This window comes from Myodes glareolus, chromosome 5 (assembly GCF_982192425.1).
Source record: "Myodes glareolus chromosome 5, mMyoGla1.1, whole genome shotgun sequence".
Lineage (NCBI taxonomy): Eukaryota > Metazoa > Chordata > Mammalia > Rodentia > Cricetidae > Myodes > Myodes glareolus.
The window spans coordinates 73,015,544-73,087,632 of NC_142030.1; the positions used below are offsets into that span (position 1 = coordinate 73,015,544).

Consider the following 72,089-nt stretch of genomic DNA (forward strand, 5'->3'; position numbering starts at 1 on the left):
TAATTAAAGATAAAAGAGAGCATTTAGACCCCACTGCCTCATTCTTGAAAGTGGTAGGATTACAGATGTGCTACCACGTCTGGCTTCAGAAGTATTTTTATCACATTCATTTGTGTGTGTTTATGTGTGTGTGTACATGTATACATGTGTATACCTGTGCACATTGTGTGTGGAGGTTTGAGGGCAACTTGTTGGTTCTTTCCTTACACCACACTCATGCCAGGGACAAAAGTCAGGTCCTCAGGTCGGTGGCAAGCTCCTTCGCTTGCTGGACCATCGCTTTATTCGTCTATAGATCTAGAGACATCTGGTCTACACTACATACCATTCATAGGACAGAGTTTGTGAATGTATAGAATTTAGAAACAGAATTTCTCCCCTGGCTGAAGTTTTTACTTTCCAAGAATTTCATTTTTTATTCTGATTTGTACTTCTTTGCAGACAAAGAGGAGAGAGCACTGAACTAAGACACAGTCCTTTAATCATCCTGTTGTTTTTATGCCCTAGACAAATGTGATCCTGGGCTAACTACAGACTGAAGCCCCAGGAAACTGTGGGCCGAGTACACAAGCCTTTAGCCTACTATATTAATTGGATTAAGATCGAGTGGCTTCTACAATCCCACTATGGGAGTCTTTAGGCAATATTGATGATCCACGATGAGTAATTGTAGCATGTCTTTTCTAGCAAAATATTTGACCACGTGTTTCTGACATGTGCTACCCGCAGCCAGTGCAGTCTGCACCTTGTGTGACCCCAGTCCCGGCTTCTCTTTATGTCACTTCCGTGGTGACTTTCTACACCGCTCACCTTGGGATACTATCTATTCATTGATTTTGATTTGGACATTTGGCCCCTGTTCTGTTGAAAAGTCATGCCGTCTCCCTCAGGATTTCTGGCACATACCTCAAACTCAGGGTGTTGAATATGATGAGTGCCGGTCTCTGTTGCCTCCCATACTCACTTCTCCCATAATTCCCCTGTGTTGAAGCCCAGCTGCTCAGACCTTCACTAGCTCAGATCTGAAACCAGATTGCTAATTCATGCCTTGCTTTCTCTTGCAGTCCTCTCGCCAGCAGATAATTCCTATGCATTGTTCGCTTACAACTTCTTTACCCAAGAGAGGCTCCAGCGGAGTCAGGTACCAGATAAACTATAATCCCAGCACTTGGGAGGTGGAGGCAGGAGGATCAGAAATTCAAGACAAACCTTGGCTAGATACCAAGTTTTTTCTTCTCTTCTCTTCTCTTCTCTTCTCTTCTCTTTTCTTTTCTTTTCTTTTTTTTTTTTTTGAGCCTGTTCTGGAACTAGCTCTTGTAGACCACAAGAGCTATCTTAAGCTTCGAACCACAAGACCCTATCTTGAGAAACAAGCAAACCAAACAGCAACAATAAAAACAACAGTGTCACAAATCACGCCAATGCCTGTTCAAAGTTCACTGACTGTTTCCTACTCACAGAACAACACCAGAGCTGGAATTAACTGGATCCCTGCAAACTTTCCAGTCTGCTCACTCAGCTACCACCCTGTTAGTCTCTTTGCCCTCTCTAACCTTGTGAAAAATGTTCTTAACATCGTTGAGCAGAACTGAGAGAATGAACATATTACACATGAGACTTATTAGATTAGCTTTCTTGGTATGTATTGGGCAGCCCAGCTTGGCCATCTGCACACTGTAGAGGCTGAGGGCAGATGCCCCAGAATCCCAATCTTGTGCTGAAGGCCTGGGGGATTCTTGGAGAGCTACCGTTCTTCAGTAAATATTGCCAGGCCGTGAAGCTGGTTTCTGACGTCAGTGCAGGATAGCAGTGGCAGCAGAAGCCACAGCGCAGCTGCCTCATTAGCAAGCAGTAGACTACCAGGCAAAAAGCAAACCCTTTTCCCCTAACCTCCTTACATATGGGTCAGAGCTGGAAGGTTCCATTCACTCTAGAGGAGGGTCTTTCCCTTCAGGTAACCCTCACTAGAAATAAATCCCCTTACAAATATGCTCACAGGCATGACTCTTAGTTGATTCTAGAGCCCACTGAGTTGATAACCATACGCCTGCCCTGTGGTGTCCTTGCTGTAGATGGCCCCTTATTCCCTTGTCTGCCCTTTTCCAGGTTTTGTTTGAGACAGATCTGTGTAGCTCTGGCTTCACGCCTTAGCTTCTTAAATGTTCAGGTTATAGACCGACCACCACGACCTCAGTACTCTTTATTACCCTCCTTTTTTTTTCTCTTTCTCTCTGATTTTTTTCACCAACGGATACAAGGTTCCTAAATCTGGCACTAGGTATTTGGGGGATAGTTCTGCACAATGTTGGATGTTTAGAGACAAACTTATCTACCTATCAAATACCCACCCTTCTTCAAATTGTGATAGCCAGAAGTATCTCTAGATATTGACAAATGTCTCCTCCCCTTGGTCCTGGTGGAGAATTAGTAGCTAACTCAGCAGGCATTTTATCTGTCTATTTACCTAGCGTTTCCTCTTTCCTCCTCACTGAAGGTGCAAGCTTCACAAGAACAGGAATTTTCACCTTTATTCTCCACTGATCTTGTGCTCGACAATTCTCCAACAAATATCACCAGTGAAAGAGGCAGCCAGCTCTGCCTTCTCTCCTTCCCTGGCTCTTGCTCTGCTGCAGGCCACAGGCCTTTCAGCCTCTCTCCATCTGCAGCTCATTCTGCCCCAGCGGGTCTTTCTTCTTCAGTTCACATTCCTGACCAGCCCTGTTTACTGGTCTCTGTTTCTTTGCTCCTCAGGTCTCTGCTCAAATGTCAGAGTCTTCCCTGCATCCCCTATTCTACATCACCCTCCTGGCCGACAACTAGTGTTTCCTTATCTTACTTTCCGATCTCATTTACCTTTGAAATGATCTCATTTCTTCTTTTAAAAATATTTATTTTTATTATCCTAAATTGTGGTAATTTATTATCTTTAATTAAATATATTGAATTATGTGTGTTTGTCTGTGTGCAGGTATGGACACATGTCTGCGAGGGCCTGCAGAGGACGGAAGAGCTGCATCCTCTGGAGCTGGAGTTACAGGCAGTTGTGAGCTGTCCTTTGTGGGTGCTAGGAACTGAACTCTGCAAGAGTAGGGTTTGCTCTTGACTGCTGAGCCATCTCTCCATCCCCATCGCATTGTTCCTTCTACCTGCATTTTAAATTGAGTCTCTCCTAGTCTAAGACAGTTCCACGTCTGTAGTTTGTGGAATCAATAAACCTCTTTCCTGATTTCAGGGTGGGATAGATTCTTAGTATCTGGGCTCGTGACTGTGAAGGAATTCTAAAAAGAATAGTCGCTCTTAGCTATTCAAGCCCAGACCATGGTCCATAGAATCATGTTGAAGGCTGCAAACTGCCTCATATGGAGTTTTAAGAGCAAGTTTGAAAGTCAACTTTGAAAGCCATCGATAGAGTTGTATTATCTCTCTTTTTACTGACAATATATTGGTGACTGGGACATCAAGGTCTTAGCTATTGACTCTTGGACCAAATTGCTATTGCCAGACCAGAGGACCATTATGAAAAGGTGGCCAGAACGACCAAGAATTACCCCAGCCAGATGGTAGTGACACACGCCTTTAATCCCAGCACTTGGAAGGCAGAGGCAGGAGGATCTCTTGTGAGTTGGAGAGAAGCCTGGTCTACAGAGTGAATTCCAAAACAACCAGGGTGGTTGTTACACAAAGAAACCCTGTCTCAAAACAAAACAACAAAAGTTGCTCCATAGACACCTGACACTGCCACAGTGTATCCTGCAGAAAGAGCAACAACAAGAGAACAGACCCCCTGCTCCTCCTGGCTCTCATACCAATAACACCTGAGCGACAGAACAAACTAACCCCAAAGCCATTGATGTATAGAGTCTGGATAACGTGGATTTAGCTTTCCCGTCTGTGGTGGTTCGAAAGAAAATGGCCACTGTAAGGAGTGGCACTATGTGTGTGACTTTGTTGGAGTAGGTGTGGTCTTGTTTGAGGAAGCGTGTCACAGTGGGAGTGGGCTTCAAGATCTCCTATGCTCAAACTATGCCCAGTGTGGCACACTGACTGCTTCTGCTGCCTTCAGATCAAGATGTAGACCCCTCAGCTCCTTCTCCAGCACCATGTCTGCCTGCGTGCCACCATGTTTCCCACCGTGAGAATAATGGACTGAACCTCCGAAAGTACAAGCCAATTAGATGCTTTCCTTTGTAAGAGTTGCTGTGATCAAGGGTGTCTCTTGACAGTGATAGGAATCCAAAGGCACAATCTCTTCAGCACAGAAAGGACATCTCAAGGAATTGAGAGGGCTGTGGGAGACAGTTCACCATCATCAGGAAGAATGGGGGACAAGGAATTATAGGGAAAAAAAGTAAAGAAATTTTCAAGTTATATCTTCCATAAAACAATGTTATAGTAAAAACAAACCAAATAGTCAAATGTCTCTTCTGTGTGTTCTGATGGATATCTGCTGTCTTACTTTTCTATTGTCATGAAGAGATACCATGACTAGGGCAGCTTACAAGCTTTAAAACTTGCTTGCAGTTTTAGAAGGCTAGTCTACGGCCATCATGTTAGGGAATATGACATGCTTGCTATTTGAGCAGTAGTTAAGAGATTACATGTTGAGACAACAACCATAAGGTGTATGTATACATGACCCGCACTTCCTAATCCTTACAGTTCTACCATCTGGGAACAAAACATTCAAACGTATTAGCCTATGGGAGCCATTCTCATTGAAAACACCACATCAGATATCAACTTATCTCCCCAAATGTAATACCTGGGGCTGGGAATATAGCTCCATGGTAGAACTCATGCCTAGCATGCATGAGGCTTTAGAATTGATCCTCAACACTGAGAACAATTAACAACAACAAAAAAATCCAAAAAAAAGGGAAAGATGCAATAGCTTAGATCTGCGGCCATGAAACGCATCGTCATTTATGTAACATCAGTCTCACGTACACGGAAGCCGATAAATCCCTGAACTGAGCTCCTCCAGAGAGGGTCTGTTCATACTTTGCATCTCCTGGAGGAACGTGGGAAACTGGCCAGCTTGGCGCTGTTTCTACTGTGGCTCATGACATTTATTTCTAAAGTAAGGCAGTGGCAATAAGCTGAGGGAGAATCAAATTACAGGGAATCTCAGAAGAGGAATTTTTGTGTTGGCAAAGAAAGAACTATAGCTGGATACACCGGTGCCTGTCTGTAACCCCAGCACTGTGGGAGGCTGAGCTAGGAGGATTGTGAGTCTGGGCTATCCTAGGCTACAGCGTAAGACTCTGTCTTGAAAGAAAAACAGTGAAAGAAAGATATTCATTACCTGATTTCATTTTTATTATGTGAAATCCATAGACATTTATATAAGCATGTTATTTTATTAAATATATGACTTATATAGTATATATGAATATGCATACACATAATTCATGTACTGGAAGAATAAAATCATAGCTATTTTTCATTCTGAACTTTGTTCCTACATGTTGTCAATAATTAAAAATCTCTGGCTGGTGAGGCGTCTGAGCTGGTAAAATCACGTCTGGTACAAACCTGATAACCTGAGTTAGGGTTCTCAGACCCAGGTAAATTTGATGGGTTGTGCATTTCTGTAATTCCAGCACTCCTACAGTGAGATGGGAGGTGGAGACAGAAGAGCATCTTGGGAGCTCTTGGACCAACCACCCTGGAGTACACAGAACAGCAGCAGAAACCAGAGAGACCCGCTTCAAAACCGAGGTGGAAGGGTGGAACTAATACCTGAAGTTGCTCTCTGACTTCCAAACCCATGCCACGGCCTAGACTTGTCCTCACAGTCAAACATGTACACACACACACACACACACACACACACACACACACTACTGTACATACACACACACGCCGTACACATACACAATACACTCCCCTACCCCCTCACCATACACGGCATGCACATGCATAAATAAATATTAATGAGTTAAAAGCCCATTGAAATTATAAATGCTAATTTTTTTGTTTTACACATTTAAAATCCTATACATGAGATGGCTCAGCAGGCAAAGGCATTTGTTACGAAGCCTGAGTTTGCTCCAGGTCCCACGTGGTGGAGGGAAAGGACCAACTATTGCATTGTCCTCTGCTCTCCTCACCTGTGCCCTGGCTCCCATGATTGCACACACACACACACACACACACACACACACACACACACGCACATATGTACTTACACACGCAGCAATACACTAAGTAAATAAATATAAAGACATTAATATAGTCTATGTGAAATGGTAATTGAGGACCTCTGCTCATCTGAAATATAGATATAGAAAAACCTAAGCTAAGTTTAAAATGTGCTTTCGGAGAACGTGATTTTATCAGATGGAAGAAACTTACAACTTTAAAACTTTTCTATTCTCCCCATTAATGTAAGGATTCCAGGCCGGGCGGTGGTGGCCCATGCCTTTAATCCCAGCACTTGGGAGGCAGAGGCAGGTGGATCTTTGTGAGTTTGAGGCCAGCCTGGTCTACAAGAGCTAGTTCCAGGACAGGCTCCAAAGCTGCAGAGAAACCCCCTTTCACTTTGCAATTCCTATCACAAGGGAACACTTCACAAAACCACTCTTTCTTGAGTACCTACTGTGTGCTGCCTTCTCTCATTCAACCCTCACGGCTTCCCTGTGAGGCACTAGAGTATACAGTGAGGTTCAGAGAAGCGGTTTGTTTGAGAATGCCCGGCAAGGCAAGAGCAGGGCTGGGCCTAGAGAGCAAGGTTTGAATTCTGTCCTTCCCAGCTGCGAAGAATGTGCCTTCAGAGTCATCTGTCACTCACTTAAGCACTTGCTCACTCAGTTACTGTTCTCCAAGTACTCACGTGAGGGCCTGTGTGCTGAGATAAAGACAGTGGGCCAGAACCACTACTCTGTGTCATGTGACATAGTGACTTCAGAATGGAAAAGAAAGGCACTGGGGTCTTTGGTAGTAGTTATTTATTTTATTTTGAGGAGTTGGATATTGATTACAGGGCCTTGTGAGTGTTGCACACACATTCTACCCTGAGACACAGTACCCACCACTGAGACACAGCACCGACCATTGGAAACAGCGCCCACCATGGAGACACAGAGCCCACCGCTGGACACGGCGCCCACCTCTGAGACATGGCGCCCACCACTGAACATAGCACCCACCAATGGACACAGCACCCACCACTGAGACACAGAGCCCACCACTGGACACAGCATCCGCCACTGAGACACAGAGCCCACCACTGGACACAGCATCCGCCACTGAGACACAGAGCCCACCACTGGACACAGCATCCGCTGCTGAGACACAGAGCCCACCAATGGACACAGCATCCGCCGCTGAGACACAGAGCCCACCAATGGACACAGCATCCGCCGCTGAGACACAGAGCCCACCACTGGACACAGCATCTGCCGCTGAGACACAGAGCCCACCAATGGACACAGCACCCACCACTGAGACACAGAGCCCACCAATGGACACAGCGCCCGCCACTGAGACATGGCGTCAGTCCAAAAACTTCAAACAAACACCAACATGGAGAGTGGGGTGGGGAGCACCATTCTTTTCTGCACAGTGCTGAGAGTCACAGTTTCCTCTAGATTAATTGTGTTTTTCAGGGTTTATGGATGAGGATACAAACATTCACTTAAAAAGTTAAGTAAGGTACAAGAATTTTATATCTCCACATGCTGGGAGTGATGGCATGTGCCTTTAATCCTCAGGAGGCAGAGGCAGGCGGATCTCTGTGAGTTCAAGGCCAGCCTGGTCTATGGAGTGAATTCCAGGACAGCCAGAGTTACACAGAGAAACCCAGTCTCAGAAAAAAAAAACCCATTAAAAATAATACTAAAATTGGCGAATAGACATGGGTTCTGTATGTTTGCCTAGAGCCTTAAGGACTTCAAGGTTAATGAAGCTTAGAAATTAATTAGAGAGGCTGGAACTAAAGAATTCCCTGGTGGCCAGGATAAGGATTATCTGATTTTTATCTCAGAAGGGAACAATAGCAATTCAGTTTCTATTAGGGAGAACCAATCTGTAAGGTAGTTTTGCTATTATCTTAATTACTTCTTTTATTTTTGGGATTATTACAGTTAAGTCATTTCTCCCTTCCCTTCCCTCCTTCTAAACCTCTCGTTTACCCCTCCTTGCTTTTTTTCAAATTCCTGTCCCCTTTTTTCATTAATTGTTTTGACAATTACTGTAATGTAATACAGGTGTGTATGTATATGTGTTTATAAATATGTATAAATTCCTAACTACATAAGCCCTTTCTCAGTCTGTATACTGTTTCCAGGGCTGTTTGACACTGGGCAATCAGTTGGTGTGCTCTTGCCTGGGGAAGACATTTTTGTCCTGCTCTCCGCATTCCTTAGTGACCTGTGGTTCTTTGTGTTGGACTGAGGCCTCATGGGTTTTCCCCCGTCTGTGCTAGCATGTCTATTGGTTTTGTGCTTGTTCATCTCATGCTTAGGCAGCCATGATCTTGAGACTTCATGGGTTGTAGCTTCTGACTTTCCTTGGAGACGTAGCCTCACAGCAAACTCCCTGGTCCTCTGTTTCCTACAATCTTTCCATTTACCCTTCTGAAATGATCCCTGAGACTGAGGTATGTGAGTACTGTAGGTGTACCCCCTGGGACTGGTTTCTACAGCTCTGCATTTTGATTGGTTGAGATGTCTGTAATGGCCCCCATCTGTTGCAGAAAGAACTTTCCTTGCTGTGGGAAGGGGAGAAGACTGTACTTATCTCTAGGTATAAGGATGAAAGTTTGAAGCATGGCTAGGGATTGTTCTGCCTTAGAAAACTAGGAACTGTGGGTTCTTCTTCAAGATCCATGGCTTCACTAGCTCTGGGGAGTTGGCTAGGTTTTTGGGATCAGGCAGAGGGAAAATGCGTCTGCTGCCTGAGTTTGGTCCCTGTGACCTGCAAAGTTAGAAGAAAGGAACTATTCCCAAAAGTAGTTCTCTGATCTCCCCAAAGCACCCCATCTATGCACACATACACCAAAACAAACAAACGTAAAAAACACAAGAGACAATGATTGGACTAGTATTTTTATTAGGATGACCCTCCATTCTGGTTTGGGACATAGATCTTTTGGTGTTAATCTAGCAGGAATCTGAGGAAAATGGGTAGCTGAGACTTCCAGAATCTCAGCTGGTTTGGGTGCCACAGAACTGAAATCTCAGCACTTGGGAGGTACAGGCTGACTAACAGGAGGTTTAAGGTCATTCTTGGTTATGTAGCTAAGTGAGTCCAGTCCATATTGCAAGCAACCCTGTCAATAGTGTTGTAGTGACTCTTTCTTCTGGATACGTTGGCATGGTAGCATCAGGTGTCTCCGGGGCAACTTTTGACACTGATATCTCTATTGGCTACATAAAGTCTATAGCACCAAACTAGAACAGAATTCATACAGAGATATTTCCAGAGGCAGTAGATATCTATATATTTATTATTATATGTCTTAGTCAAGGTTCTATTGCTGTGAAGAGACACCATGACCATGAAAACTCTTATAAAGAAAACATTTAATTGGAGCTTGTTTATAGTTTCAGAGATCTAGTCCATTGTCATCATGGCAGGAAGCATGGTGGCACACAGGCAGGCATGTGATGGAGAAGGAGCTGAGAGTTCTACAACTGGATCTGCAGGCAGCAGGAAGAGAGTCATTGAGCCTGGTTTGGGCTTTTGAAACCTCAAAGTGACAAATGTTCTGATTCTTTTACATAGTGCCATCCCCTAATTGTTTAAATATATAAAGCTATGGAGGCCATTCTTATTCAAAGCACTACATTCTATTCCTTAGCCCCCAAAGGCTTGTAGCCGTATCATATTTACAAAATGCATTCAGTCCGACTTCAAAAGTCTCCAGTTGTCTTTAATACTTTCAACACTATTTAAGAGTTCAAAGTTCAGCTTGGTGGTAGTGGTGGCACACTCCTTTAACTCCAGCACTTGGGAGGCAGAGGCAGGCTGATCTCTGAGTTTGAGGCCAGCCTGGTCTACAAAAGACATCCAGGGCTAAACAGAGAAACCCTGATTTGGAAAAAAACCAAAGAAGAAAAGAAAAAGTCCAAAGTTCAAAGTCCCTTCTGAGACTTATGATAATCTCTTAACTGTAATCCCCTGTAAAATCAGAATAAAAAAGTAGATCGCATATTCACGACATAAAATGATACAGAATATACATTACCATTCCAAAAGAAAGGAAAAGGAGCATAATGAGAAAATATTGGGCCCAAACAAGACTGAAGACCAGCTGGAAAACTGCAAACTCGGCACCTCCATGCCTGATGTCAAAGCACTCTTCAGATCGCCAGCGCCTTTCAATTTTGTCAACTCAAGCACACTCCTCTCTCTCTCTCTCTCTCTTTCTCTCTCTCTCTCTCTCTCTCTCTCTCTCTCTCTCTCTCTCTCTCTCTCTCGGGCTGGTTTCACAGCATCAGCAGTTCTCCTTGTCAGGCATCTCATGGCTTTGGTACCTCCAGCCTTGGGGCCTCCGATGAATTCAGCTTCACCTGAAAGACCCCCAGAGCGGGGAGACTCTCACTCAAGTCTCAGGATAGCACGACCCCCCCCCCCCCCCGCCCTGCACCCCGCCAGGAACTCAGGAGAGACAGTCCTTGCTGCAATCACACAAGGTTTATTGACAGGACAGGAACCAGTGCACTGGGTCTGAAACTCATTTCCTATGCAGGGGTAGAGAATTCGACCCCCGAGTAACTGGGAGAGGGGGTATTTAGGGGAAGAAACCATAACCCAATAACCCAAAGGGGGTAGGGAGGGCGTCATTGGAAAATTCCAAAAATACCAGTGATCATTGGAAAACTCCGAAAATACCAGTGATAATCACAAGGGGGTAACTCCCTGTTTCTCAAGATTATAATCTAACTTTATGGTCAGCTAGTTCCTGAAACAGAGTCACTGAACCAGCTAACCTCGATTTTTGGTTCTTCTCTCCCTGCTAGATTTTTTTTTTTTTTTTTGGCTCTACTCTTTCTGCTAGAGGGGTCTGAATTTATTAGGGTCTTTCACACCTTCACACAATGGCCTCTCTGAGCCCCCATGCAGGGACAGCCTTGATGCACACCTGGTCTCAGAGACTTTCTTTAGTTGTGGAGGGAGATTCCAACAACCCATTTTTTGTCCCCTTGATTCTAAAGCCAAAAACCACATGGCTGAAGCTGCCAAGTTCTTCTGCTTGCTGGGGCTGGAACATGGCCCCCTTGTTCAAATACATTTTTAGCAGCTCTATTATTTTGATGGTTTCCTTCACTGCTTAAACATTTCTTTAATTCCTTTTCAGAAGTTGGAAGCTTAGCTGGGTGGGTGGTGTGCAAAGTCCTTCTGTATATGTGTTGCTTTTATTGTTCAATGAATAAAGAATCTGGCTTGGCCTGTGATAGGGCAGAGTAGACCTAGGTGGGGGACAGGGAGCAGGGGACTAAACTGAATGCTGGGAGAAAAAAGGCGGAGTCATGAGATGCCATGTAGCTCTCAGAAGGGAAAGATGTGATCTGTCAGTTGGAACCTTGCTGGTAGGCCAAAGCCTTGTGGTAAAACATAAAATAATAGAAATGGGTTAACCAAAGATAAAAGAACTAGCTAGCAATACACTTAAGTGATTGGCCAAGCAGTGATTGAAATAATATTGTTTCTGTGTGATTATTTTGGGTCAGGGCAGCCGGGAATGAACAAACAGCCTCCTACAGCCCTACAGGGTGGGGTCTTGCGCTGAAGCTACCACTCCTTTTAGTCCATTTAGCATCAGGCTTTTCTTTAAACTTTTAATTTCCGTGAACACTGGACTTAGCTCCATTACACTTACTGATGTTCTTTTTCCTCTTCAAACTGTACATTTTGTATTTTTCCTTGTTCAGTTTGCTCCTTTTCACTAAATGAATCTGCATAAGAGTGGCCACTAATAACGACGTGACATAGTTAATCCGAGGCTGCCTTGAAATCTCTGCCAACCCCCTTAATTAAAAACTCTTCAGTTTAGCCCCAGGCAGATTTTTTTGGACAAAGGAAAAAAGCAGCCACATTCTTTGCCAATATATCATGAGAATGGTCCTTAGGCTACTTACATATTCTCCTGTTTTGAAATTTAAATACACGAATCTATGGGGGCCATTCTTATTCCAACCACCACATTATGCATGCATGCATGCTTTCATTAATTCATCCATTCATTTGAGACAGTATTTCATTATGTAATCACGGATAGCCTGGAACTTACTATATAGTCTAGATTAGCCTGGCACTCATCCAGATTTACCTACTTCTTCCTCCTAAGTGCTAGGACTAAAGGCAGAAGATACTTAAAGACAAAACAATGTTATCCAGATGGGCCAGAGTGATGTGCTCATGTCAGGGTGTTTCTCCATGGTAACAGCAAGCCAAGACACACTGGTTATAGTGTTTAGGGTCAACTGCCTGCACTGACCGTCTTTTAACCAAAGAAGACAATGGGCAGAGAACCCTTTCTCTTTGAGCGGAAGGTATAAAGGAGCCAAGACTAAGGTAGGTGCATTCCCCGAAAGAATGCAAATAAAGATACCTGGAAGGTGATCTGGGATCATCTTTAATCAGGCTATTTTTAATTCGGATGATGTTTCATAGCTATTGCCGTAGAGTTGATTTTCATACGTTTTGCTTAAGGACAGAAGTTTAGAAATATCACAAAGGAGATTCTATGTCTATAGAATATGGTCCCGGATGAGACCTCCACCACCACACAGTCCCAATCTTCACGCAAAAGGTTGAGAAAATTAAAGCCAGTGTTTCACAGCTGGCAAGCGGCTGAATGGCTCAGCCTGGGCATGTTCAGAAGGTAGGGCACCCATCAGGGGATAAAGAAGGTGAAACAGTTCCTTTTAGATGGTTTTCCAGAACCATAAAGAGAGGTTTATGACTCAAAAGACAACAACCATTAAACTCCAAAGTCAACAGTTATTTCATCTTCTGTTTTGGTTATTGCCTTAGTCATTGTTCTATTTCTATGAAGAGACACCATGATCAAGGTAAAACTTCTAAAAGAAAACCTTTAATTGTGGGCTTGCTTAACAGTTTCAGAGGTTAGTCCATTATCATCATGACAGGGAGAATGGTGGCAAGCATGCAGATATGGTACTGGAGAAGTGGATGAGTATTTCACATTCTTGTTCATAGGTGGGGAGAGGGGTGGGGTGAGAGGAGAGACTCTTGACTTGGCATTGGCTTTTGGAACCTCAAACAAATCCCATCCCATTGATACACTTCCTACAAGTCCACACCTCTTAATCCTTCAAATCCTTTCAAATAGTGCCACTTCCTAGTGACTAAAAGTTCAAATATACTAGCCCTTGGGGGAAAGATTTCTTATTCACACCACCATAGTTATAAAATTAAGTGATGATAAATCATTGAATACTGTTATTGCTGAAGCTCAAGGGAAAATGCACACAGTGAAGGGCAGGGAAACTGAAAAAAAAAAAAAACAGAATCCTTTATCAAAAAACTACCAGACGTTGTCTGATCAATATCATATGGATAATGTTTTTAAAAAAAAACCCAGCAGAACAAACACCCAAGCTCCATGACTTGTAAAATATGGGAAAGGAAGTTAATAACCGTCTTTTTTTTTTTTTTTTTTTTGAGACAGAGTTTCTCTTGGAACTCGTTCTGTCTTGGAACTCATTCTGAAGACAAAGTTGGCCTAGAACTCACAGAGAGCTGCCTACCTCTGTCTCCCTGATTGCTGGGATTAAAGGCATACACCACCACCACCCAGCTAATAGCCATCTTTTAAAGAGCCTGTAATTCTAATGTATATTTAACTTTATCCTTTAGTTCAGAAGCTCCATTACTTCACAGCAGAATGAGCTCTCTGGTAAGGATCCCCCTTCAGGCTCATCTGAACAAGTAAAATCAAGGCAGATTCTCATCTTATTCCATTGTATAAAATTTCTAGACAAATAACATACCAGTTGCCTTTGTGATCACAATCGGGTATTATTTTTACGTGTTGGTGTATGTGTGCCACAAGTGTGTGGGTGCTGATAGGGGCTGGAAGAGTGTGTTTGGACCTCTTGGTCCTATGTAGTGAGCTGCTTTGTGCTGCACCTTAAAGATGGCGCTGACCGCTACTCTCAACCCCCCCAACCCCTTCCCCGGTGGAATGTGCTTTCAACTGTAAATAACTCTATACATGGCTAAAACTAAGAATCTGGCTTGTTTCTGTGTACTCGGGCCTATCCGTATTCCCCACGTGGCTTGCTGGAGTTGGCTACACAGGGGCTATTTTAGATGTGGGCTGGCTTTCCCTGGGGTCAGAAGATTATTCAAGGTTTCCTGATTAAACTGCAATTGAGGGGAGTCCGGTGTTGCGTTTTCTTTGCTGGCCAAAGTTATGCGACAGTCCTAGAGTTGCAGGCAGTTGTAAACTAACTGTTCTATGTAAGAGTTGGGGACTGATGTGATGTGCCGTCTTCTGGAAGAGCTGTATGCACTCTTAATTGTTGAGACACCTCTTTAGCACCCAAATGAACAAACATTATTAAGATCCAAACACAAATTCCTTAGTTGAGTAATTAGAATCTGGTTTGATTGATTGCCTTTTGAGGGCCAGGATGAAGGACACGGTCTTTGTGTAAATTCCAAGGAATTTCAGCAGAGCAGAATTAGAGCAATGACCCAGCAACATGCAAGCCATCCTTACAGAGCACAGAAGTCAACCTGCATCCTCTGCAGACTTTAGGCTATGCCTAGATGTTGAGGATTGAGGTTAGTTCTCTTTGCTGAAGAGTTTAGTGTCAGAGTGACCTCATATGAGGTACTAGCACTTAGCGGTGAGTTTATGCTTGGAGTCCAGATCTAAAGTTGCGCTTAACCCTTTCCCTGCTGATTAGACCCAGGAGCTCTGTGGGAAGGGAGGAATGTATTACATCTTAACTACTTTGAGAATTGCTGATCTACAAACAGGATGTCACAGAATACTGTTCTAGGGTTCTGTCTAGTCTTCACATCTCTGAGAGTCGGCTTGGGCTGATTTATCTAAGCAGCACGTCCTCAGAGTACTGTTGTTTATGTATGTATTTTGGCTTAAAACAGATATTTGTTATCTTACAATTTCTTTTTCTCTAAATTTCTGTGTATGGATAATTTGTTTGCATCCATGTCTGTGCACCCCATGTGTGCTTGGTGCCCATGGAAACTAGAAGAGTGTTGTGAGCAAAGATGTGTTACATTTGTTTATGCTTCAGAATATTACTTTAGCAGTGTAAAGGCATTTTGTTTATGGTGCATTTGATTAATTATATAAAGATGTGTTGCATTTGTTTCACCTTACCTGCCAAAGGCACCTGATTGGTCTAATAAAGAGCTGAATGGCCAATAGCTAGGCAGAGAAAGGGTAGATGGGGCTGGCAAGGAGAAAGAATAAAAAGGAGGAGAGATCTAGAAAGAACAAGAGAAGGAGGAGGAGATAGTCAGGGACACATCCTGGGTAAGAAGCCAGGCAGCCACCAGTCAACAGACATAAGAAGCAGTGAAAGTAAGTTGTACCAAAAGGAAGAAAGTAAAAAGCCTTGAGGTGTCTGAGGCCATGAGAGTCACAGCAGATGACAAAGCTCAGATGTCAACCCACCAGAGGAATGACTGTCTGGTGGAGGTTAATCCTGTCCAGACAAGGCCTGTAGGACCATCGACTCTGGAAACTGTTGCTCACATCTGCTAAGGCAGCTTGGTGTCTCCCCAGTACCTGCACTGTAGTGTGTAATCTCATGAGATGTGTATATGTAATTTCTTGATTATATCTCAATTGTATGGGCACATATATCTGTGAATGGTCAGGAAGATGACTTTCCATTCATCTGTATAATTTTGATGTACAGAATACAAGCTAAAACATGCTTCATAACTAGATGTATTTGTCCCGCAAGGACTGTAGACACTTAAAAGCCTGCTTGCTCCTTTTGCTCAGACTAATTGCACCCAATTAGCTCACTTTTACTTCAGAGTAAGTTCAAACTAGACTAAAGGTTTTTTGTAACTAGATCTTAAGTTTAGAACTTTACAGCTACGCCCAAGGTCAGAGTTGCATGTGTCCAACCAAGATTACTACACACAGCACCCTAAGAAAAGCATTCCAATTCTTCTCTTGCCAAGTCTAGCTAATAAAAGACCTATGGACACTGTACTACGGGGCTCTGATAGCAGTCTTACTCCCGTACCCTCGAAACCCTTGTGTTGCTATGGTAAATGGCTTGGCTCCTTATTGCTTATCCTAGGAATGTGATTTTGAGCAATAAGAGGTAACTTGTGTAATTTTTTTTCATTGCTTCAAGCCCCACATGAGAGAGAGAGTTTTTAGGCTAACGAAGAAGTTAGGAGTAATTACAAGTAGGACAGGAGAATTAGAATAGAGGCAGAAGAACAAAGAGACTTGTTTGAAACAGCTCAGAGTGAGAGAGCTCATTTGCCCTCAGATACCCAAAGGAAAACGTTTCCTTTGCTTCCTGTAGCATCCAATCTGAACCCTGAAGAGGATCTTGGCTAGACCCCAAAGTCCTTCAATACAGATGTAAAAGGTAGAACAAGAGAAACAGGTTAATTTAAGTTAAAAGCTCTAACCAGAAATGAACTAAGCTAAGACTGAGCATTCAAAACTAATAAGTCTCCATGTCATGATTTGGGAGTTGTTTGATGGATTAAAATGAAAAGCCTGCTATGTAACAGGGCATCAGATCTCCTGGTACTAGAGTTTTGTAAGTCACTATATAGGTGCTAGATATCAAATCTTGGTCATCTGGAAAAGCATCCAGTACTCTTAATAGCTAAGCCATCCCTCAAGCCTCTTACAGTTTCTGAGGATCAGGAATCTATTTGCAGCTTAGCTGGGAAGGTTTAACAGTCTTGTTACCAGTAATTGTTGACAGAAGTTTACGTCCCATACAGTCCTGCAGCCATTCGGTCCCAAAGAAACACACAGAGGTCTACATTAATCATAAACTGGTTGGCCTATTAGCTCAGGCTTCTTATTAACTAATTTCTACATCTTAACCCATAATTCTTGTCTGTGTTAGCTATGTGGCTTGGTACCTTTTATCAGCAAGGCATTCTCATCTTTCTTCCTCTGTGTCTGGATGATGACTGCAAACTGAGAAAATTTTACAAAATTTTTTTTTTACAAAAATTCTTCTGTTCTCCTCACCCCACCTATACTTCCTGCCTGGTTGTCCCACCTATACTTCCTATCTGGCTATTGGCCAATCAATGTTTTGTTAAATTAATACACTGACAAATCTTTACAGGGTACAAGACTATTGTCACACAGCAAGTAATGTACAGGTTAATGCCATGACAGGTTAATGCCCTTAACAGTTGCCACAGTAGAGGATGGCATAGACTTCCCCCTGCAGTTAACTGGATTTTCACATGAGTTTGCACTGGAAAAGATGTGGGAAGTGGGTAATAGCTCTGGTACTGAAACCAAAAGACTTAAATAAAGAACTGCTTGCATTATGAAATTCCGAGGTCAATTATAATTTGTTTAAATTTGGGGATAGAAGAGTTGAATGGGTATTTAGTTTAAGGCTTCTAACTTTACAGACAGCAGTTGAGGGCCTTAGAAAAGAAATTCAACGTAACAGACTATTTGTAGTAAGAGCCATTATCTTTATAATATCTCTTCATGGAAAGATTATTAAAGTATAATATCACTAAACCCTCTTGGGACTTTCCAAGCTTACTGTGAACAAAGACAAGATAATAGGCTAGCCGTGGAGAAACAGGAAGTCCAGTTCTCAATCACATAAAATAATAATAATAATAATCACAGCACAGAGATCTCGATCATAAATACCATTGTCCTGCACACTAGTGGGATGATGGGCTGCTGTAATTTTGTAAAGAAATTTTCTTCTGAGCCTAAAGCTTGTAGAAAAGTCAATGAGAATTTTGAGCAACACTCTTAGTCTTGCTAAGGACCATTTCTTCTATAGGATGTAGCTGATGATAACAACATTTCAGGATTACAAAAATTATCAGAAATAGTCTATCTTAAGTGATAATCAATAAATGGCACCTCATTTTGTCATTTTTATATCACCACTATGTTTGTTTCTCTGAGGCATTAAGTTTGTAGTCAATGTGCAGCTATTTCTACCTAGGAGAATTCTTTGGCTTTTTTTCCCCCCAAAACTCCATTGGTTATCTGAGAGGTGACCGTGGTGGGAGAAGTGGAATTCCCCTGTTCATGGAAACCTATGATATGAGCACACCTGCACAGATTTATCTGGCTTTGGATCTAACTGCATATCTGCTGGGTTAATTAGTATAGAAAGGGAATCTGCGTTGTTAACAAACTACTCAAGAGATTCCTAAAGCCACTCATCTTTAAAAACAAGCACTTGGATCCCTTACAAGGCTCACAGAGGCCAAGACAAATGAGTTGATCTTAACTAGAAGTTTCTGACATTAAAAATATTTTTTAATTGAAATAGAATTAAATTACTTTCCCTTTTCTCTTACTTCCTCCCAACTACCTTCCCTCAAGTTCTTCCCATATCCCCCACACTTAAATTAATAGCCTCTTTTTCTTTTATATTGTTACAAATCCACACATGTATCTACATTTGTGTATGTGCAAATATACATAAATATTACCAACTGAGTCTATTTTTGTTGTTTGTGTGTTTTTTGGCTATTGTTCTGGTCTTGCTTGTACAGCCATAGAGAGCAGAGGGCCCTTTATTTGTCCCGACTGCCTGGCTAGCTTACACCCGAAATAATCACACAGAAACTGATGTAGGAGCGTCTTCTTTCTATGTGTTGCTTTCATTGATTAATTAATAAAGAAACTGCTTGGCTTGATAGGTCAGAACATAGGTGGATGGAGTAGACAGAACAGAATGCTGGGAGAAAGACGCAAAGTCAGGCAGACACCATGATTCCCCTTCCCAAGATGGATGCTGGCCAGACTCATGCCAGTAAGCCACGACCTCATGGTGGCATACAGATTTTTAGAAATGGGTTAGTCAAGTTGTGAGAGTTAGCCAATAAGAGGCTAATGGACCAGGCAGTGTTTAAATGAATACAGTTTCTATGTAATTATTTCCGGTAAAGCTAGCCAGGAGCCGGACCACAGCCCGCCACTCTGCTCTTTTTACAACAAGAAACTGTATTCATTAAATTACTGCTTGGCTCATTATCTCTAGCTCTTATTGGCTAACTCTCATATCTTGATTTAACCCATTTCTAATAATCTGTATATCACCACGAGGTTGTGGCTTACCGGGAAAGATCTCTCTGCTTTCTTTCTCCCAGAATTCAGTTCTGTCTTCTCTGCCTACCTAAGTTCTGCCCTATCAGGCCAAGCAGTTTTTTTATTAACCAATGAAAGCAACACACAAACAGAAGGACCTCCTACACCAAATATGCCCATTGATATTGCTATTGTTCTGATCTTGCTTGTACTGCCATATCTAGGAGATACTGTTTCACATCAGAGTTCCTGGCATCCTGGCTCTTACACTCTTTCCACCCCCTTTTCAATGTTCCATGAGTCACAGGTACAGGAGTTGTGATGTAGATTTATCACTCAGAGCTGGGTAACCCAGGAGCTGTTGATCTCGGCAATGGGTCCAGTTGTGGTTTTCTGTGATGGTTTCCATTTGCTATAAAGAGAGGTTATTTTGATGAGGGATGGTAGCTACACTTATCTGTGGGTGTAAGGACAAGAATTAGAATGTAGGAAGGGATTATGATGGTCTAGCAAAGTGGTGGTAGGAGATTTTATTCCTACTACCTAAGGTTCTAAAGTCCATGACTTCACTATCCCTGGGTACTTGGCTTCATTTCTAGTATCAGGCATATTTCTCTCCTGTTGAGTGGGTGTTAAATCCAATTAGGCAACTGTTGGTTGCAACCAACAAGTGAGTGCCACTTATTGTTGGCGGAAGTTTCTGTCCTGCCAACAGTTCCCAAATAAACCCACTGAGGCTTCTATTAATTACAAATGCTCAACCAGCAGCTCAGGCTTATTATTGCTAGCTAACTCTTACATTTTAACCCATATTTCTTATGTATGCCTTTTCATGTGGCTCAAGGCTTGTTATCTCATTTTCTACATGTCCTACTTCCCCTGAGTCTGGCTGGTGAGTCCCTGGCCTCTGCCTTTCTTCTTCCCAGAATTCTCTCTGTGTCTAGCTGTCCAGCCTAAGCTTCCTGCTTAGCTCTTGGCCATTCAGTTTTTGATTAAACCAATCTGAGTGACAAATCTTCACAGTGTGCAAAAGGATTTTACCGCAGCAACATATCGCACCTTTCTGCATAGCTCACCATGCTGGTCATTGTCATAGTTCATGACGCTGCAGAATTGCTACCTTCCCCTGGCTTGGATATTATCTTCTAGAATCATGGAACCTAGACCTCAGGAAGAACCTTTTCAAGTCAGATCCAGCTCACATCATCCAGAATCCTGTGTTCTAAGTATGCAATGTCTTCAGCAATAGCGGCCGACACTCTACTCCTGGGAGGCAACCAATGGCTACATGGACAATACTCATTGTTTTAGAAGTCACAATAAATACTATCGTATATAAAACCTCTTGTGTGAAAGAACCTTACTATTTGTAAAGTAATTGGGTATTTCTCCATCAGAGCCCCCTCTTACTTTCACTCCTTTTTCCTTAACAAATCTACATCTCTTTTTTTGTTTGTTTTTGTTTTTGTTTCATCTTCCCTTTTTAAAGTTGATTTTATTGAGCTTTACATTTTTCTCTGCTCCTCTCCTTGCCTCTCCCCTCGCCTTCAACCCTCTTACAAGGTCCCCATACACGCAATAAAATCTACATCTTTTCTGCTTGAAATCACGGTTATTTTTTTTTACATCTAATTGTAAAATATGTAGGGGTATCACTATGCTAATATGTTATATGCATCATGTAGAAATAGAAATTAAAAAATTAATGAGATAAGAAATTGGTGTAGAAATTCTATTTTCTTCCCTATCTCTATGGATCAGTCAACATACCCTTTAGAATTTATGCTTTCTAGTCTGAAGGCCGCTGGTCTACTCTGAGAGTGTCACTCTGGCTGTATTCTTTTCCTAAGAAAAAAAGAATTGCTTCCAAGTGCCAGGCTTATTCCAAGGATTCAGTACTCAGTAAGCAACCATTCTATCACTGAGGTGACAACATCATCACCCCTTGTCATTTCTAGGTTCTATGGGTATAAGGGTTCTTGACTTCTCTTTCTGCCAATAGGAACAGAGCCATGTTTAGTTCAAAGCTATACCCAAGGTCTAATGTATAATTTAAGAATACCAAGGGTTGAAGGGAAGTTCAATACTTTCTTACAAGGCCCTAGGAATCTGAACAATGAAGCCAAGAGGCTAAGGACTTAAATATAGCACCATCATTGGGAAGGCCTGTGATGTACCTGGGAAAGAACAGGGTATGGGGGACTTGTACGTGTGTCTGGGCTTGTTCTTATGGGTCTTGTGATTTCCTGTAAACATTCCCTGTCCAAGTTTCTGGTTACTTCTTCAGAGAACAAGGATAGTAACTATTTTTGCTATCATAATGAAGTTCTCATCATTACTAATGGTCCCATCAAAGTCCAGGCAGAATCCAATAACTGTCAATCACTGAGGCTTTATTGAGTTCCCGAGGCTCTTCAAAATTATTGGTAGGGGAGTGGAATTTCACTACTGCTGATTTTTCTGGAACATTCAGATTTTTATGCTCCTGAATTTGACAACTGTTCACATTCGATCTGTCATTCCTTCACTCCCACAAGGCTCAAGAGAAGTGACTTCAGTTTGGCTCTGCCTTTTGGCATTTAATTTCCTTAAGTCTTCCTTCCCTCATCTGTAAAATGAAGAGAATGATATTTACTTATGAAATTATAGTGAATGTTAAACGAGACAATTTATGTAAAATATATGGTACAGTTAGAACACAGCAAAAACTGAATAAACTATTATCACTCAACTTAAATGGCAAACACAGGCGAGTTCACTTAGCATTTAGCAAATGCAAAGGAAGATTTCACACAGCCACTTAGAGCTGGATTTTTAAGTGTTTAGTGTGAGATGGCAAGATACTGCTCCAAAATTCTCCACTTACAACAACAAAAGTTTTAGGATGAAAGTTACTAAAGCAAAAGGCTTTAGGGCAGAGTGCAGCTTTGCAGCAGAGCACATTTCTCTTGCTGAGCCTTAATACACAGAAAACGAAAAATGTCTTCTCTGACAGACGGAAACTTTTGGCTCTGTGTTAGACCACCTAGATTTAAGACTGTCTTTCCAAGTAAGACTAAATATTTACTAGACATAAAAATAAATGGAGAGAGTATTAGTAGTATGCTCACAAAGTGATGAGTTGGAAGTTTGCATCTCTCGAGCTTCGATCTTGACTTTTAAATTATATGACACAAATCTTATGCTAATATGTAATAGCGATTAATTTAGTCTTATTACACAAGCTTCTGACATAGCCACAATAGTCACATAATGACTCATGACATATCTCTCTGGTGGCATTTCTTTATCCTGAGTTGTAAAAGACTGATTTGACTATTCCATCATGTTTCTGCTGATGGCAACTTACCTTCACAATAACCTTATAGCTTAAAAAAAATGACCAAAGACTCACCAACACTTGGTTTGGAGTGAATTTGCATATGAATTCTTTCCCTTAAATGCTATTAAATTCAAACCTGAAGCCATGAGAGGTGGTGCATGCCTGTAATCCCAGCAGTCAAGAGACTGAGGCAGAAGGAATACATTTACATTATATATAGAGACCCTATCTACACACACACACACACACACACACACACACACACACACAGACCTAGTAAGTCACGTGCTTACCTTATCATTGTCAGGTGGAGAAGAAACAGGATTCTCATCTACTCCTGACTTATTTCTCCCACTTAACTTCTTTCCATTTCTTTGATTTAATTGTTGTTGTTGTTCAGAGGTATCAAAATGTGGCAAGATCAGATCAATGAGAAACACTGTGTACAACCCTCTCTCTGGAACAAGGCAGGATGTGGGAGCAGAAACTGGTGTTTCCAGGTTCTAGGCTGCAGCCTGCGGTAAGTGGAACCCCATGTCCACTGGGTATCTTCAGATTTGTGTGTACAATTGCCTGTACTTTTAGCGACTGTTTGTATTGAGATCCCGTTTGGGGAACATGTTTATTTCTCCTTTTCAACCACACTGTGATATAAATATTCATTAGGGAAGAATTTATACAGGGATATAATTAATTACTTGAACCGTCTCATATTTTTAAAAACATTCTAAGAAGTTTAAAGACACAGAATAGTTGATGAATAAATTAGACCAAGTCAGCTCTGAACACACAGGACTGAAGAAAGTCCTGGACACTAATCTATCTGAGAAGTTGTCAACACTGCATAGAGATAAAATATTTTGTTTTTGAAATGGGGGCACCATTTAACGGGAGTAAAACAAAAAGCAAACACACCCACAAAAATACCGGCAAAGTGGGTGCTGGCCGAGCATGAAAGGAATGAAAAGATGCTCGTAGAACTGCCTGTGTCTGTAGGAAAAGTCATCTCCTAGAAATGTGAATATGCTAAAAGCCAACAGCCTAGAGCTACGTTTTAGAATTAATAATACAGAGAAGTGAGCACAGAGCCAAGCATGCGCTATTGTACATGAAGGGACAAAATGGAATGGGAGGGAGCTGAGAGTTCTAGAAAAATGAAGGAAGTATTCACTTCTGTACTTCCTCAATCTCTGTACTCAATCTTTGTACATTCCACCACAAACCTGCAACTGCTTTTGCAGAGTCACCCATGAATTGCTGTTTCTCAGGTTTTCTCCCTCCAAGTAGATATGACCTATGATACACTGATCGCTTCTCTTTGGAAAACCTTCTTTTCAGATGGATGGCATTGCCTTTGAGCAGTTTTCTGCATCTCTCTTCCCTTCTTCACTCCCTCCCTCCCTCCCTCCCTCCCTCCCTCCCTCCCTCCCTCCCTCTTCCTGCCTTCTTCCTTCCTTCCTTTTTAAAGTATTGCCAATTTTCCAGACCTGGCCCCTTTTCTTTAAACACTGTAAGAAGTCCTGAAAGTAAAATACGAATAGAATCACACACGTGCATGGCAGGCTTTACTAATTGATCTGGGAAATTTTTCCAAGCCCTGATTCTATCCTAGAATTCTCAAAAGTGCTCCAGGCAGACTCTGTATGATCAGAGCTCCGGCACCAGAGGAATTCTTTATTTCTACTCTAGTTTCAAACACACACTGTGGGGATCTCATCTGTAGTTATGACTGTAAATGGCAAAGTAGTTGGGAACTATTTTCGTTAGCTTCTTTAGCACCATGTGTGCTTTCATATCGCCTGGATGGCATGACTAGGGTTGGATAAATATTTTAATAAAAATAGGATAAGACATTAGATTAACTAACACTATCTAATATGATGGGATATATCTTGAAAACTAAGTAATTAAAATGGAAATGCAGTGATCATAAAGATGAAAAGAATAGTAACATTCAGCATTTGTATGTATTTTAAATTTTATTATTTATGTATTGAGAGGCAGCGTCTTTGTTGGGTTTCCATTGCTGTGATAAGACCAGGACCAAATACAACTTCCAGAGGAAAGGTTTACTTTGTTTTATACTTTGAGGGAAGTCAGGGCAGGAATTCAAGCACGGCAGGAACCTGGGAGCAGAAACTCAAGCAGGGTCCACAGAGGAATGCTGCTCCCTGGATTGCTCCCAGTGGATTGCTCAGTTTGCTTTCTTACAAACTCCAGAATGACTTGACCTGCCTGCCAAGGGCTGGCACCATGTGCAGTGGGCTGGGCCCTTTGAAATCAATTGTTAATTAAGAAAATGCCCTACAGAATTGCCTACAGACAATCTGGATGGAGACATTTTCCCAACTGAGTTTCCTCTTTCCAGATAACTCTAGCTGTGTCAATGTTGCCAAAAACCTCACCAGGACACAAGATAACACTATGTATCCCTGGCTGGTCTGGAACTCTCTATGTAGAATAGGGTGAACTAGAACGCATAAAGATCTCCTGCCTCTACCCACTGAGCACTGGGATTAAAGGTATGTGCCACCACACTTGGATTAGAGATCTGTTTGTTTTGAAAAAGAACATGTCTGAACAGATTCTTTTCTGGACAGTATTTCAAAACTACAGTTAAATAAATGAACATATTTTATTTGAGGACAAACACCCCGAATTGCTGTGGAGTTTGGTTTGGGGTTGAAGGTCTGCTAGCAGACCAGATCAGCTGGATACTTTGCCTCAAAGTTGAAACTGTGCCTAGTCAAGGGTAAAGCAGTAGTAGGTACTGTAGTCCGCTCACTTCTACAGACATGCTGTCTTCAGTAATCAGGGCCGTAGCCTGACCTTCTTCTGAAAATTTGCTAAATAATCTCTAATAGGTTGACTACAGAGGCGTCTGAGTTTTGACTACTAATGAAAGAGTTTTATACACATAGGCGTCTGAGTTTTGACTTCCTCATTGTTTTGTTTTCAGACTGATATATAACAGAGAAATGTTTTCCACTATGACACTATTGTCTAAACTTTATATACCACCTTTACCATCACATTCTACCGTCCTAGAAAGTTCAGGAATGGTTGCCCCAATGACTACGTGCTTGCTGTTACAATTCTGTGTTACCAAAAGATAGTGGCTTATAGAATTCTTTCTCTTATTATAGTGTTTGTGTGCATGTTACTGGGGGGACTGATTCTACAGCCATGTACATCTTGCTGAGTGCTTGTACACTGAGCTACATCCCCGGAGAACTCTCTAGAATAGACATTAATTTTCACGTGTGTGACAGATCGCTTGGTAAGTGTTTCGAACTTCATGGGTTGTTCTCTTTCTGCTGCTGTGGTGAGACACCACTGTCACCACGAAACTTTATGAAAGTAAGTGCTGGTCTGTGTTTGTCACAGAGGCCATAGTTTGTAGTGCTCCTACTCCAGCGGTGTGATTGTCTTCAGAAAAGTGTGTATTTTTAAAATTTTCATATGAAATTATTTATTTTTCAAATTTCCACACAAAAGGTATTTTCCGAACACGTTGCATGTTGAGCCTACTTCCCTACACTCTCCCACCCCTCTTTACTGCCTGCTCTCAATAGTTCCTTCTGTCTCCCCAGGCAGTTTTCTTCAACCAATTTTTAAAATTTTTCACAAAATACCCTTTCACTCATCTCTATGGCTTATTCTCTAGTCTTATTACTTATTTATTTTTGTGTGAGGCAAGGATGAAATCTGGTTCAACATGACTTGGTTGGTATTGGTAAGAACTTTCAGAGTCTGACATCAGGGCAGTTTATTGCAGGTATATTTAAATACAGTACACTTTAGAAAAAAGTTTCCTGGTGTAGCACAATCCCATGTGCACAAAGAGGCATATTTGCAAAAATTATATTGAAACTATTCTCAAAGTACATGCTACTTCTTCCAGAAAGATGGGATCTACAGATAGGCTACATGTGTTATCTTAAGGGCCTAGGGAGGATCTGATGTGGTATTGGTCATACAGATGATAGAGAGGTCATTTAGGTTTCCACAACCTCTGGTTCTGGTTATGGGAGCTTGGGGGAGCCCCTTGGTTACACCGATAACACAAAGGTCACCTAGACTATTCAGTATCTCTATTCCTGGTTATGGGAACATGGTATCACATGGCTCCACAGATAGTGTGGATTAACCACCCCCATTTTGCATTTCATAGAAAAACAGGTTATATATCTCTCCTGCTGAAGAGACAATCCCAAGTTTTAACATTCCTGGTTTTCCAAGGACCTTTGTGCTCCCAAGACTGGCATGTGCCATCTCTCCCAGCTCAGACCTCTTTATTCAGACTGTTTATTGTTATTATTTAATTTCATTATTTATCATGTGTATTCACACACATGCTACAGCACACATGTGGTGGTCAGAGGACTGCCGTGGGACAATGGTCTTGTTCCCTGTAAAGATTTATCACTTTTATTGGTTTAACAAAATGCTAATTGACCAGTAGCCATGCAGAAAGTATAGGTGGATCGACCAGAACAAGAGGATTCTGGGAAGAGGAAAGGTTCAGTCTGTAGTCATCACCCAGACATAGAGGACATAAGATAAGAATGCCTCACTGATAAAAAGTACCAAGCCACGTGGCTGACACAGATAAGAATTATGGGTTAGTGTAGGATGTAAGAGTTAGTTAATAAGAAGCCTGAGCTAACAGGCCAACCAGTTTATAATTAATATAGACTTTTGTATGTTTCTTTGGGACTGAACGACTGTGGAACTGGATGGTACAGAAACCTCTGTCAACAGAGGACAGCTCTGGGAATGGCTTCTCTCAATGTGGATCCTGGGGATCAAAATCAGATTGTGAGGCTCAGTGGCAAGCACCTTTACTCACTGAAAGTAAAGGTAAAGTATTGTCACGTGTTTTTGACTTTTGTTTTCTCAGATGTTGGAATGTTTGATTCATTTGCCATGTTGTCATTTTTGGTATTCTATTTTTAAAATGATTTTTTTAAATAAAAATATAATTGCATCATTTTTCCCTCCTCTTTTCCTTTTCCAACCTTTCTTATGTACCAACTCCCCCAAAATTCTTGACCTCTTTTTCTTTAACTGTTGTTGCTAAGTATGCATGTATATATGTATGAATACAACCTGTTCAGTCTATTTCATATTACTTGTGTGCATGATACTGACAAATTGATATTGATAACCAGTTAGTGGGGATTATGTCTGGGGGAGATTATTTCTCCCACTCTCAGCATTCATTAGTTGACTGTAAATAATTCCCTTTGTCTATGGCTATGGAATTTCCCCCTTCTGTATTAGCATTCCTATTGGGGTTGTATGTGTTCCGGTTTTGTTTAGGCATCCATATTGTTGAAATTTATCTATCATTTCTAGGGAACACAATCTCACAGCAGAAGTCCTGGTTCTCTGTCTCTTGTAATGTTTCCACGCCCCTCTGCCAAGATGTTTCCGGAGCTCTAGGTGCAGGAGTTGTATCGTGGATTGTCAGTGAAACTGTCCTCCCCACGATCAGTTGTTTTCTGCATTTTGATGACTCGTAGATTTCTGTAATGGTCTCCATCTGTTGCAAGGGACATTTCTTTGATAAGGGATGAGACATTTATCTGTGGGTGTAAGGAGAAATATTAAAATGAAGCTAGGAATTGTGCTGGTTTGGTGAAGTTTAGGTATAAATTTCTCTGAGATCCATGACCTTGCAGGGAGGTGGTGGTGTATGTCTTTAATCCCAGCACTCAGGAGACAGAGGCAGACAGATCTCTGTTAGTTCTAGGCTAGCTTCGTCTTGTTCCAGGACAGCCAGGGCTGTTACATAGAGATGTGTCATCTTGAAAAAAAAAAGTATTTATGACCTTACTTGCCCCTGGAGAGGTGGTTAGGTTTCTAGTATCAAGCATGACTTTCCTCCTGCTGATGGGCCTCAAGTCCAATTAGACATCTGTTGGTTATGGCCACCATTGCACACTTGGGGATATGTTGATTGTTCTTGTGGTTCATAAGTGTTACAGCTGGGTAGGACTACTAGAAGTTCGTATATTACCTTTCCTATGACTGTGAAGCTAGTGCTCAAGGAGGAGGCTTTCAGGTTAGGTCCAGTTCAGATCATCTGAGTCTTGTGTCCAATAAGAATGGTGTCCTCAGCAATAGAAACTTGCCTTTAACCCTGGGAGGTAACCAGGGGCAGCAGAAATAGACTACCTTGTTGTGAGGTTCTCTTGGACTCCCATGACCAATAACTCAACTTTTGGAAGCTTTATAATCATTTGTTATTAAAAACTAAACCTAAAGGCCAGATAGGGTATTACATGCCCATTATTCCAGCACTCAGGAGGCAGAAGCTGGAGGATTGTTGTAGTTCCAAGTCGGGCTGTTCTACATAAGGTCAACCAGGAGAATATATCTCTGTCTTAAAACATCAAACACCAAAATCATACCTAAAATCCCAGTTAATAAAATTTCATCTTAATCATTGTCAATGGTAGAAGCATTAGAAAGGAAAGGGGGGCATTAATATGCTTAAAATGTGATTGATGGGCAAGAATTAGCTTGCCCTTTAGCTATCGTTGAAATTAATGTTTAGTTGTGTGGAGCCCTGATTGGCTCTGCTGCCTGGGCTGGTGTGCAGTTTGAAAGGCTGCAGAAGGTACACTCTCCTTGCACGAGGCTCTTCTGGCTTTGGTTACAAGTGTCCGTTCTCATATCCTGCCCCTGGAATGATGTTGGCGCTAGACTTTTCCATTCTTCCCTCTGTAAAGGGATCCATTACATTCCCAACTCTAAAGGCAGAGGGACTTATTGCTTATTCATGCTGGGGACCAAACTTTTGAGCACGGGCATGTTTTATTTTAATTCAGTTGTGTGGCTTGGGATAAAAAGGATCCCATTAAAACTGGGGATTCTAATTCCTTGGAAGTCTTTTGATTCTTTTCAACAAGAGGAGTTGGAATTCTGGACAGGCCCGATTTTCAATAGATTACTTATAATTCTTATTCCTGCATTCCCTTATGGTATGGATGCTTTTAAATCTAGACTCATAACAAAACTAAAATAAACAATTCTATTTCTATAATATCATCATTGTTCAGTGGGATGGAATGGCATTTGAATTAATTTTTTGGTTAAATAAATATTAAATAAAAAATCCATTTATCTTAGTCTTTGACAAACATATTCCTCAGTAGCCTTATGCATTCTCCCCACTGAATATTAAGCATGAGGATGTCACTGGGCCCAGGAATCAATTTGAAAATCAAACACATTTTTTGAAAATCAAACAAAAATATTTGATGCCAGCTTGTTCCCTACTGAAATTAGATCTTTTTTTTTTTCGTGAAAGAAAGTTTATTTCTTAAGTTCTGATTAATTGAAGGTTTGATATTTTCACCTTACTTCTGTTTATGTGGACCACACCACGGGGTGTGACCAAAATATGTGTTCTGTGTGAGTCACTGTGGTCCATGAGGTTAGTTACATAAGTCAAAGCGTACTATGTCCAAGTTTCTGTGTAGACAGTCTACGTGGGAACCAAATGATGAGGCAAATCTTTTAGTCACGTCTCCTGTATTCATACAAACATGGTTTTTAAAAAAGTGGAAAGAGTGTGCACCTGCTTCTTTACACTACTGAGACATCATGTCAGGTATCCACAGCAATAAAACATCAGAATAGGCTACCAGGTTACTATTATGAAGGCTTAAAAAAATCCATTTTAATTTAGAGTATGTGTCTGTGTGTCCTATGCATGGGTGTGATAAGTGAGCACAGATGTCCTTGGAGACCAGTGACAGGTTGCTCTTGCGTCCTCCGGGAACTAAACTTTTAGGCAGTTGTGAGCTGCCTGATATGGGTGCTGGTAACTGGATTCTGGTCCTCCCGATGAACAATGGGTCATCTCTCCAACCCCTACTATGAAGATGTAACAAGCATTTGAGACATTCAAATCCTTAAAAAATTAACTATAGAGCTAATATATAGCACAGTGGCAGACAACTTACCAAGTGTGGTGGCTAGTTTTATGTCAACTTGACACCAGCGAAAGTTGTCTGAGAGGAGGGATTCTCAGTTGAGGAAAATAACAGACAAGCCTATGGGGCATTTTCTTAATTAGTGATTTATAGGGAGGCCCCAGTCCATTGGTAGGGGTGCCATTCCTGGGCTGGTGGTCCTGGGTTCTACAAGAAAGCAGGCTGACAAGGGCATGTGTTCAACTACATTCATAGCAGCATTGTTTGTCATAGCCAGAACCTGGAAACAACCTAAATGCCCCTCGACCGAAGAATGGATAAGGAAAATGTGCTACATTTACACAGTGGAGTACTACACATCAGAAAAAAATGACATCTTGAATTTTGCAGGCCAATGGATGAAGCTAGAAAACATCATTTCGAGTGAGGTAACCCAGACCCAGAAAGAAAATTATCGTATGTACTCACTCATAAGTGGTTTTTAAACACAAAGCAAAGAAAACTAGCCTACAAATCACAATCCCAGAGAACCTAGACAACAATGAGGACCCTAAGAGAGACATACATAGATCTAATCTACATGGGAGGTAGAAAAAGGCAAGATCTCCTGAGTAAATTGGGAACATGGGGACCCTGGGAGAGGGTTGAAGGGGAGGGGAGAGGCAGGAAGGGGAGCAGAGAAAAATGTAGAGTTCAATAAAAATCAAATATATATATATATATATATATATATATAAAAGAAAGCAAGCTGAACACGCCATGAGGGGCAGGCCAGTAAGCAGCACTCCTTCATGGCCTCTGCATCAGCTCCTGCTCCCAGGGTCCTGCCCTGAGTGAGCTCCTGCCCTCACTGCTTTTGATGGTGAATTGTGATATGGAGCTGTGAGTGAAACAAACGAGTTCTTCCCCAAGTTGCTTTGGTCATGGTGTTTCATCACGGCAATAGTGACCCTACCGAAGACACCTAGCATGTCTAAGATTTTGACTTCCATTCCTAGCACTGCAAAGCAGTTTGTTTTAAAGGTGAAAGGATCTCTCTTTACGGCATTCTTCCCTAGATATATCATAGTTCTGAAAACCATATAAGCTTTAGTGATCTCCTGCTATGCACAAACCCTTACTCCTCCCCAAACTGAGTCACTAAAAACAACCTCCGTTTACTGCTGTTCAGAGAGTCCACAGGTCAGCCAGTGTTCCCACTGATAGGAAGTAGACCAGGCGTACCCTACCAGGCTTACCCTGGCCTATGGTCAATAGGCAGGGCGTCTGGTTGTTGGTTTGTTTTGGCAGGGCTTAAATCATATACCTGTCAGTTAGTTGATTGTAGGCTGGGCAGGGAGGCCGTCTGGGTTGTGTATTGCTCATTGGGCGTCAGGCTAACTGAGATTTATTTATAAGGCAGAGGTAGGTGTCTAGGAGGGAGAGTGGGACGGAAATGTGCAGGGCTCCCGGCAAAATATTTCTGCCTCTACACCCTGTTGGTGGAAAGAACTCACAGAAACAATCCATTCAAGGGTGGGGAAATATTCTGGTTGGAATGATGGAGTTATATGGAGAGGACTTGATTTGCAGAAGGGTGGAAAATTCCGGTCATTTTATGATTTACTGTGACACATGGATACTTTCCCTTGTTTATGTTTTATGTTTATAGTTGATGAATGCATGCTTATAAATTTTGTATCATTAAAATGAGTGTAATTGTGTACTAAAATATGATCTTAGTCATTACATGCCCTTGGACACTGAGTTCTTCAGATACAAGCAAGAGGATTAGAAGTTGAATGGTATCCTCAGATACACAGGGAGTTTAAGGCTAGCCTGTGCTACAGGAAACCTTGTCTCAAAAAAACAAAATAAAACAAAACAAACAAAAACCCCCAAATAAAAACCAACAAACTTACAAAGCCTTACAAAATATAACTAGCTCACGATTATATATTTTTTTGCCATTTACTGTATTAGTGAATTTTCCTCATATAGTATTACAATTTATCTACATAATCTTTTGTTGATAAAAATTTAAATTCTTACCTTTTGGGGAGTGGTGATTTCCAACAAATCAACAGTGAGCATGCCTTTACCCAGTGGTGTGTGCATGCATGAGAGCTGCTGTAAGAACATCTCTCTCTCTCTCTGCGTTTTTGAGAGAAGGTCATTCTATGTTGCCTTGACTGACCCAGTACTTGAGGTAATTCTTCTGCTTCAGCCTCCATGAGTGCTGGTGTTATGGGCCTACTCTACCATATCTGGCTATCTAGCTACATTTCTAGGATTTACAGACTCTCAGGTTTGCTCAGTATTGCCAGATTGTTCTCTGAAGTAGATAGCCCAGTTAATAAGCCCAGTCAGGGTATAGAGTAATTTTATTTCCCCTTCATCCTTATAGACTAGATTTCATATTATTAGGATTGTTTGTGTGTGTGCATGAGCATGTGTGTATGTATGTGTGTATATGTGTGCATTGTGTGTGTAAGTGTGTGTATGTGTTTGTGTGCGTATATGTATGTGTGCATATGTCTCTGTGTGTGGTAAGGCTAGAGAGTGAACCTAAGACCGTGTTCATGTTAAGCAAGTGCTTTGTCATTGAGCTGCAGTCTTGATGAAGGCTCCATCAATGTGGTTGTGCATCAGTTGTAGACTGAACACATTTCATAGGCATCCTTACCTCTCAGAAAGATGTCCTCTTCTGTGATCGTAGACTGAACACATCTCATCGGCATCCTTACCGCTCAGAAAGACGTCCTCTTCTGTGAGTGATACAGTCAACATTTACATTGATCACAACTTGTGGTTATCTGGAGAATATATAAACACCGGAGATCTGCCCTTGTTTAGTTACGTGTCTCAACTTTTAGACAGTGGCACATTGTTTAATTTTGTTTATTGGGCCTTCTGTTACGCACATGCTTTTTAATATAGAGCTATGCCAATATTTTTCTTTCTGGTTTGTACATATTTTGTCTTGTTTCTAAAATTTTCATGCCAGGGTGTCACAAATGTATTTTCTATATTTTCTGCAAGGTTTTGGGCTGGAGAAATGGCCCAGCTGTTAAGAGTATTTGTTCTTTCAGAGTACCTGGGTTTGATTCCCAGTACCCAAATGGTGGTTCACAATCACTTATAACTCCAGTTTCAGGGGATCTGATGTCCTCTCCCTGGCCCCTTGGTTAGTGACACAGGTAGTGGAAAGACATACACACAAGCAACACACACACACAAACACATACACACACATTATATATATATATATATATATATATATAACATATAAATAATTATATAACACACATATATGATGATGGTAGGCTCCAATGAGAACAAAGACTTGAACAAAGGCTTATGGGAGATAGAGATCAGCTGAACAGTTTACTGATGGAGAAGAAAGGGTTAAAGGTAGTACGCTAAGGTAGGCATGTCTGAGGAAGCAGAAGGATCACAGGGAAAGACCAGGAACTGAGGTCAGAGTGATTATGGAGCCATTGAGAGGACAGGACATTGGCTTTGTTCTGCGTGAGATGGGAAGTCATCCCAACGTCTTGTTAAGAGTCCTAGTGTGATCTGATCCAAATTTAAAAGAAATCACTCTGACTCCTATATTTCTGGCTATGTGTGTGGGATAAGTACAGGCTCAGGGAACTTGTAATGATACCGTTTAATAGTGGCAGTGAGGGATACGGTGGTTTGGACCCCAGAGCACCGGTGCGGGTATCCAAAGTGGCTGCATTCTGGACGTACTTTACAGGTAGAGTCAGCAGATTTCCTAATGGGGTGGTTGCTAGGATGTAAGAAAGAGAGGAGTCAAGGATGACTCTAGGGTGTTGGCACGAGCAACTGTAACAGAAGCTTCTAGTAATTGGTTTGGGGAAGGCTGTTGGGAGGAACGGGTTTAGGTAAAGATCAAAACTTGGTTTGAGGCATGCCAAGTTTGAGATGTCTATCAGACATTAGGAGATGAACGAGTCCGGAGTGTAGGGAGAGGTCTAGGGTGGAGTTACGGATTCAAGAGTCATTGGCATTAGAGACCTGGGGAGGGGTAAAAGGGAGGGAGGGAGAGAGAGAGAGAGAGAGAGAGAGAGAGAGAGAGAGAGAGAGAGAGATCCAGAGAAGTGTCTAAAAGACTAAATTTCTTGTTAAACTGAGGAAACATGTACCTCGGGAAATACCCTAAACCTGGATGGTACTGTGAATAATTCTATAATATCCTAAAAAAATTCATTGGATTTTAAGACAAGCAATGTGCAAATTATGCCTCAATTTAAGAGCTTTAACCGTTTAAGAAAATGTCCATGGAAAAACAGGAGTGACTCTGATGATGGTAACCAGCCAAGGATGCGTGAGAACCAGGGTCAGTGCTAAGGGGAAAGGAGCCGCCTGGGCTCCAGCAAACAATTCTCACTCTTTCTGTGATCTTCCTGCCTCTGCCCCCTTTAGCAAATCCTACCAGCATGCGCCACCACAACTGGTCTCACTCTTTTTGTACTCATTTGTATCATTGCTTTATTATATTTTTCATAGGGCTAAGATAAACTGATGAAATTAGAAGTGTGCTATTTATATTTTCCGGAAATTTATTTAATGTTGTTGTGGAAACATGATCTCCTGTAGCCCGGTCTGACTCACAGTGCTACGTAGCTGAGGAGGGCCTTGAACTCCTGATCCTTCTACCCCCATCTAAAGAGCTAGCATAAAGACACACACCAACCACACCCAACCTGAAGATGCACATAACTCACGTTAGAACTTAGTCCTTCTGTCTTTTTTAAATTACTTTGTTTTTTAAAGAAACAAATAACTTTGGAATTTTACCAGCTAGAGTTCTCTCAACCTGAAGCAACTCACAATGACCAGAGTAGGGGGCACTAGCAAAGGAAGAGGCGGTTTTGCATGGAATAATCTTTTCTAGCAGGAGTTCTGTAGGTACCATGACCACAGGCAAAGTCACCCCTGTTTCTGCTCACTCTGGCACACATCTAGTGGCAGTAGTGTGAGTCTTTGAAATAACCGAAGAACACAACGGTTTATTTTTTAAAAAATTCTGTTCCTTTCCTGGTCTATGTGGAAGCCTCAAGCAGGTAAACAACGCATCCTGCGTGCTGGTAGAGGGACAGTGGCCAAGTCTGCTTTGTAATCGCAGGTCTCTTGTTGTCTTACACGAAGCAGCATAGGGCTTGAGCCTCTGGCTCTGGGGAGCTGTCACTTTAAAGGGTGTGGTGTATGAGAAACTCATGAAGGCATTTCTACTGAAGTGCATTTAAGAAAGGAGGATTAAAGAGAAGCAAACATGATCCTAGGGATCAGAGGAGGAACTTGCTAGTGGGCACATTCTGTAATTGTTCTTTTTGGCCTCATGCGGAGGAATGACGTCAAAACCAGAAGCCCATAAAAGGAAATCGGAAAATGAATTAAAAACACTGAACCACAAAACTGAACAAGTGGGGAAACACTATCCTGGGGCAACATGTGTCACAACAATTTCATATGGACTTCCTCATCTTCTAGACTGTCACAGCCGCTGTGGTCTCTTTACGTTTGTTCTTGGTGTTGTGAGACAGGCGCTTCCTCTGTAGCCCAGGTTAGACAGCAACTTGCGATGTAGCCTGGCATTCTGTACTGAGTGGGCCTCAGCCCTTTTGTATGGGATCACAGGCATGTGCCCCTGTGTGCCGCTGTGCACGGCTGCAGTGTGGTTCTTGCAGATGTGAAAAGTGAGTTAAGGATGTAAAACAGGAACTGGATAAATTCTTGTATTTTGATAGATCCTAACTTTGGGAGCCTTACATTCTCTACTCTATTAGGAGGAAAAATTACATTTGTTTTCTTACCTCCTTATCAAAACTATCTAATATATATGGTTTATTTGAGTAGGAAAAAACCACTTAATTGACCAATCCACAAGTCACAGGAACTTAAAAAAAAACAGCTTTGCGGAGAACGTCCGTAAACAATGTGAAAACAAGACAATGCACACTAGACACGGATCCTGTCCCCACTGGTTTAGGAAGCTCATATAGGATTAGAGCTTGTGCTAAGAACACAAACGGGAGGCCTGGGATTCTGGGGTGAAACATAATGGGTAGGGTGGCGGAAGCCTTGGGAAGGGGCTGGCCAGTGCTGGAAGAGAGAAGAGAAAGCAGTGAGCTGGAGGCTGGATGGCCTTAGGTTCCAGGAGGTGTGATGTCATTCCTGAGGGAGCGGGCGTTCAAGAGTCATTTCTTGGCAGTTTCCTTAGGGCAGAAGCAGAAGGGATGCGTGGTGGGAAGACAACGGTTTGTGTAACTCCTTGTAGCCCTGGTGAGCTGGGAATGGCATCTCCACCCTTGCAGTCTGGCTCCAAACCTTCCTGAGGGAGGATCTGTATCAATTCCTCCAAGGACCAAAATTCTTAAAAAATTGTCAAAGTGCTTACATACTCATTTGAAAACAAACAACCTTAAAACAGGTATGAGGGTTTTTTTTTTTTTTTTTAGTATCCCCCACTACTGTTTAAAAGTATTGACATTTTTAAGAAATAACAGGTGTTAGTCATGGCTCACACCTTTAATTCCAGCACTTGGGAGGCAAAGGCAGGTGAATCTCTGAATTTGAGGCCAGCCTGGTCTTCAGAGCAAGTTCCAGAAAGGCTCCAAAGCTATAGAGAAAACCCTGTCTCAATGCCTCCTTGTCAAACCCCAGAAATGCATAAAGATAGAACAGGTGTTAGCTCATGTGTTCCTTACAAGAATGTCACAGATATCACAACCCCACAATGTCCCAGTGCCATTTAAGGCAGACAGAGGGGTAAAGTCTCTCACCCAAAGGCGCAAGGAGAATGTCTGTGGGAGCTGATACGTGAACCCAGGCAGTTTGTATTCATAATGACACCAGTCGCCTGGCCGCCTGTTGCCCATTCTTGGACTCTATGTGAAATGTTAAAAATTTAAATTTCTAGGTCTCATCTCAGAGCTTCTAAAAGACCATCTTTGGCCATGGTTCCAAGAAGTCTATGTTGCTAGCCTGTTTCTAGTAATTCCCTGTGGATCTATAGATCAGCACTGGGGAATAGAAGGTACTGTTGTCTAAAGTTTCTTTTTGTCTCCCTCCCTCCCTCCCTCCCTCCCTCCCTCCCTCCCTCCCTCCCTCCCTCCCTCCTCCCTCCCTCCCTCCCTCCCTCGCTCCTTCCTCCCTTCCTCCCTTCCTTCCTATTCTTCCTTCCTTCCTTCTTTCTTTCTTTCTTTCTTTCTTTCTTTCTTTCTTTCTTTCTTTCTTCCTTCCTTTCCCTTCCTTCTTTCTTTTTAATTTAGATTTTATTTATGTGTATTGTGTGCCTGTGTGAGTTTATGTGCACTATGTGTATGCAGATGTCTTGAAGGTCAAAAGGAGACAAATCCCTTAGAACTGGAGCTACGGTTAGTTGTTAGCTGTCTTGTGTGTGTGCTGGGAACTGAGCCTAGGTTGTCTGTAACACAGTAACTACTTTTTTTTCTGTTTTTTTTTTTTTTTTTTGAGACAGGGCTTCTCTGTAGCTGTGGAGCCTGTCCTAGAACTCGCTCTGTAGACCAGGCTGGCCTCAAACTCACAGAGATCCGTCTGCCTTTGCCTCGTGATTGCTGGGATTAAAGGTGTGCGCCACCACCACCCAGCAACACAGTGACAACTCTCAGTCCCCCTGTAGTCTTTTCCAATTGTGAGTAGAGCTTAAGACGTCCAGAACTGGCCATTCAGTAAATTCAGAGGCTGTCTGAAGTCATATGTGGATAGGCATGAGCTGTGCCTATGTTTTGTGCCGAGTAACAATATTCAGAGCCAGATAACAAAGACATAAAGATCCCCCAATGAAAGACACAGATCTGCGATGTTACCTCAGCCACCCTGGACCAGAGAGAGTGGTGACCAGAACCAAACATTCTTGTAGTGTATAATGACAATTTCCTAAGAGGTATGTACCTGTTTAACAAAACTGAATTGTTAATTTTCCTAGCATTTTGTAACGATAAGAATAATAGTGAACAATTTATTTGGTACTTCCTAAAGTTCCAATCTAGTTCTTCTTTGTAATAGGAGAAATGAACTTCCTCTGAGTTTGTAACATGTCCTGGCTAGGAATAGCTCCATGAAGACACGTGGGACATTTGCGAGCAGCTGCAGACTTTTCGGGGACAGCTATGGCATGCATCCAAAGATTCAGGTCTTTTCATCTTTATTCTCTTACTGTCGGTCTAAGATCTCGTATTCAACTCACACGTTTAAAAGAAAGTGACTCCATTGAGCTTCTTTAAGGCAAACACCTGAGGCATAAGTTAAAGTCCACACATAAATGAGGACTGGTCCACCCCCTGGACAGCACTGGGCAGGCACTGCTGTGGTGTCCCTTGACTCATTATGAGTCAGAGCATTTCAGTTTTCCCATTTACATTGACCATTAATGCAAACAAATATTGGCTTCCTGGCTCTCCAGGGCAATTATTAAAAGCCAGGTAAGATGGACATTTATCTAACGAAAAGGAATTCAATGTTAGTGAATTGTTTTTGAAATACACATCTAAATTTTTTTAGCATTGTCTTTTATGTTAATATTTTTCTACTCCCTTTTCAAGGCCTTCCATCTTTTAGTTTTTATTTATATCTTTGGCTTGCAAAATTCTGCTTAACAGTGAAAATAAAAAAGATGACCAATCAAACGAGGAACAGAAAATGAAGAGGTCACAAACGGAGATCTTTTCGGCACCTTTCTTTTCCTGCGCAGTTTGTATTCCCAGAATGCTCAGGTCGTGGTCTTTCCCATACTGTTGATGGATACATTGAAACAATAGGATCAAGCTAGCTTTTGTGGAAGCAAAGGGTAAGCCAGAGATTAAGAATGAAAATAAGCAGAGAACTCTCCGCCAGTTTTGCCAATCAGATAACCATTAGAAGTCGGTCCACTGGCACGGTCATCGTCTCTAAGAAAATGACTTAACTAAGCAAATAAGGAGCCGATGGCGACTCAGTGGAGAGTGCTTGGTGGGTAAGCCCGACGAGCTGAGGCCGATCCCCTGAATCTGCAGAAGAGGACAGACATGATGGCCTGCACCTGTGAGCCTACGGTTAGCCAGGAGGCAGAGATAGAAGAATCTTCCAGGTCAAGAACCAGTTCACCTGCAGGACAGAAGCGGGGCAGAAGCAAGGGAGACACAAAACAAAACAAAGCGAAACCAGGTGAAAGAAGAGAATTGACTCAGAAAAGTTAGCCTCTGACCTCCAGTGCAGCCCTGGGGCAAGTGGCTCCATACGCAACCACAGCACAAAGAAAAACAAAAAATCGTAAGCAAACACACACTCTTCTAAACGCAAATGGGAATTTTGGGAGGATTTCAATCCCTGCTTTACCCCAACTCCTCTGAAGGATCCAGACACTCTGCCTGTTTGTTGGCCCGCAGAGCTCAGCGACAGCCTGTTTCCTCTTCCCTTTATCAAAGCAAGTCTTGTGTATCCAGCTTCCATTTCATTTGTTCCTGCACACATCTTAAAGGTCATTATCTCCACTGTACACGTGGTTAATGCCAAATGCCGGAGGCAGGATCAAGCCCTGAAACTCTCTCTCTCTCTGGCTCTTCCTGTTCAGCCTTTTAAACTCCCACAGAACATTCCTTTCCATTGGTGTGTTTCCTGGTTCAGAAGTCTGGGTTGCGTTGATGAAGACGTCGTTTGAGGCTTTACACTCAATAAGGTGGGGTGTTTCCTAAGCCTTGGGCTGGGTCTGTTCTCTGTCCATCACTTCACTCCTCATTTTGTGGGCTTTCAAAGACGTCTGGTCGCTGTTGGAGGAACACCCTCCCTCACACCTGGAAGATCTGGTTGGCTCTTTCCCTCCATTGTCCTTCTCTCCCTTCTTTCCTTCCTCTTGTCATTCTATGGTGCAGGGAACTGAGTCCAGGGCCTTGTAGACAACCAAGAAATGTTCACCACTGGGTGATTTCCTCCGTGCTGGAGGAGCATTTGTTTCCTATGCAATAAATACATAGTAGCAAGGTTCAAGGTACTCTAGAGTTAGGGGGTCCTGGCAGCTTTCAGTTCTTGTTTCCAAGGTCAAAAAGACATATAAGTCTCATCTCAATGAAAATGTAGTCAAGGTTTCATGCATTAAAATTTTTCTAGTACAATGATTTCAAAGTCATTTTTGTTCGTGTCTCGATTTCCCAACAAGTCATTTTTCTTCTGACTTGTTGGCATTCTAGTCTCTGTACTAGTCTCTAGTTCTCCAAGCATGGCTTCTGGAACTTACCGGAGGGAGAGGAGAGCCAGGCAGAGCGGCACTGGGTGTGCTGTGTCACATGGGGGCATGGAAACGCATAGTGAGGTGCTGATGGAGCCATCGGGGCGGCAGGGCTGGTCCCTGTGTGCCAGAGAAGATGCCAGGCTTCTCGGGGCCTTTCATGCTCATACTTGCCCCAGCCCTGCAGGTCTAGGCCTTCTATGTTTCTTTCTCCTTCTTCCAAACCTGCTCTGGGCAGAGTGCTGTGTCCAGGAAACCTTCGGCTGTTGCCTACTAAGCAAGGTGTGGCCAGACTGGTTCTCACTCAGCAGAACTGCTCTGTTTCAGGTGGAGAACAGTCCAGAAACTCTGTCCCTATATTGCAAATTATGAGTTAGCAAACTGACAAACCATCAAAAAGCACCCAGCTCTCCAACCGTGGACTGCTTTATGAACTTCCTCTGCCCAGCCCTCCAGGGTTAACCTTCTCTGTCTCTTATAGGACTCTGTAGTCTATACTATTATTCAAGACTTGACCATATTTTGTTAAATTCATTGTTGACTGCTTCATCTATTTTGAGCAGGGACATTTCTTTATTCAATTTTGTTATATTTTACTTTGGAAAAAAAATCTAAAGCCATTGAAGCTAAGATGTAAGGAGCCAGTATTTGCCAGGGCTACCTCTGCTTCTTTCGACAATCTGAACACACAGCTGCAGGATGGGCTCAGGGAATGACTGAATTTCTAATTAGAGAAATGCTCAACTCATAGTGTTAAATAGCAACTACACATCAGGTTCAACAGGTATGTAACACTGTATAAACCAGATAAGGACATTTGGTTTTCCCCACATAAAGATTTCTTATTTTTCTTTTATTGAAAAGAATTTTTTTCATACTATATATTCTGATTATGGTTTTCCTTAACCCTACTCTTCTCAGTTCCTCCAAGACCCCCCTCTCATCTGAATCCACACCCTTTCTGTCTCTCTTTAGGAAAAACAACAACAATAAAAAAAGAACCAACCAGCCAATCTAAGGAATAATAAAGAAAAATAAAATACAATAAGTTAAATAAAAACCAAACAAATCAGAATATGACAAAACAATCAGACAAGAAAAAGAGCGGAAGTAAAAGTACAGGAAATGCAGGTAGATACATAGATATACACATATACATACACATATACATACACATGCACATATACATGCAGAAATACACGTACACACACACACATTCCCAAATGGGAAGCAAAGAATCTATAAGATAACAAAACAAAACAAAACAAAACAAACAAACAAACAAGCAAAAAGCTCCCAAAGCCCCAAACACAATGTTTCAGCTTAACATTATGAGACAAAGAACCTCCAAAGGAGCTGTTGTATTTTGTGTTGCTCATCCCCTGCTGGGTCTGGGGCCTACCCTGAAGAGTGGTTTGTTTCCCCAGTGAGACTCCCTTAGAGAAAACCAATGTTTCATTTGTTATCAATTGGATAGGTGTCTGGGTTGGGAACAGGAGCACGAGGCCCCGCTGTGCCTAGAAAGCCTCGATTCTGCCCTGCCATTCATCCTCTCTGGCTCTTACACTCCTGCCTCCTCTTCTGCAGAGTTCCTGGAGTCCTGAGTGAAGGGATTGGAGGGAGAGATCTGGAGAGCGGAATGTTCCAAGATCTCTGGCTCTTCCTGAGTAATGCCCGGCTGGGTCTCTGCATTTCGTCCCATCTGCTACAGGAGGAAGCTTCTCTGGGGAGGGTGGATGAGGAAGGCGCTGAGCTATGAGGATAGCAGAATGTCATTAGAAGTCATTTTATTGCTATGTTCCTTGAGCAGAACAGCAGGGTTTGTTTCCTCCTAGCTCTCTGGCCTATCGGGTCTCAGGTTCTTCAGTACCCTAAGAAGAAAAATGGTGTCCGCTGTCCCTTTGAGTCGGTCCACAGTAGTTTGCATTATGCAATGCTGTGGCTCTTTGACAGGCGAAATGTTATTTGGAGGAGAGACAGGAACCTAAAATGACCTCAGGAAACCACAAACTTAAGGCCTGGGAGATGACTCAATTGATAAAGTATATGTTGTGTATACATGAGGATTCCTGGCACCCACGTAAAAGCTTGGTGAGTGTGTGTGTGTGTGTGTGTGTGTGTGTGTGTGCTTGCTCGTGTGTGCTTGCACGTGTAGAGACAGGTGGATCTCAGAGCCCACCAACTAGCCAGTCTAGCCAACTAGTAAGCTCCAGGATCAGTGAGAGACCCCGCCTCAAGGAAAAAGGAATGGAGAGCTACAGAGGAAGAGTCCTGGCATTGACATCTGGCGCCCACATACATGTGCTTGCAATGCACACAAATACATATCTAACATAGACAATTTTTCAAAAAAGGAAAATTGTGATTATTGCTGTCAGGTTAAAAAAAAAAAGGAAAGAATAAATTTACCAAAGTAAGTGGAAAGGTCCATGTTCTAAGCTGCGGAAGCCATTGTGAACCAGCCTTTCTGAAAGTGGCCCTGGGAGTTGTCCTGTGTTGATCACAAGTGGGTACTTGGTTGAACGGAACAAACGCTGGCTGTATTGGCAGTGAAGGAGTATCTTTTTGCCGAGGGATAAAAATTCTAATAAATTTATGTTAAAAACAAACAAACAAGCTAGGGAGACTACTCGGGCCTGTGACAGCATTGGCCATGCAAGTGTGAGGATCTGAGTTCAATACCTAGAACTTCCCCGTAGAAAACCCGATGGAGTCTTAAGGCTGGAATCATCTAGAACCCTGGTGCTTGGGGTGGGACAGAGATAGGCTCACTGGGACTTTAGAGCTGCCAGGTTCCATGAGACTCTCTTAAGGAGACTTAATTAACTATCGAAGCTAGATATGTAGTTATTTCATGTGTCTCCATAAAGGCGTGTGTTCTAGTTGGGTCAGTGACCACGCTCTGCCCCCACCACCCGCCACCACTTTGGAAATTGACCTTATATTAGAATCACTCTCTATTTCTGTATTTTTTTTAAAATACTGAAAAGAAAACAAAAACCACAGCTTTTTCTCCCTATGAGTACCTCTTAAAATTTAATTTAGAAGTTAATGCTCAATGGTTAGCTTTTTGTTAACTTGGTACCAGCGAGGAATTTCTGGGAAGAGGGCACCTTGGCTGAGAAAACGCCTCCACCATGCTGGCCTGTAGGTAAGCTAGTGGGGCATTTTCTTGGTTGGTGATTGGTGTGGATGGGCCCTGAGCCCAATCCAGTGACACCCCCTAGCAGGTGGTCCTGGATTACTTAAAGAACACAAGTTTAGCAAACCATGAGGAGCAAGTCAGTAAGCAGCACCCCTTCATGGCTTCTGCCTCAGTTCCCATCTCCGGGTTCCTGCCCTGACTTCCCTTCATGGTGGACTATAAGCTGTAAGATGAAGTAGACCCCTTCCTCCCCAAGTTTGCTTTTGGTCATGGTGTTTATCACAGCAACAGAAACCTAAATAATATTAGGCGCTTATGCTCTTACATAAGTAAGGAAGCCTTGAAAAGTCCTGGGCATCTCCTGTGGGTGGAGAAGATACTAGTGGAGAGAGAGAGGGAGGGGTGGAAGATGGGGAGGGAGAGGGTAGGGAGAGAGAGGGAGAGAGAGAGAGAGGTGTGTAACAAATCATCTCCAAACTACTGGCCACGAAAGCTACGGCCATTTACTGGTCACCGTCCCTTGGCTTGGCAGTTTGGTCAGAGCTCAGAGCTCAGGAGGATGGCTTCTCTCTGCTCTCTGGTCTTCTCTCTCTCTGTGGTTGCTGGTGGTCGGGTCACAGATGGCTTTGCTTCTGTCGCAGCTGGACGGCTGCGTGTGAGCTTCTCTTTTCATGGGGAGTGAAAGCAGAAGCTACGGACCTTTCAGGAGGGGGGTGGCCGCGTGGGGTGGGTGGGGGCATTGCGGGTCACGGATGCTGCTTCGGCCACGTTCTGTGACCCAAAGCAAGTCCCAAAGTCAGCCCAGATCCGAGCAAGTGGGAAAATAGGCATCACCTATTTAAGGGAGGGGCTACAAGGATCTGTAGCCACATTTAACTTTCCAATGGGAAAGGCAGCTTCTGTGACAGAGCAAGGACAGGTGGATGTGAGGAATTTTAAGAAATCCAGCTTCGTTTAAACAAGGAGGCCTGTTAATGGGCAGCTTGAAAAGGAAGCTACACGAGAGACCTGAGCGCGGAATGCTTAGAAACAGGGCTTTAAGGTGAGAGTCAGCAAAAGCCAGGGCTATGCCCTGTCCACTGCTCTGAGGAGTTTATTTTAATTCATCTTCACTGATGTTTTTAATTTAACAAACATGGGTCTTGAGATCTCAAGAAGAAACTGTTTCATGAAACCCCACGTCCAGGACTAGACTACCCAAAGTTGTTACAGTTTTCTAGAAGTCAGCCAGCTAACAGAGGCTAGGCATCTGGGATTACAAGCTAGACAGGACCTGGGTTCAAATTCTGTCATCACCTTAGAAGCCTGTTACATTTGATCAGCCACTTGAGCTCTGAAAATGGTTTTCTTCTGTGGGTCTAAAACTGTTCTTATGTTACAGGACTGCGAGGATCTGACCGGCTTATGAAGTCACTGATGGATTTACTGCAGGGCCGTACTTAACGTAATTCTACATTTTGAGGAACCCTTCCCGAATTATTATCATTTCTTTTAGATGGAGTCTTGCTATGTAGTACAGGCTGACCTTGAGTCTGTCATCTTCTACCTCAGTGGACCAAATGCTGGGATTACAAGTATGTACCCATACATACTGCCTACAGCTATTATCCCTTTTATGCCTTTTTAAAAAATATTTTTATTTTATTTTTATTTAATCTGTGTGTCTGTCTGTGCATGCTCACATGTGTACAGGAAACTTTAGAACCCAGAAGAAGGTGTTGCAATCCCTGGGGCCGGAGTTACAGGAGTTGTGAACTGCCATACTTGGGTGCTAGAAACTGAACTTGGTTTTCTCCAAGAGAGCAGGGCTTGTTCTTAACCTTGGCGGCACCTCTCTAGCTCCACAGCTATTGTTTTAAAGAGAAAGTATTGTTTCAGTCTCTTGCTTCAAATTGGATATTTTGTTCCCAAGTAATCAGGTTTATAGACTTTAAAATTTTTACAATGATTAATGTATATTAATTGTAGAAATTAGTGGAACTTTACCATGATATTTTCTTAGATGTGTGCATTATGATTTAATCCCTGCCCCCTTCCTCTCTCTACAGGATTCCCCTATCCTGATTTTCTTCCCCGGCAGTCTTTCTTACATTTTCAGATTCTTAAATAAAAATATCATCATAAAAACTTCTATGTTTTGAACAATTTCACATACACATGTAATTTTGGTCATTTTAACAGCTCCCCTTACCCAAGCTCCTCCCATTCCTGCCAGACCCCTTTGTTTTCCTAACAAATCCCCCTCCTACTAGCTACAGTCTTGTGTGTGTGTGTGTGTGTGTGTGTGTGTGTGTGTGTGTGAGAGAGAGAGAGAGAGAGAGAGAGAGAGAGAGAGGATTGCTTGCATGGGCCTGGGTGGGGTGTTATTTACAGGAGCACAAGCAACTTACCAGTGGCTACACCACTGAAGAAAGAGGCTCCTCCTTCCCAGCAACTATTAGCTGCCCATAGCTAATAAGAATAAGAATAAGAATAAGAGTGTGTCTCATGAGCCCGATCCCATTGTATGTGGGATGCTGACATCTTGTACAGGTAAGCACAGCTGCTATGTGTTCACAAGTGAAACATTCATGTCATGTCCTGAAGACAATGCTCCACATCACGCCCCCCCATCCTCTGGCTCTTACGTTCTTCTCATTCAGTCTCCCACAGTGTTCCCTGGGCCTTGGAAGGGGCGCTCTAGATGTCCCATCTAGGGCTAAGCATTTAACCGTTGCTTTATTCTCAGTACCAGTTATGGTCTCCACATTAACTATCACCTCTCACAAACAGGCTTCTGACACCAAGGCTGAGATCACCACTATCTCTGGGTAAAAACATAAACATCTGGAAGCGTACTTTCAGATCTTCAGTATCCCTCTCATACAGTTATTCTGATGGAAAAAATATAGCACCAACCTCAAGTCTTGCCCATTCATCTGTGAGCAGAATGAAAGTCACATGGACTAGAAATGCGTCCAGTCTTCCTTGCATCCTTCACCTAGAGAGAGAGCGTTTCTCAAGGCTGGCTGGTCTTCTTGCAGCTTTAGCAAATAAGAGAAGTTTCTAACCACAGATGTGCTCTATGGACAGATCATTTACACTCATCAAGCAGAATCAATGTCTCCTAGGTTCTGCTAATTGGAACTGATTTGTGTTCTGGATTGTGCTCATATTTTTACATTACCATCGATGAAAAGCCTGCTGACTGGATAGCTAGAAAGCAAGTATAAGGCAATCACTATAAGCATTAAGAGACTGTGCACTTGAGCTAAACGTACATGGCACATACATCATTCTATAGAGCATGGGATCAGGTTCAGAAGAAAAATGCTGTGTTCTGGCTTCAGTTCTGCATCAGCCTAATGGGCAACACCTTGACTGGAGAGTGGAGAAAAGAATTCCCATCTTGCTGATTATTCCGTTCAGAAGATCTGGATACTGCACAGGGAAGACCCAGCAGGTCCTCTCTGTCCACTCTCCCCTCGCTGCTCCACTCAATAAGGTTCCACTTCAAAGTGAGTGAGTCTCAATCCTCCATTTTCATTTTCCCTTAAGCCGTTTCCTAGGGAAAAGTTGAGTTAGCCAGGCTATTCAATGCCATGTGCTTTGATTCAAATCCCTAAGCTGGAAATGAAAGGCGTTAGGACATAACTCATAATTCAGGCAAAAAAGAGTAATGTCTTTTGAAATGTAATGAATAAGGTAGGCTGTTACATACTGTCGATTAACTATGAACATGCCCATCCCATCCCAAAAAATGTCCCTGCAGAAATCTAAGAGATACATTTTTTGATGGAACCACCTGTGCTTCAAGGCCTCTGAGAACTTTAGCAAGGATCAATTTATGAAAATTGTTGCTATAAGCCTGTGTGAGAAATTAAACATGGATTTTAAATTATCCATCAAGTCCACCTAGAGATTGAGAAACTGTAGGGGTAATGAAGATGCAGTGTTATTAAGCAATCAATAGTGACTTTTGAGAGGAGGTGGGAAAGCAGGAGCCCAGCTTACACTTTTGCAAGAATAAACTAGAAGCATACCTTCCCCCCTTTTCTCCACGTGTGTGTGTGTGTGTGTGTGTGTGTGTGTGTGTGTGTGTGAGTGTATGCCATATGCCAGCAGATTCCTTCAAAGATCAGAAGAGGGCGTCAGATTCCCTGGCGCTGCAGTGATGTGTGGTGTGAGCTGCCCATTGTGGGCTCGGAGGACCAAACTTGGGTCCTTTGCAGGAGCAGACTGCTGAGTCATCATTTTAGCCCCCCAAAAAGTAGTTTTAAATTAGAAGTAGTAATTAATGTAAACTTGTAATGCACGACATCTTTTTATGACAACTTTGCTAGTATGGACTGATAAAGTTTCGGTCATAGCCATCCAGGAAAGAAAAAGAAAATAATAATGATGTATGTTACTTTGATTGGAAGTTTTGTTAGCTGCCTCTGTTTTGAGTAGGAGACAACAAAGTGCAGTGAGATTAACTTGTCTTTGGTCACAGTTGTGGTGCTAGGGCACCAGGAAGGTGAAGCTGGGGCTTGTGCTTTTCTCATTACGGGGTTCTAGCCAAATCATGCTATCTCCCAGAGATAGATCTAAACAGGGAAGAAGCCAAGTGCTCCGTCGTCCAAGTTCTTAGTTCAAATACTCTTTTCTTCTTGCTTAACTGGGTGACCTTAGATAAATGAATCTAATCTTTCCATGCTTCGGTTTCTTTCTGTATTAAACAGTGATAACACATGATAATATTCAATAAGCTGTGTAGTTGATGTTTGTTGTTAGCATTACTGAAACAAAGAAAGAAAAAGTACCATGTGCCTGCTTCAGATAAGAAACAAAGCAATGCCTACTGCAGTAAGGCCATATGCTCTTCCTGGCTCTCGAACAACAGATGAGTCAGCCGCTTGGTTGGGCTGTCAAGCCTGGGTGGTTCCTGCCTGCCTTGCTCATGGCCTACTGTTTGGAGTCCTAGTGTACCTGGCTGCAGGGTGCGACTCACGCTGCACCACCCGATGACCATAGTGGTCATCTTCTTTACCTTGGGCTGTGTCTTGCGAGGTTCAAAGCCTGTCCCCCTGGTTTACTTAACTCAGTAAGGTGATTGTTTTCCCCGGAAAGTCCTACCTGAGGACAGGAAGACAGATTTATCAAAGGAACTGTGCTCCCCCCCACCACTGTTCTCCAAATTCATTATTCATAGCAGTGGTCTAGAATGTGGCTGGCTGTGGAGACACAGACTACAAAGTCAAGGGGGAACTGAAGAAAAAGGAGATCTTGTCCCAAACATGGTTAATATTACTGTAACAAAAGAGATCAGTAAGTTGGCATCTGCATGGCCCAAAAGCTAATTGGTGCAAACTTGTAATTAAAGCACTCAGGAGGCTGTGGAAGGAGAATTGAGAATTCCAGGCCATTCTAGGCTGCATAGTGAGATGAAGGGGGAGAGAAGAAGAGAAAGAGAGAGATAGAGACACACAGAGAGGTAAAAAAGTAACTGTACTGTTTAACGTACCCAGCCTGTAGAATGTTGCTATACCAGACCCAGTCAAGTAATTACAAAGGTAGAATAGTCCTTAGGTGGTCCTTGGGTGCTTCAAAGCAGGAGACATTGTGCACAAGGTGCTCTCTGGTGTAGTGTGAGTCAACTCCTTCCAGGTCATTTAGAGTCTCAATCTGTAAGGTCAATGTGGGACACAGCTCTGGAAACTTGAAGGCACACTCTTCAAGGAGGGCCTTCAGTGTGCATAAAGACTTTTCTTCTTTAAAAGAAAAGGCACATGCAAGCTTGTGTGCTGTGTGTGTGGGTGTGTGCATATGCCACAGCGTGCATGCGGAAAAAGGCACATGCAGGCATGTGTGCTGTCTCTCTGTGTGTGCATATACCACAGCGTGCATGCAGAAAAAGGCACATGTATGCATGTGTGCTGCGTCTTTGTGTGTGTGCATATGCCACAGTGTGCATGTGGAAGTCAGAGGACAGTTCTCAAGAATTGGTTCTTTCCTTCCACTGTGTGGGTTCCATGGATCAAAATCAGGCTCTCAGGCTTGGTGGTAGGCTCTGTCACCATTTTATCAGCCCCTGAACCCCCCCCCCCATCTTCAACAGTTTCATGATAAAATGGGAAAAGGAGATTCCTAGGATGCTTGCTAAGTTGATAATGCAGGATGCAGATTCTGGGGAGGGGTCTCGTGAAGGGCAATGAAGGGAGAGATGCTCAGAGTGTCTTTTCTCTCTCTCCCGGTCCAGCCCAGAGAGCCGACTAAGCTTGCAGAGAGGTGAAGTGTGATGGTTCCTCATGGAAACCTCCATTTCCAAATGTTCCACCCTGTGCTGGGGACACAGGGCTGTGGTGGTTGCATCATGGCTGGATGGTTGAGCCACCGAGAGCCTTCTTTTGACCTCTTAGTGTTTGCAACATTTGATCTGAAGTTTCAACTTTAAATATAAGGGATGTGGTGCAAATGGGGAAGGAAATACACGGAGAACCAACAGAACAAAACAACTTGGCCACAGAGCAGTGATGTGGAACGCATTCCTGCCCTCTCCTCCATCAGAGAGCCTCTACCTCACACCCCGGGCTCCAGCAAGGTGTGACTGTCACTCCCGTGCTCTGATTGGTCAGCTTTTGGCTTGAGAGAGGATGAAAAGATACTTGGGCAGCAGCCGAATGGGTGGTGCTGCATCTAGGAGAGGCTCTGCATTTGCAGCCAGGTTAAATGTGTCCTCCTGGGAGATATCTTTCCTGCCCACTCCCTGTCTCATCTTCCTCCTCCTGAAATCTTCCCCCTCTACCATGGCAGCTTGTCCTCCCACAGCCTCCGGATCTACCAGCTTCTGGGACTTACTTGCTTCCTCTCATGATATTGGTGGAGACCGAAAGTAAAAGTTCCAAGACTCACCTGTGGTCTCAGAACTTGAAGGGGGAGGTGAGAGGATCAGAAATTTATGGTCATTTTCAGATGCATGACAAATTCAAGGCTAGTCTGGGCCATATGAGATATTGTCTCAAGAAAAAAAAAAGACTCCAAAATGAATTTCTTGGCTACGATTTCAGATCACTGGGGCAGGTGTTATGAGCCAGGGAATCCTCCCAAAGTTTCCGGTTGGTCATTTCTCTGACTGAGGAGAGTCGTGTAGAATGATGGAATAGAAGATGCTTTGGACGAAACAGAAATAAAGCTTCTGTCCCAGAAGAATGAAAACATATACTTAAATGTCACACTCTGTTCTGAGTTTGGGCAGTGTTGTAAATTTAAAAAGTAAGTAACCTTATTATCATTTTATAATGACACTGAACGTAAAGGTGAAGGTGGATTCAAACAATGAGGACAGAAGGGGGGAGGTTAAATTTCAACCATGTGTGACGCTCATGCATGCACTGACACACTTGTGTGTGCATTGACACTCGTGCATGCATTGACACTTGTGTGTGGCAATGCCACAGTGCAACCTATTGCATGCTAACTTACAAAACTGCACAGAAAGAATGTGGAATAAACTCAAAAAGAAAGATTTGAAGAAAATCTTAATAGAAACCATCCTCCTTTGGTCCCTGGCCCCAGTGATACACAATGTTGTTGAATATGCATGTCCACAACCCCAGGACTAGATGGCTGGAAAGGAGGGTGACTGGCACCCAGAGAGCAGTTTCATGTGTCCAGCCCTTCACCTGACCTAGGCTCTTTGGCCAGCAGTCCTGGAAGACAGCTCTGCCCTGGGGCCTACTCCGTGAGGATCTTGCACTGACTTCCCAGGCCTCCTTCCCATCAGTCTTTTAGATTCTGTCTCCTTCCAAGCAACGTGGACCATAAGATGTGCTGGTCCAAGTGCTGGGAGCACTCCCTGCTCCTCTAATGTAGGAGGCTCAGCACTCAACATCCTACAAGTGTTGACAGTGTTGACAGGACCATCTGTAAGCTAGTCTCAGGCTCAGCTCCACCCTCTATGCAAAGCAAACATTTGATGAGCTAGGGGAAGTGTGGGCATTGCAATTACAATGGCCAAAAGACAGCCGGATGGGAACAGCTGAGCCCTCCACAAATGGGGGCTGGTTAAGTCTGGTGTATAGAGTGGAAGAGACACTGCTGAAAGTAGTGTTAGGAAGTAAGCACTCGGCGGGAGGGACGGACTTGTTGCTGAAAGGTTAATTGAAAGCATACCAGACAGGAAACAGCTATTACCTCTGAGATAGGGAATTACAGGATCTTTCTTCCCTTCTGTTTACCTATTTTAATGGTAGACTATGAACATGTTTGAGTTGTGTAACACATCATTAAATTAAAGCCTTGGAATAGGAAAACCACCATTAGCAACCTTCCTCACAAGTGAGCGTGGAGTAGCGCTTCAGGAGAGTTCTGAGGTCAGTGGCTTGATTTCATTGCTTTGGCTTGCAACAAGGAGTGTATTCAGCAGGGAAGGGACATTTTCCAGGGAAGTGCTTAGAGTCCTTTTGACAAGATGCAAAGTATACAAAGGTGCGTTTCAAGGTATTAGCCAAGTTTAGTTATTAATAAAATGTTTAATTCTAGTTAAATAATTTTTTTTTCGTTTGTTTGTTTTTCGAGACAAGGTTTCTCTGTAGCTTTGGAGCTTGTCCTGGAACTAGCTCAAATAGACCAGGCTGGTCTCGAACTTACAGAGATCCGCCTGCTTCTGACTCCCGCGTGCTGGGATTTAAGGAGAACATCACCATTCCCAGCCCTAAAAGTTTGGTTTAATTACAGTAGATTGTTATCTTCAGGTGATACATTTTTTCCAATTAATCTGTGTGGTATGTTTATGTATATTGTATTAAAATTTAGAAAATAGGGCCAGGCGAGATGGCATACAAGAGGGGTGTGACCGGCTCTCCCGTTCTCATACCCTCAGGGCCAGTTCACTCATGACCCTGTGAACAGGGTCAGCTCTATTGTGTAGCCCAGGAGAGGTGCAGGACCCTCTCTCCCGAGTGCTTCAGCCAGTGAGGGGCACTCTGCAGGCGATCAAAACAGAAATGTGGACACCAACTCAGCCACAAAATCTTTAACCTACAATCTGTCCTGCCTGCATAATATGCTAGGGTAATGGTGGCATAGAACTTGTGGGAATAACCCAATCAACGTCTGATCTGACTTAAGGCCCACTCCATGAGAAGGAGTCCACACCCGACACTGCTTTGGTAACCAAGAACTAGAGACTAGACATCCCAGAGACTAGGGTTAAACCAAAACTTCTGGTCTGAAAAAAAAAATCGATAAAATGATTCCTAATGATATTCTACCATACTGAGAGATGAGGGCCTTATCCAGCCACCATCAGAGGAGCTGCCTCTGGCAGCGGAGGGGAACAGCTGCAGAGACCCAGTTAGACATTATGTGGAGACTGAGTCTAAGTGGAAGATCTTCATCAGATCTCTCCCCGCCGAACTCGGGGAACCCGGAAGAAGAGGAGGCAGATGGGAGCCAGAGGGGATGGAGGAGAGCAGGGGAGCAAGCCCTCTGAATCTGCTCAGCTAGGCGCATAGGAACTGGCAGAGCCTGAAGCCGCAGGTGCAGGGCCTGCAGGGGTTAGTTTTGTATCCTTAGCGCACTCCTGACTGAGAATGTGTGGCTCTCTGGTTCCTGCGCCTGCTATTGTGACTCTGTCCCCCCGTTGGGGTGTTATGTCCAAACTTGGACATGAGAGTTTTTCCTTCATCTTGTTATAGTCGTATTCGGTCGTTATCTCTTAGAACCCCATTCTTCTCTGATGAGAGACAGAAAGGGAGTGGATCTGAAGGGGGAGGGGCTGTGGGGAGAATTGGGAGGAATAGAGGGAGCTGAAACTCTTATCAGGACGTACTGTACGGGAAAATAATCTGTTTTCAATAAATGAAAAAATGTTAAAAAAGAATCAGTTGCTTTCTGTGGATTTTTTGTCTGTCCTGCGTAAATACTGATTTCCTTGACTTGTTAATCTAAGGAGTAATTATAGATTCTATGCATATAAGACTTTTCAATGCTATATTAATATTAATAATATTAATCAAATTTACCATTTTAATAATTTTAAACCGTTAAACAACTATGGCATTTTTGCCCTTTATTATTTGAACCCATGTCTATTCTCTATGAAAGCTTCCTTCTCTCTATGGTAATGGCCATATTTGCTCAACGTGAAGAAACCATTAATTGCAAAACAAACAATAATTTTGGCAAACAAATGTTCTTAGGGATTTTCTTTAAATGTCTACGGGCCCTATTCCTGTCAGAAAGAACGCTCTGTAGAATAGAGGCAGCATGCACCTTCTCCACGTACTGTGATGACTGCAGAATTTAAAATTCTGCTGCTGTCAGGAATAGCCTTTCTGCACAGCTCCCCTGAAACCCAGTCCTGACCAGTCTGTCACAGGAGTTCCCGGTGCTCTCCAGGACAGACCAGGGGGCCGCTTTCTAGCCGAGGAAGGTCAAGTGTCTTATGTCTAACCTGTGTTGTCATGGTGCTTTCAGCTGGCTCATTTCCTTCCCACATGACATCAGGAGAAACCGTAGAATAAATAAACAAAGGGATCAGACTGCGACATAGGTGTCAGGCTGCATGAAATGGATGCTGGTGTTTTGAAACCAGAAGGACAAGTTCCTCCCATTAAGTGAAAGAAGGCCTAATCACTTCGGGACTTTTCATTTTCATCTGAACTGGCTTCTCGAGAACTGACCATTCCTTCCTTCTTCCTCATGGATTTTAGGCCGGAGTCACTGTCTGCCTATCAGCAGAGTCCCTAAATAAATGGCATTGGTGATAGATTTGTGATCTGGCTCGTTTTATGTCAACTTGACACAAGCTATAGACCCCTGAGAGAAGAGATTCTCAATTGCTCCCATAAGATCAGGGTGCAGGCAAGCCTGGAGGGCATTTTCTTAATTAGTTATTGGTAGGGAGGGCCCAGCTCATTGTGGGTGGTGTTATCCCTGGTCTTGTGGTCCTGGATTCTATAAGAAAGCAGGCTGAGCAAGGCAGAGGGAAGGAATCAATAAATGTCTCTCCAAGGCCTCTGCGTCAACTCTTTCCTCCTTGAGCAGGTTCTTTCCTTGCTTTAGTTCCTGTCCTGATTTCCTTCAGTGATGGACCATGATGTGGAAGTGTACACTAAAGAAACCCTTTCCTCCCCAGCTTGCTTTTGATCATGGTGTTTCATCATAGTAAAAGTATGGAAGCTAGGACAATTTCTTAACTGTACCACTACAGTCCTATGCAGTGTCTCCAGCAATTACGGAGAGAAATTCTAGAACAGATGGCTGGCTTTATCCACATGCATGTGACAGTGAAAACAGCAAAGCTCACAAGCCAACCAGAGGCCAGAAGGGGACTGTGTTCGTGCTAACAGTTCCTTGAGTAGGTTGGTATGGCGGAAGATGATTACACTGGTCTAAGGAGAGGCCTGGCAAGGGCAGTGCCTCGAGAATGGAACTAGGTTTGAGAAAGCCCAAAACAAAAAGAGATTCTTTTCAGAGGTGTAAATCAAGAAACATTTGTATTTATTTGGGAGCAGTACAGATGACTTACCTCTCTTAAGAGTCATCAGTGAAATCCAATAGGACTCACTACTGGGGAGGAGGTGGGGCTTTAAAATCATTGTGAGATAGAAGAGCCCTATGCCTCTCTCCCCCCAAACACCCTTACGTTTGGGTTTGTCAAGTGTCATGACACTCAGGACAAAAAAAAAAATGTTCCAGACTAAATTACAGAAAGGCATGGTGTTAATAGTTCCTGAGCACCAGCTGTCTGCTGGGAATGTGCCGGGGAGTCTCGCTTACCCTCTGTGCCACCTGGGAGGTGGGCAGGATTGGTCTGTGCCTTCCAGAAGAAGGTGAACGGCTCTGAGTGTTTACATAAGCACCAGCTCTGAAACCTGGCCAGCTTTGCGGCTAGAACTGGACACCTATTACCTTACTTACCTACCACTCTTAAGCCTCACCTTGACAAAAGGTGACAGAGCCCTCTATTCCCTGTCCAGCCTGGCAGCTCTAGCATGCCCAGAGTGGCCTTTGGCCTATACCGTCGTGCATTCACCCACCGTGATGGCCATGTGGTGGATTCAATGCATTAAAATCTGCATTTAAATCTTATGCACTGTTTTACATGGTTCTATGTTTCCTCTTCAGATCATAACCTCTGAGACACTGGTATTTCCTGTTGGGTCTCTCACCGCATTTGATGAATAAGTGATGGTCATTTAATACCTATGGATTTGATCTTCACGAGCGTGGGTGATACAGTTGACCTAAAGTGAAAATCATAGTGAGAACTATTTAAAGACATTTAGATGTGCATGGTTCATGGGACTTTTGGTAATTCTTACATCTTATATCTGCATGATAATTCTTGCATCGACAATGTTAGAGCTTCAGGGAGATTTATGGGGGAATCAATGAAATGGAAATCCTGAGAAGGTCTTTATTATTAAGGATTTCTGTTCTTTATTTATCTAGTGTGTATGTTTGCACACACATGCTTTTGCACATGTTTGTGCCATGGCACATTGGTGGAGATCAGGGGACAACTTGCAAGATTCAGTTCTTGCTTCCTATTGTGTAGGCCCCAGGGATTCAACCTACGTTCAAGCCATCAGGCTTGGTGACAAGTGCTCTTATGTGCTGAACCATTCTTTAAGCCTCATCAATCATATCCATAAACATTTTTCATTACTTAAGTCTTTATTGTAGAAATTCCTTTAGATTTTTATCAGCTTCCTTGTTATGCGTCTGTTTTATCGTTCACCTCACTGCACAGACAAACTTAATCATAGCCTTATCTTTTCCATATTTCATGTATAAATATCACTCAAGGTCAAAGGGGGTGGGCAGGAAAACAATAGCTAATTTCATTCAGAAAACTGTGTTCTCTCGGCTGTGGTGGCTGTTTTCTGCTTGAATCAGTGTGGGAGCCAGGCAGAAGTATCTTAATGAACCAGAGACAATGTAAACGAACCTCCTTTTGTTTCATGGTAGGGACTTTCTTTGCCTCAGAAAGTATGTGTGATTCCGATTACTATAATTCCCATTCTTTCCCCAAATGTGGTCCGGGAGGAGGAGGCGGCTATTGCTGGCACCATGTGCTGGCTTCATGTAAGCCAGGAGCTTGTTTTTCCATCTGGTCTAGACCCACAGTTTGCAAACCTCTTTCTGAGTTACTCATTCCCTGGTAAACTCCAATCCTGGGCTACTTTCGGACATGTACTGGGTTTGCCCTGGAGCCTGCAAACATAATATGGCCCTTGTGTAGTGGTGTTTTGCTACCAGAAGTACAGCTAGTTCTACAGAGGTTTGTGCTCGTTCAGGCTGGTCTCAGAGCACAGGGTTTTCTCTGTGAAGCCGATGCCTTGAGCATGTAAGGGATGACCCGCCACACTGTTCCCTGCTTCCTGCTGGGAGACATGGCCAAGGTTTCGGCTACAGATCCCCAGACATTAGTTTGGAGTTGTCCTGGTATTGGTTCAAGTGTTCCTGGAGGGTGTCCACGTTTGGAACTTCCCCACGTGGTCTGACATGGCTCCAGCTGTAGCTTTTCCTGCCAGGGAAGGTGATGAACTCCTCTGTCTTGTTTGTTAGACTGAAGTGGTAGAATTCAGCCTTCCCCTGACCCTGGGGCCCCTTTAACCTCTCTGTGCGGCTGCAGTAAACGGCACAAATGCAATCAAAACCATGAGTTTCTTTTCTTAAAAAAACACCCAATTATTGTTATTATCAGTTATTATTGCTATCAATTATTATTATTATTATTATTATTAACTATTATTGTGTTGCATGCACACATGCGGGTGTATGCATTGTGTGTCACAGCAAATGTGGAGGTCAGAGGACAGCTTTCCCTTCACCTTTGTTCGAATTCAGAAGGGTCAAATGCGGGTCGTGTGTAATAGTGTAGTAGCCTCTCGGGGTACCCACACCACAAACAGGCTGCTAGAATCCCACCTGGTCACCCACTAGTTTCTTGACCATAAGAAAGCAGCCTAGCCTGTCTTTGGCGTGAAGAGCAGGAGTGAATACTGCACGTGGTCCTTAGTCACGTGACCGCAACTCCAGCCCCACGGAACCACTTCCGCACTCTTTCCCTGAGCACAAAGGAAACTCACTGTCATTGTTAAGCAGATGAATGATAGGAAAAAAAAAAATCATTGCTTGTCTGTTCATTTTCCCGGGGGCCCACAGCGCCCCTGTAGTTCTTCTCAAGACTCTTTACCGAGTGTTACCCAGGGAGGAAATTGGTCTCCTCACCCCTTTCCTGTGCTGGTTCGGATTCTGAATTCTAACTCGTCTCGATGTTCTGGCTCTTGATACTTTGGCGGTTTTGTTTGTTTTTTCTATTATCTCCTAGGCTGGTGCCATCTATAAATTTAAAGTTGTGTCTTTGCGTGTGTGTATTTATTTTTTATTATTTATTTAGAAAATACTGAAAGGCAGGGAATTCTGTTGCATTGGCTAGGCAGTCCTTCAGTACTGGCGCAGGGGTTGGCCTTAAGGCTGCTGAGTAGATGTGCAATCCATTCAGGTTCTTTTTACTGTCTTACCCATGGCGATGATGTGCGAAGATTCACGGGTTTTGTAGATATGGCAGCCTTTCGGTCACTAAATTGGGGGATTCTGTAACAGCAGCGATGATGTCACACGGGTGTATTTGCTACCTGTTATTTTTACTGTCACATAACTATTGGCATATTCTGTCTATTTTAAGCAAAAGATGTTTAAAAACTTACTTTAAATATTGGTAAGGACTAGTTTACTTTTTATAATTTCTTAGTTTCTTCCTCCAGTTATTATTTTTAGTTGATATAGATATTTGAACATTTTTTTTTTTAAAAAAATATAGCTTCAGTGGCCAGCAAGACGGCTTAGCACGTACAGGAGCTTGCCACCAAGCCTCGTGACTTGAGCTCGCTCTGCTGGAGTTGCCTGCGACTCCCATGCACTGTGGCACACACATATACACAAGCACACACACTACATAAGATAAAAGTAGCTTCAAAATTATCAGCTGTCCATATGCATTGTAAGAAACACAGATCATTTTTAAAAGCAAAGTAAAAATTTAAAAAAATTGCCCAAATTTCTATTTTTCAGAGTAAACTACTACTAATAGAATATACATGTGTCCACGCCTTTCCTTTTTCTTTCGCCTCCTTTTCCTTCCCTTTGCTCTCCCCAGTCCTTCTTCAGAATTACGCCACCAGCTTACAGACCACTTACAACTGTTTTCATCCAACAATTTACATATTTCTGTATTATTAAATGTTCCAGAGATCTTTCTATTTTTTTTTTAATTTTTAAGACAGAATCTCACCATGCAGCCCAGTTGGCTTCAAATTCTCAATCCACTTGCCCCAGTGGGAATATTGGCCCACATCATCACGCCCTGCTTTTCAAAATATCTTTTTGATGGCTGCACACAGTTTTGTCGTATGACTATAACTTAGTCTACTACAAAATGATAAACATTCTGGCCTAACCTGTCTCCTAGTAGCATTGCATAATTTTATTTGTAAGTCATCTAAAATAGATTTTTGCGCATTACTCAAGCAGGCATCTTGCTTTTTACCCTAATCCTTGCCCATCCTACCAGTTCAGGCAGCCGTGTTGGAGACGACTTCGGGCAAAGCACAGGGTTTGAAACAAAATTGTTTGTACTGGTTTTAGCCTGTACTTACCAATAAAGCTGTGGGAGCTTTGTCATAGGGCGAGTGGTTGCTCTAATATCATGTCTTTTCTGGTGTGATCTCATCATTATTGTGTTGTTTCAGGTGAGGTGACCACTTCCTTCCTTTGCACTGGGGTTTATGCTTTAATAGTCTTGGTACGATGTGACTCCAATCTAATATTAAAATGTGGCTGGGCCCACAGATATAGCTCTTTGGTGTTTAGGGTTTTGTTGCTTTTTTTAAATGTTGTTTTGTTTTTGTATTTTGAGACAGAGTTTCTCTGTGTATCTTTGACTGTCCTGGGACTCACTCTGTAGACCAGGCTGGCCTTGAACTCACAGATCTGCCTGCCTCTGCCTCCCGACTGCTGGGATTAAAGGCATGTACCACCATTCCCGGCTTTGTTGTTGTTTTATTTTAAAACTTTTATACAATGTGAGTTCTAGCCATGAAATGGGTCAGTACGTGAAGACTACCTTATCATTGAGCTCCTGAGTCTTGAAAATCTTTTTATTTCTGAAGATAAGATATTTAAGGAAATAAGATACTTTAATGAGCACCTAAGTCAATGGTTCTCAACCTTTCTAATGCTGGGACCCTTTAATACAGTTCATCATGTTTTGGTGACCCATGACCATAAAATTATTTTCATAATTGTAATTTTGCTACTGTTATGAATTGTAATGTAAGTATCTGTTATGCAGGAGATCTGATATGTGACCTCTGTGAAAGGGATGTTCTGCTTCCCAAAGGGGCCTCGACTCATGGGTTGAGAACCACTAACCTAAGTGAGTTTGCTATCCATTGCGTATAGAATCTACCAGTGACTGTCAACAGAAAGTAGTTCAGAGAAAGAGAAGTAACATTTCTTAGAAGCCAGGCCACAAGCTGGGCTTGGTGGCACACATCTGCCAGCCTAGCACTCAGGTGGTGAGACTGGAAAATCACAAGTTCCAGCTCCATGTCTCAAAACAGCCTAAACCAAAGCCAAGCCAAACCATACCAACCAACCAAACAAACCCCAGCAACAGTGAAGAAGGAAGCCCGGGAATGTGCACGTCCACACATCATTAAGTCGAACTACAGCTTTGCTACATATTAGTGCCCTGATTCTCAGAAGAATAACCAGATTTCCTAATGCCCAATAATTGACATGGTGTGGAAGTGAGATAGAAATACAAATCTACCACCAGAATAATTCTTACCTTTATTACGGCTCAGCGGCTAAGTGAACAGTTCATTGGCTCAAGAGTATAGCTTAATGCAAAAATGAAGTAACTAGTGAGTATAATATCAAATAGCAAATGTCTACCTCTACCTCCTCTGATCTTTTAAGGCATCCGAAGTTGGACCACCCTGCTTAAGTTTCTTGTGTATAGCTAGCCTCATGACAGCCAGTGAGACTCCGTCAGACTGCCTAGTACTTCTTTCTTATGGAGTCTCAGAACGCCTAATGAACATGAACCAACATCTACTAGCCACAGGCTTTGGTGTGATATAATCATTTAATTATATCATTCCAGTATTTAATTATATCATTCCGGTTTTTAACACACATTCCACCCTAAAAGGGGGAAAACAGGTTTCACTAGAATTCCTTGCATTGCATACTTCTTGCATAAGACAGTAATGAAGCAATGTCTGGGTCCTACTGAAGGTCATAAAGCTAATTCGTAACTCAAAAAGAACATTGTTACCACCAGGTGTGCTAGTTACCAGTGAGGCTTCCTTGAGAAAATCAGCTAGGGTTTTTCTTCCTACAACACTTCAGTTGCTATCATTCCTTTCTCAACCTGTCTGAGAAGTTAGAATCCAACTTTGTTTTTAAAAAAAATATTAATTATTTTGTTTTTTTTTAAAGAAAGGATCTTGCTGTGTTGCCTAGTCTATCCCGCCATCTTTGGGCTCAACTGACCCACCTTTCTGAGTCCCCCGTTCCCAGTAGCTGTCACCGTAGATATACCAGCTCCAACTTATTGAGGAATAGCCAGAGAAAGAAACACACTACTGCAGCTAGGAAAGTGTTGAAAAAAAAATCAGTCATGAAAGGATTTATTAATTGTTTTATTTAGAGTTAAATAATTTTGTCTTCTTAGAAGTTTGAATTTCATGTTCAGCATCAAAACCAGGACACAGCCAATGAACACTAACATCTTCGGAAGACTATGTGATCTTTCAAATCCGAACCCTGTTGAAACTAACTACTCCTCTCTTCATTGTTTGATCTCGTCTGTTTTCCCATCCCATGGAAACTAGTGTTTGTTTGAAATCTGACATAATAACACACTAAAAATGAGAAAAGCAACAGTGACTTTGGGTGTTATTTATATGCACAACTATAAAGCACCTATTATGGTCAAACCAAACTTTTCTGTTTGGAAAAATAAACGGCTTTGTGTCACAATCCATTCTCTGTGAGTTTGTCATGAGGCAGTCCATGAGGAGGCAATCACTTCGGACTGGGGATGAGGGGGAAAAGCAGCTCATGTGCATAGTAGTATAACATGAAACTTACCATGTGAGTGAGGGGCTGACATACAGAGTTAGGAGAGCTGAGCCAATGAGAGGCGGTTGTGAAAGAGGCCATTCATTCTGTGGCAGGATTTAAGAGGCCAGAGGCAGGGGTGGGGTCTTCAAGAGCTTCAAAGTGGGATTCAAGGATGACTCTGGATGAGTCTATGACTTCTTCCTCTGTATACAAAGTTCCGTGGGGTGTGCAGGGGGCTGTGAATGAACCTTGGAATATGACCTCAGGGTTCACAGTTTTAGAGGTGGGTGCCCTTGGGTAAATGGAGATGTACAAAAATGAGAGAGCGCGAAGCTTGGCTTCAGGGAGGCCCAAGTTTCAGTGGAGGAGAGAGGATGAAGGGATCCCTCAGAAAAGGTGAAGACAGACTGAAAGTTCTGCGCAGCCAGATAAAAGAGGGTACAGACGGAGGGGGATTGATGAGGAGCATGGATTCCACGCTAGAGACAGAGGGAGGATGAACGGCTGCATCTTGGGCTTCTGAGAGCACAGAACTAAGGAATATACTGAATATAACAGCCTTGACGGCTGTTGCTGGATGGTCTAGCAGTTCAAATCTTGTCCATCGCATAACTAGAAGGAACCGAGTACCCATAGGCAAACAGTGCTGTGTCAGCTACCATGGTTTCTGACTTCTCTTGAAGTCTCTTCTTCCATTAACTAGACGCGTGTCCTCAGGCAATGCTTGCCTGGCTCTTATTTTCTTCATGTAGAGTGAGTCACATATAGGGCTCACAAATGGATTCCATCCTCTGAAAGGATCCCACCCAGCTTGTTAAATTCTAGGCATTCTTTCAGGATTGTTTCAGAGGCTACATCTGGCTTAGGATTCTCCCAGTTTACTCATCCCAGCCAGAGGAGACCTCCTCATCGCAGAATCCTCGAAGCACATTGTTGGAGCTCTGTGATGGCAATTGTCACCTTTCCAGTGGCAGTGACTAGTGTTTATCTCCCCCTTTAGGTCACTCTGTGAGAACAGGACCCAGTGGGACCAGGGTTTCTGCTTATAGGGGGTGCTAGGGACATGATGTTCAAAGAAGACAGACACACATCTGAAGGACAGAACAACTGGGAAGTGACAGAGACCAAGGAAGAAAAAGTGAAAAATATTCTGTAATATAATCCAGATTTTCATGGGATAATAGAGAGAAGCGGAAAGTATGATGTCACTAGGCCTAGCTGTCCATTTGGTTGGCCTTTGCTGCAAACCTGAAGCAGTCACAGTTATAAATAGCTCTTAGTAGAGAGGGAAGCTGGGGAGGTGGCTGCTACTGGCTGCTCTTCCAGAGGACCTGAGTGTGATTCCCAGCACCCACATGGCATCTCACAACCCTCTGTAACACTAGTTCCAATAGACACAATGCCCTCTTCCAGTGTCTGCAGGCATCAGACATGCATGTGGTGCACAGAGCACATGTAGACAAAACAACTATATACATAAAAAATTAAAAATAGCTTGTTTCTAGTGACACAAGTGAATCAAGCAGATATCTTTATTGTATTTAAAGAATTCTGTCATGGGATTAGAGAGATGGCTTAGTAATTAAGAGCACTTCCTACTTTCCAAGAGGGCCCAAATTTGATTCCTGGCACCTATGACAGGTGCCTCATAACCACCATTAACGACAACTTCAGAGAAATCTGATGCCTCTGACCTCAACAGAAAAACACACACATGTGCACACAGACACACCACACATGTGCAGGGAAAATCAGTCTTACACAAATGTAGTGGAAGAAGGAAAAGTGGTGAAAATTTATGCATTTGGAAAAGCATTGAAATGCAACAAGGCAAACTGAAGGACAATGTGATCGTTAGACTTAAAAAAATAACAAACAAACCCTAAAATGTACCTCATAAATATGTGTTATATTCCATGCTAACCAGAACCATTTTTAAAAATGTGTTTGGTAGCCTGATTTGGTCAACACACATTGTCTGCCTCTATTAGATTATCATAATGCACCCAATAAATATATACAATTAAAATAGCAATAAACCTAAATATGGATTTTAAACTAAATAGCCAAAAAAAGGAGATTTTTTTTAGGCTAGTAATCACCTAAATGATGTATTTCTAGAAAGGCTATAATTCTAGCAGCTGGGCAGCAGAGGCTGGAGGGTCACAAATCTGAAGGCCAGTGTGGGCTACATTGTGCTCAGAGGCCCCAGAAAACAAAGAAAAGAGAACCCAAGTGTCGAATAGTTTTCACAGGGAGTGTATTAGTTATTAGACTGTAGAAACATATCAGGTAGCTTTGTTTTGTCTACATAGAATATTTTTAGTGGCCACTTTTTTAAAAATCAAACTTGAGCCACTGTGATCTGATAAAAAGGAATGTCCTGGCTCGGGACAGTGGGACAGAACACGGGGACAGAGACCGCACAGGGAAATTCTAGGACTCTATGTTAAGTAGCGGTAGCACAATCGCCATGATAGAGCCGCCCCTCACCATCGTCCAACCACTCTGAGCCCCCAGTCTGTGTCAGTGTCCCCATGGTGAGCTCTGTAATAAGAGGCCAACTGTCAAGAATCTGTGTGTGGCTGTGGGGGTCCATAAGGTAGGCTGTTAGGTGGGCTGAGCTAAAAACAGACATGAATTGAAGCTGCTGGGCACAAGTAGAATTTCTTCTTACAAGATAACTCAATTTGGTTCTTAAGGCTTTTTGGTTACTTGTTCGGACCGACCCACCCAGGTCATTGAGGATGATGTTCCGTACATGTTAGCTGATTATGAACATTAACCACATCGACAGAGTGCTGGATGCAGAGGCTAATGTTTGGTTGAGTAAATGAGGACTGTAGTCCCATGAAGTTAATTCGTAACACTCATGTTTTTCATTCACCCCCTCACGATTCCATCCTTGTAAAGCAATTCATATGCATGGTAAATGTTAGAGCAAAGGTTTGAATTCTGACAAGAGGTGAGGGATGAGTCCCCTGGCTTGTCTGGGGTGTAGAGAAGAAGCTGGAGCCATGGAGGTGTCTCTAAAACAGTTCCTTGTATCTCCTAGAGAACAAACAGTCCCTATAACCATGACTGGTGGCTGCTCCTAGGGTCTCCCTTGGAGGATATCGCACAGCACTTAACTTGAGCTGGTAAAAACTTCAAACTCATAACTTTAGTTTCTCTCAAGGAGTTTAAGGGAAGCATGGCAGCTTGCCTTCCTCACACCGTTCACGCTTCCGTATAACACACAGATGTTGACGTTAGTAACACAGATGTTGATGCTTAGGTGATGACTACAGGGGTTTCCTTTATTGTGATCACAATTTTGTTTTATATGAATGGTTGTTTTTCCTGAATGTCTTTGGAGAGCACTGGATCCCCCAGATTCGAGTTTTAGATGGTTGTGAGCTACCACGTGGATGCTGGGAATCAAACTTGGTTTTCTGCAAGAGCAGCCAATGCTCTCAACCAATGAGCCGTCTCTTCAGCTGCTGGAAGATTAATTTTAATCCGTCACTCCTTCTTCACTATAGAAAGGATGAGATGAGCTTCTGGTAGAAGAGGAGAGTGAGGTAGAGAAGCAAACAGCAGTGTGTCAGGAGAACACAGTTTCAGTAACTAGAGCCAGAGGTTGGGTGAGGGGCGGTATAACTGGGAGAACCTCTACTTGCACCTCTGAGGGTGACTCCTGGAGACACTGGCAGGGGATCAGGTGGGCCTGGGTAGTTTAAAACTCTTTATTTTTTTAATTAAGCATGGGTGTGAGGATCAGAATTCTTTGTTTGAGAACTTGTTAAAGTCGGAGCTAGAACTCCTGTCATTCTTATTCTATGACAGTCAGAGACTTCTGACTAGTGAAAACCACGCATGGCTGACTGAGATATTTTTTTAAAAAATATTTATTTATTTATTATGTATACAATATTCTGTCTGTGTGTATGTCTGCAGGCCAGAAGAGGGCACCTGACCTCATTACAGATGGTTGTGAGCCACCATGTGGTTGCCGGGAATTGAACTCAGGACCTTTGGAAGAGCAGGCAATGCTCTTAACCACTGAGCCATCTCTCCAGCCCCTGACTGAGATTTTTTAAACCACCAAGCTGTTCTAATCTGTTGCACGTCTTTTAGGGTGTAGATCTTTTAAGCAGTTGATTTGTAGGCTGAAGTATAGGCTAGTTGTTGGTGGAATAGTATTTTAAGATGTGTTATGTTTATTTATGCTGTGAAGCATTTATTTTAATGTTGCAAAGACGTGTTGCATTCTTTTATGTTGCATTTGTTTAATTCTGTGAAGCTGTGACACTTTGCCCATCTAACACACCTTATTGGTTTAACCAAGAGCTGAACGGTCAATAGCAAGGCAGGAGAAAGGATAGGTGGTGCTGGCAGGCAGAGAGAATAAACAGGAGGAGAGTGTGTGAGAGGAAAAGGATAGAGGAGCAAGGAAAAGAGGAGGATGTTGGGGGCCAGCCACCCAGCTACGCAACAAGCCCCAGAGTAAGAAGAAAGGTAGACGGAAATAGAGAAAGATAAAAGCCCAGAGGCAAAGATAGATGGGGTAGTATAAGTTAAAAAAGCTGGCTAGAAACAGGCCAAGCTGAGGCTGGGCTTTCATAAGTAAGGAAAAGTCTCTGTGTGTGGTTTATTTGGAGCTGGGTGGTGGGCCCCCTAAAAGAGTAAAGAGCCCCAAAGAGTAAAAACACCAACTACAGCTAGTGCTTTAAATCCAAGAGAAGGTAAGTGTTCTAGAATTTTTAACTTAGGTTGTAATTTTCTGGTAAGAATTAGAAGATGAGTGTGAAAGAATAGAACATTGATAACACTGCCATTTGAAGTTTCAACTAAAAATTATTTCTTTGGTCCTGTGAGATAGCTTAGTGGGTAAAGGCACCTGACATCATGCTTGGTGACATAGTTCAATTCCTGGGATCCAGATGGAAGATAGAACACGAGAACTAACTTCCTAAAATTGTCCTCTGACATCTACACACATGCAGTGGCACTTAGGTGCCCCTTCCACATTACATATATACATACATACATATATATACACACACACACAAAGTGTGGTAAAGTTAAGAGTGTTTTTCTATTTTGAAACAATCTTCCAATTATTAAAAGTTGTAAACTGGCAAGGATAATTATAACTTATCCCTCACGAGTTTTCTTTAAATGTCACCTTTCATAAATGTAGTACAATGATCAAAATTCAGATATTGATCTTAATGCCATCAAATTAACTGATAAATTTCTCAAAGGTTTCTTAGTTGTCCCAGTCTGCCAGTTTTGTCTTTCATGGCCTCAATATGTTTGAAGAGAATTTATTACATATTTTCTAAACTATCTCTCCACCTGGACTGTCAAATGTTTCCTCCAGGTTAGAGGGTATGTTTGTGAGGGAGGGATGAAGAAGGTCGCAGAAGGGGTTCTGTGCTTTCCCCAGGCACGTCAGGAGGATTGTGGTGTGGAGAGTCTCTTCTTGCTGGGTGTAGGGCCCAGGTCTACCCTTGCTCCTGGGGTGCATCTTGAGGACAGTTTCTGGTCAGCCAGCTAAAACATTCTGTTTGTTCCTGGGCTCCCTCTGCCCAGCCTGGTGATTAGCTGTAGGGCATTGTTTCATCTTTGGTATGGTAATTTCCCACCTGCGGGGGGGGGGGGGGGAATCCTTGTGCGGCAGCGAGGTATTTAAGGATTTCCCCAGAGTTGAATAAACGGAATCAGCTGATCTCCTTTCGAATGACCCAGGTCTCTTGTGTGTTCTTTCAATCTCCAGGCCCTTGCCCGACTCGCTAAGGTACAGTGGCGCAAACTGTACTGAGGGGGTAACACAGAATTGGGTGTTACAGCTGGGGACGATGATTTCTTTAAGGTGGTGTCTTTCAGGGTCAGCCATTGTCAGCTTCCTACATTTTTGTTTGGTCTTTGTCACTTGGGTTATCATATCGGAACCACAGAGGGGGTGGTTTGAGCATCAGAACCCACCCGCTTCCAGTTCTAGGCTGGAAATCTGTGATTAAAAACCCAGTCAGGTCCCGGAGAGTTCAGCTTGGTGAGGGCTTGGCTCTTGGTGAAGATAATTAGTTGCCTTGTCCTCATGCAGTGGAAAGAAGGAACCCAAGCTCTCTGGTAGTTCCTCTTGCTAGAGCATTAACTCCATCTCTGGGTCTCTATCTTAGTTCTGTCTCCATTATTCCCAGAAGCACCATCTCTGCATGCTATCAGATTGGGAACAAAGGATTCAACTCAACCCAAGAGTTAGGTTTTTGTTGTTTGCTTGCTTTTGTTTTGTTTTGCAGGGCATGGAAGAGGCATAGTTTTGTTCGTACTATGCATCTTGTGAGGAGTAATTTGGCATTATGGAAATATCCTTTCAATGGGTTGGTTTTAGTATCAACTTGCCACAGATCAGAATAACCTGAGTAGGAAGCCTCACACAAAGAATTGTCCTAATGTAGGAAAATCCACCCAAAGCATGGTGGCGGGGGCACTTTTTGGTAGCAAGGACACATCAGAAGAAAGATTGCTTCTTTTCTGCTTGCTTGGCCAAGTTGATTTACCCCATTGCTGCTACTGTGGATTCCTTTGATGATAGCAGAACCAGCATCTTCAGACTTTCTTTGGGTGACTAAGAACGAGTGACTCCAGGAAACTTCCAGGTTTTCAAGGCCAGATTGGGACTGCTGAGACAGCCAGTCACAAGGACTAAGAAACTACCAGGCTTTCAGTCTATACCGTATGAGATGACCACTGTGGACTAATGCTATTGTTTGGGCACCCAGACTCAAGGACTGAGTACTGGGTCTTAGTCTCTTGGGTGTGAGATAACTGTTATTATTTTAATATAAGATGATTTGATTATGTCTTTTTTCTCTCTCTGTCCCTCTAGAGAACCCTGACATATAACCCCATTACATTAAAAAGAGCCCCACAAGGCTTCCATTCCCCCCACAAAGAACTACAGGCAACTGAGGAAGGCTGAGAGTGGGAGAAATGATTTTCCCCAGGGAGGAGCACACTAATGGGTCACCCAGTCCCAAACAACCAAACAAGCAACAGTATACGGACTGAGCAGGTTGTGTTTAGGAATAATCAGTAAGATATTATTATTAAACACATCACATACCTATATGCATGCAATAGCAATTAATGAAAAAAAGAGGCCATGGATTTGAAAGAGAGCAGGGAGTGGGACGTGGGAGGATTTGGAGAGAAGAAAAGGAAAAGAGAAATGATGTGATTATTAAGAAAAGTCTAAAACTGTATACTGAAAAAAATTTCATAATTAAAAAAGTAAAAGAGCAGAAACAGAAAAACCTCCTTTCAAGATGCATTTGCCTTATAATTGTGAAGATGCCCAGATCTTTGGTTTGACTTTCTCTTGAAGGTTTCTTTTTCTTTCTTTTTTTTTTTTTTGAAGTCTTGCTTTCCTGTGCATTCCCAGTTTTCAAACATGAGAAGGTTTGTATGAATAAAATGAAACACTACTGTTTCAGTTAAGGAGGACCATTATTAAATTTTGAATGTTACTTAACCCATAAAAGCCCTGATTGCAGAAAGATATAAAGTCAATGCTCGAATATGAACGTGTGCGCTCAGTGTTTCCTACCACAAACCCTGGTACAAACTGTGACTATTTTATATAGCATTAAGAACTCAGCCTCTGAGATGGATAACACTATGACCGTGGACCACAGTCTGTGCTTGTCCTCACCAACACAGTTGCTGATTAGACAAAATTAGTCATATTAACTTTGCCTTTTGCTTTAATAGAAGACATCATTGCACTTGAGTGAGTGTTTCAGATGAGTGAAATCCATTGGTATTTTCAATGCGGCTTTAAGCTCCATGGAGACAGAAAACAAGAGTTATATATTGAAACTCTGTTTCCAAGTGGTGTTGGTGACGTGTCTGTACTTGGGAGGCGGAGGCCGAAGACCAGAGTTCAAGGCCATCTTCAGCACATAGCAAGCTTAAAGCTAGCCTGGGCTACATGAATCCCTGTCAATAGTCATTTACAACAGTAAATGGCCAATCAATCAATCAATCAATCAATAAATAAATAAATAAATAAAATGGTAGAAATGTCCTTCCCTTTTGGTCTGTGAGATACTGTCACATACTTTGTGCAGGCTCGTGAGAAGCAGCAGGCGAGGTGGGGAGCATTCTTGATGCAAACTCAGACGCCTTTGTTTAGACTTTCGGCCTCTCCTAGACAGTAAGCCTTCTGGTTAGAGCAGGCCTGTGTCTCAGCACAGTGATAACACGATGACAGTTCGGTGGTCTTCCTTAAGTGTTGAGTTCTTTGCTCAGAATGTCTCAAAGCCAGCTAGTTTACCAGCCCAGTGTCTTTGTCTATGTGGAAACGAGACGAAGGTGTTGGAGGAGGGGGCCCGCTTGTTCGTCCCAGCCGCCCGGCTAGCTTAGCCCTGAAATAACCACACAGAAACTGTATTAATTAAATCACTGCTTGGCCCATTAGCTCTTGCTTCTTATTGGCTAGCTCTTACATATTAGTTTAACCCATTTCTATTAATCTGTGTATCGTCATGAGGCTGTGCCTTACGGGGTAAAATTCCCAGTGTCTGTCTCTGGTGACTCCATGGCGTCTCTCGACTCTGCCCCTCTTCCTCTCAGCATTCAGTTCCATCTTCCCTGCCTACCTAAGTTCTGTTCTATCGACAGGCCAAGGCAGTTTCTTTATTCATCAATGGCAATCACAGCACACAGAGGGGACTCCCACATCACAAAGGTATTATGATAATCTCGTGAAATGATTCATATGTGTATACTTCGGGCATCTAACAGATGCCTCTTCCTTCCCTTGTGTTTATTGCAGGGCAGACATCCCGCATCTTACAGATGCAGTAAGGTGACACAGGGCAGACATCCCCCATCTTACAGATGCAGTGAGGTGACGCAGTCCTGCGGTTTACCAAAGTCCTCTTTATAGCTAAATGAAGCAACAGATTAGACTCAACAGCTCTTGACCTTCTACCCCGTGTTTCTGACATCATATAATGTGAACTTAATGTCTGTTTACCAAAGTCTGGAGATAGCTAGTGGGTTCTGTGTTTCAAGAAAAGTCAAGAGACTGAACAGAATGGGTACATGGTAGTCAACTTTTACAATTTTCTCTCCCTTGATCCCCTCCTACCCTGTGTGTAAGTTAAGGGGGGTACCTGTGTTGGTTAGGATATGTCGCTGGTCCTCACTTTCCACCTTCTTAGAGATGTGTTCACTGCATCACATACCACACTAGTTAGCCCGTGAGCCTTTGGTTTTTGTCCATGTCTGCCTCCCATCTTGCTGTGGAAGCACTGGACAGCAGAGGCAGGTGGTGCTGTCAGCTTTACATCGGTTCCGGGATCTGAAATTGGGTCTCACACCAGAGGAGTCAGTCTTTTATTCACCGAGGCATCTCCCAGCCTTTCCACACTTTCATTGGCTTGTAGCTTGGTTGTAGACACAGAGCAGGGACTTTCCAAATGAATTGTTGCTAGAACTTGTAAAATTACCTTGCAAAAAGCCAGAGCTGGTTCCTGATTGGTTATAGACATAATTTTTAATTTATCAGTATAAATACATTTTAAAAATTTTCCTTAATTCTATGCAATGAAATTATACATAATGCCAAAAGTTTGGTTGGCCCTCTTTTGTACTCGTTTTTGTACCACATAAGCCAAAGCAGAAATTTGGGGATATTTTTCTAACTTTTTAGAAACTAAACAAACAAAATAAAATACACACACATGAAAAATTTCAGACTAAAAAATAATGAGAATTTATTAACTTGTGTAGAAATTTTACAAGTATTTCTCTTTAATTATATCTACTTGTCTGTGTTTGTGTGGAGTTGTGTACAAGTGAGTGCAGGTGCCTGTCCTGAAAAACCAAAAGAAGAAGAAGAAGGAGAAGGAGAAGGAGAAGGAGAAGGAGAAGGAGAAGGAGAAGGAGAAGGAGAAGAAGAAGAAGAAGAAGAAGAAGAAGAAGAAGAAGAAGAAGAAGAAGAAGAAGAAGAAAGCAAAAACAAAAAACAAAAACAAAAACAAAACAAAAACCAGTCACCTGAGGGCTCTTACTCTAATCTTGGGCACAAT

General features: G+C 42.7%; 2 long non-coding RNA genes across 2 annotated transcripts; one reads left to right on the forward strand and one right to left on the reverse strand.

The window, feature by feature from the left end:
• Positions 1-21,615: 21,615 nt before the first annotated feature.
• On the reverse strand, positions 21,616-23,131 carry LOC146894953 (uncharacterized). The gene is made up of 2 exons (XR_015001152.2): positions 22,859-23,131; positions 21,616-21,851 (listed from the first exon to the last, which is right to left on the reverse strand). It is a non-coding gene; the product is annotated as an uncharacterized LOC146894953 (long non-coding RNA).
• Positions 23,132-27,183: 4,052 nt separating this feature from the next.
• On the forward strand, positions 27,184-53,601 carry LOC125398342 (uncharacterized). Its single transcript, XR_007231364.3, has 5 exons — positions 27,184-27,428; positions 37,443-37,559; positions 45,272-45,464; positions 46,663-47,387; positions 50,111-53,601. It is a non-coding gene; the product is annotated as an uncharacterized LOC125398342 (long non-coding RNA).
• Positions 53,602-72,089: the final 18,488 nt, after the last annotated feature.